General features: G+C 41.5%; 1 protein-coding gene across 1 annotated transcript; it reads right to left on the bottom strand.

The window, feature by feature from the left end:
* Positions 1-21786: 21786 nt before the first annotated feature.
* Positions 21787-55176, bottom strand: LOC143296941 (uncharacterized). Its single transcript, XM_076608977.1, is given in 6 exon segments — positions 21787-22420; positions 25774-26889; positions 26891-28568; positions 51124-51205; positions 53232-53348; positions 55131-55176. Coding segments are annotated over 4 exon segments (2913 nt in total). The 5' UTR covers positions 51190-51205; positions 53232-53348; positions 55131-55176; the 3' UTR covers positions 21787-22367.
* Between the last annotated feature and the right edge of the window lie 16913 nt (positions 55177-72089).

Below are 72089 nucleotides of genomic sequence, written 5' to 3'. Positions count from 1 at the left end.
GAGCAGCCTGTGTCCAAGCTGTGAAGGCGCTGAGGAGCAGCCTGTGTCCAAGCTGTGAAGGCGCTGTGAGGAGCAGCCTGTGTCCAAGCTGTGAAGGCGCTGAGGAGCAGCCTGTGTCCAAGTTGTGGAGAAGGCGCTGTGAGGAGCAGCCTGTGTCCAAGTTGTGGAGAAGGCGCTGTGAGGAGCAGCCTGTGTCCAAGTTGTGGAGAAGGCACTGTGAGGAGCAGCCTGTGTCCAAGCTGTGAAGGCGCTGTGAGGAGCAGCCTGTGTCCAAGTTGTGGAGAAGGCGCTGTGAGGAGCAGCCTGTGTCCAAGTTGTGGAGAAGGCGCTGTGAGGAGCAGCCTGTGTCCAAGTTGTGGAGAAGGCACTGTGAGGAGCAGCCTGTGTCCAAGCTGTGAAGGCGCTGTGAGGAGCAGCCTGTGTCCAAGCTGTGAAGGCGCTGAGGAGCAGCCTGTGTCCAAGCTGTGAAGGCACTGAGGAGCAGCCTGTGTCCAAGCTGTGAAGGCGCTGTGAGGAGCAGCCTGTGTCCAAGCTGTGAAGGCGCTGAGGAGCAGCCTGTGTCCAAGCTGTGAAGGCGCTGTGAGGAGCAGCCTGTGTCCAAGCTGTGAAGGCGATGATGAGCAGCCTGTGTCCAAGTTGTGGAGAAGGCGCTGTGAGGAGCAGCCTGTGTCCAAGCTGTGAAGGCGCTGTGAGGAGCAGCCTGTGTCCAAGCTGTGAAGAAGGCGCTGTGAGGAGCAGCCTGTGTCCGGATCTGAGAACTGGAGTGAAACGGACTCTTGGACATGAGTATTCCCGTTATGTGTTGTTGCCCTTCAACCATATCTAGTATGAGTGTGTGAGTGAATGAGTGAATTTTCAAATAGTTTTTTAGTTGTTGTCACGTTGTTGTTGTATATAAATATTTGCAAAGATATCCATCTCCTGTGTGATTTTTTTTTCTGCACGTGAACATGGCTGACTGAGAGGAGTGAGATGTGGATTTTTCTGTCTATATTTAAACGGGTATGAATGGATGTCTTTACAAAAGGGTCATATCAGGACTGCACAATTAGGAAAAAACAACAACAACAACAACAAAAACCCGAAGAAAAGAAAGTCAGCTGCGTCACACACACAAAACTGTCACATCTGGAGGGAAACAAAATGTGCAAAACAGTTCATGACATGATTATCAACTGAACCACCAGGCTCCTAAAGGCATAACAGACCAGGTCTGTGCTCAGGACGCCAGTTCTTCCCCTTAAAGCGTTCCGTCGTTATTGCTATAATACTGACTGAAATAGACTAAAGCGGAGCCTTTTCAAACCCTTTGATTGCCGGGGAAAAAACTCAGTCGAAATAGATGTTTCAAGTCATGTAACAACATCCAGAACAATTCGCCAAAAGCTGAGAAAATAGTCTGAAGATATACCACTCTAGGTCCAATGTGTCAATTTTCAGCCTTCAAAAGATATTTCCTTTCTTTAGATGATGTCATCAGCGACGTCACTATCAACGTAAATGCTACATCCTATGGCAGTCAAGGTTTTGCTTGTTTTTTTTTTAAATTATTTTTTACATATACTAAAACCACTGTGAACAAGAGACACAGAGAGTAAATAAAACGTGCTAGCAGATTATGAACAGGAGCAAAACGTGCTAGGATTAAAGATAGATTAGGTGTGTAACGCCCTTTCATCTTCACAGTGAAGTGAATACAGCTTACCCCGGACTGTACAGACAACAGCTGACAATGGGGTGATTGAGTTATGTATGCATGTATTTATGTTATGTATGTATGGCCTCTTCTCCGATATGAAGACACACACACCGACAGATAAGCCTGCCTGCCTACTCGTCCGTCGGGAGACTCCATTATGTATGTTATATGAGTGGACTGAGTTTTTGTATTGTAGGAAATGGTCGTTCGTTTTTCTTGAACATTTCAGTCTGACATAGTTTACTTCTGTGTAAGCTAGTCGGAATTGATTCTTTAAAATCAAATTATTGCGATTTCATATTTTTAATGAATGTTTTTATGTTCTAAACTGACGTGATTGCATTTATTGAACAAAAAGGTTAAAAACGGGAAGGTGTGTGTGTGTGTGTGTGTGTGTGTGTGTGTGTGTGTGTGTGTTTAATGTTTATTGTAAAGCGCTTTGAGCTCTCTTTAATGGGAGGAAAGCACACAACAAATGTCCATTATTATTATTATTATTATTATCATAATAAAGTTATATCTTATCTAACGTTATATCATCTAAACGAAGATAGACGAAATGCGTTCTACAAAAGCCAAAAATTAGTCAGTCAATAACCGTATTTCCGTTTAAACTGAGATTGACGCCCTTTAGGTCAAGCTGTTCAGGGCTTGGGCCTTGGTCCGGTGATGATTGCGTTGTTCGAGGGGGTGAGTCTTGAATGTCTGCCTGGGTGGCGCGGGGGTGGAGGATGGGGGGGGGGAGATGAAATCCTGGCTGTTTAAAGGTGAAGTTCTGGCTGTCTGAAGAGGAGTGATGTCCTGGCTGTCTAAAGAGGAGTGATGTCCTGGCTGTGTGAAGAGGGGTGAAGTCTTGGCTGTCTGAGGAGAGGTGAAGTCCTGGCTGTCTGAAGAGGGGTGAAGTCCTGGCTGTCTGAAGAGGGGTGAAGTCCTGGCTGTCTGAAGAGGGGTGATGTCCTGGCTGTCTGAAGAGGAGTGAAGTCCTGGCTGTGTGAAGAGGGGTGATGTCCTGGCTGTGTGAAGAGGGGTGAAGTCCTGGCTGTCTGAAGAGGGGTGAAGTCCTGGCTGTCTGAAGAGGAGTGAAGTCCTGGCTGTGTGAAGAGGGGTGATGTACTGGCTGTGTGAAGAGGGGTGATGTCCTGGCTGTCTAAAGAGGACTGAAGTCCTGGCTGTGTGAAGAGGGGTGAAGTCCTGGCTGTCTGAAGAGGGATGAAGTCCTGGCTGTGTGAAGAGGGGTGATGTACTGGCTGTGTGAAGAGGGGTGATGTCCTGGCTGTCTAAAGAGGAGTGAAGTCCTGGCTGCGTGAAGAGGGGTGAACTTCTGGCTGTGTGAAGAGGGGTGAAGTCCTGGCTGTGTGAAGAGGGGTGAAGTCCTGGCTGTCTGAGGAGGGGTGAAGTCCTGGCTGTCTAAAGAGGAGTGAAGTCCTGGCTGCGTGAAGAGGGGTGATGTCCTGGCTGTCTGAAGAGGGGTGAACTTCTGGCTGTGTGAAGAGGGGTGATGTCCTGGCTGTCTGAAGAGGGGTGAAGTCCTGGCTGTCTGAAGGGGAGTGAAGTCCTGGCTGTCTGAAGAGGCCCTAGACGCTGTCTGACAAAGCCCCAGAAGCGATGTATGCCCTCGAAATTGTCAGGTTTGGTACATACAGCCTCAACCTCCTATGAATCAATGTTCAAACTACTATTACTCAATGTCCCATTGCCGGAAGAGATTTCAGCCTTGCTTAATTCAGCCATTTCTCTCTTTTTTCGGATCTCATTCATAGACAGGAAAGTGAGGAGGTAGGAAATTAACAGTTTATATGGAACAGTATCATTGTACATAAACAGGTACTAACACACACAAAACCAACATCAAAGGCAGGAGTCAGAAATGGGACAGAGACTGAGACAGAGAAACAAGGCAGACGCAGTTAGATATTCTGAAAAAAAGACAAAAAAAAGACACCGACCACATTTGACTATTTTGCACACACACACACACACACACACACACACACACACACACACACACACACACACACACGATATCTAATCATTCAATATCAATCAAACTGTTAAACTGTTATCCATTATGACATATAAGATGAACGACAGGACTCAAGAGATTATAGAATAGGAAAAAAACAAAACAAAAACACACACAAAATGAACAGACAGATAGATAATAACAATAACAATGAAAATAATAATAATTATCATTATTATTATTATTATTGTTGGTCGTGGTGGTGGTGGCGTTGTTATTATCATATTATTATTATTATTAAGTTTCAGATGATGAATACATAGTGGATGAAGATGGACATTTTTGTGGGACTGTACCGTCGGTTGGAAACATTGTAGGTTTTAGGAATGATTAAAAATCGGGCACTTAAAGTAGCACATATTAAAAAAAAAAAAAAAAAAAAATTGCATGTTATTTATTTATTTCTCTCCCTTTTTTTTTCTCTTACATCCCAGTCGACGTCATTAAAAAAAAAAAAAAAAAAAAAAAAAACGATGGAGAAATTGCACTTGTTTAGATAGACCGTAGCAGGTGTCAAAAGGTATCTATTTTGTAAAATCTATAACAAGGGGCAAACGATAGTTCTACATTTTTTGGGGATACAATACGTGTAAAGTGTACATGCCTAAATAGACCATAGCAGGTGTCTAGAGGTATCTATTTTGAATTTTCTTGTTAAATATTTAAGTGGTCCAGAACCCTGAGTTTCTACATTACTCGATCTCTTTTGCTGCATGGAAGATATGAACTAACAGCATCGTTAATTTACAAGAAAATTCAATAAACGTGAACATAAATCAAGATTCTTGAAACTGGTGATAAAAAACCCACAAACATATATAATTATAAACGATCACATGTCATCTTGTAAACCGTGGCTTTCCCATTTTGATCAGTCTCCTTGCTTTCCACTGCAAAAAAACGACAACAAAACAAACAAACAAATAAACAAACAAACAAAAAATCCAACAACAACAAAAACAAAAACCCAAAAAACAAAAACCCACCAAACTGATTTCTGATTCAAATTCGAAAATTTTTTGGAATGAACTGATTTCGAAGATCTGCAAATTTCGGACACCACAAATTAAATGCCATACATCTCAAATCACAGTCGTGTCATAACCATAACAAAACATGATTCGCGTGGAAAATCAATTATCACACACACACACACACACACACACACACACACACACACACACTGGGGGCACACACACACTGGGGAACACACACACACACACACACACACACACACACACACACACACACACGTGCGTCTCATTCAGACATTTTGGAGCACTTGAAGTGTCAGTGCTTCACCTCAGTGTCTTGGGTCAGCATGTCAGGATACCACAACCCAATGTGGTCATGACGCACTTGTCTAGGCTGCCGTACTCTGAACCCGTGGGCGTTTCGCTTCCTGTTGACTCCGTTCACTCAGCGGGCGCAACAACCGACAGGTTAGCAAGCTGTGTATCTACTTTACCCTGAAATCACCCAGTATCTAGCCCGCTCAACCCCCCCCCCTCCCCATCCCCTCCGCCTCCCCTCCAGAGATCGGGTTAAAAACTGTGGATATACGCTCACAACCCTTTTAAAAAAAAGTTATGAACCAATATCATGTATATTTGCTGTTTGTGATCTTGCTGCTCCACCAAGCAGTGCAGATTTGATAAAGTCTGAAGAGTAGAGCGTCTTCGTGAGATTGTCGATGTGTCATTGAAAAACCAGTTGAGAGCATGACGTTATGAGAGCATCACGAGTCTTCTTCTCAACAGCGTTCCCAGGCCATGTTCAGACGGTCAGCCCACTGGCGAAGTCCGCAGTCCGCTGGAGCTCTGTAGCCGTTCCCCACAACTTGTCCTGGAGCGCTGTGGGACTGGGCCAGATCTGGCGCCTCAGCTCTTTGTGTAGAGGGCAGTGTTGCAGGACATAGGCTGGAGTTTGAGGAGCGGTGTCACACGGGCATTGGTCTGTGTGGGAAACTCACGAGTGAATGTGGGATATCAGTGCTGTTCACTGACGAATGCAGAACTAGAAAAATTATGTAGTCATTACCCAACACTTCCTGTCGGCAAAACTCGATATTTTCACAATTTTATTCAAATTTCGATCCATTGTCTGAATGCCAAAAGTGCGCTATTTTGTTTGAAAGAGTGACACACAGTTATTTGCTTTTCGAAATCACATATTCAAGTATTTCTGACGTGTTTAATTTACGATCATCACACCATGTTGACAGTTGACAATGTGTTTTTGACTCACTCGTGTTAACAAAGTGAGTCAGTCGATGTAATGACACTGTGTGTGTGTGTGTGTGTGTGTGTGTGTGTGTGTGTGTGTGTGTGTGTGTGTGTGTGTTATCTTCAGATTAACGTCTAGTATTCACTATAAGTGTTTTTAGAAGGAAAGGAGTAAAGTAGTGGATAAAGGAAAGGGAATGCATGTGAATATTAGTGTAAAAAAGTGTTCATGTTATGTATCAGAGGAAAAGTATATTATTATAAGAAAAAGTCTAAAGAGATTGTGGTGTGTATTGAATGAGGTGTCATGGGAGGGAGAATATATATGCATATCAACAAGTATTAACCTACAACAATTCAGTTTCAGTTTCAGTAGCTCAAGGAGGCGTCACTGCGTTCGGACAAATCCATATACGCTACACCACATCTGCCAAGCAGATGCCTGACCAGCAGCATAACCCAACGCGCTTAGTCAGGCCTTGAGGAGGAAAAAAAAGTAAATAAATAATAGATAAGCGTGCATAAATAAGTAGATAAATGAATAAATAAATAGATAAATAATTACAATATAAAAAGGTAGTAGTAGTAGTAGTAATAATAATAATAATGAATAAATAAATAAATAAATAAATAAATAAATAAATAAGACAACAATGATGATAAATAAGCAAATAAATATAAAACATGAAGACACACATTCACACATAAACCTACACATGCATAAAAGATATGCACCAAACATACAGTTTCACAGATATGAAAGCACAGTAAATACACATAAACGTACATGAGTCCAAACACACACACACACACACACACACACACACACCACACACACATTACCCTACACCTCTTCTACCCCCTCCTCCACACACTCATTTCTAGGCTACGTATCGCAGCTTCCACGGCACACACACACACACACACACACACACACACACACACACACACACACACAGATGAACACTTACTTGTACAAGCACACACACATACGCCCATATCCCCCACCCCCAACCCCACACACATATATATACAAAGATATATATATATATATATATATACGTTCCAATATCCTGTTGCTCCCACAGTGTAGGTATGCATACACTCACATACCTCATCCTCTACCCCCCTCTCCCCCGCACCCCCACCTCCCCCTCACACACACACATACGCACGTGCACAGAACTCTCCTGACACTTGTGTACACTTACACCCTCGCGCATGAACAAACGCACTCAAACACACAGACCCATACATACACAGAAACATACACATACACACACGCACAGAGGCTGCCGCTGATTGGCTACAAGAGGGATGGGAAAAGATCTTTGATGCCAAGAGCGTGGCGTCTAGTGTGTTGCTCAGTCTATTTTATTTGGAAAAGCCCACAGAGACTGTGTTCCGTTTTGAAGAAATCTGCGCAGTGTTGGTTTGGAAATGATGCCGATATTTGTTTGATTTGCAAAGCATCGTGCTCTACCTTTCATGTTAGACTCACGGCCGCTCCCTCTCTCTGCTTTTATTTCTTTGAGGCGATCGATGGTGTGATGGCCTTGTACCTGTTCTTTTTGATATTCTTTGACTTTTCTGAGGATTTCCGATTTTCCTAGATGTAGGCCGCTCGTTGGCGTTGCGTTACCAGCAAATCTGTCAGCTCACTCATTTCCCTTAACACCTGCATGTCCCGGGCAGTATGACCATGTGAGTTTTTTAATCTGAAAGTTGCGCATTGCCTTATGCCACTCTGGGCTTCCCATTCCGTTTTCAATTTTCTGTATGAGGCTCATTGAGTCGGTTAGAATCATGGCATGTTGGTTTCCGGGCGTATGGATGGACGATAGCCAATGGAGGGCATGTGTCACAGCTTCAACTTCCATCGTTAGGCTGGAGGTTGTGACTTTGTGGGCAGCATTCTCTTCCCTAATTGTTTTTCCATTTTGTTTCGCAGTGAATCCCCAACCGGATTAGTCTTTGGTGACTGAGCCATCTGTGTATATGATGATGTCCTCTTCTTCACTGTTTTCTTCTATGAGTAGCTTCACTTCCGTATCAGTTTTGTCCTCTGGCCATTCCCGACAATGTCTTCCTAGAGTGGGTGAGATGGCTGTGTTGAATAGATGGTTGAGGTTTATGGGTTTTTCTCCCATTCTTTTGTTTCTTTCAGGTCTTGTAGTCGGCATACTAGCTGGATTGTGTCTTCTGCTTGCCCCATCCATGATCTTCCTCGTCCTAGACGGCTGCCTTTTGGTTCTTTGACTGCGTCATGTAGTGGGTTTTGAGGGTTTTCTAATGCTTTGAAGTAGGTCTTAACCTGTTCTAACTTGTTTCTGGCCTGCACTGAAGGAAGGTCAAGCAGGTATCGCATGGTTTCTGTGGGCGTGTCTTTTGTTGTTCCAAGGATCAGCCTCATAGCTTCATTTTGAACTCTTTCTAATTTACCTACAACAATGTAAATATAAATAACAACATTAATTATAATACATCAAAGGAGGATACCAACTGGACGGGAGTTTAAAATTTCTGAAAACATTCTAAGCAATGAATAATCATTCAAAATCTTTTCAGTGGCTAATGAAATATTGGAAGAAAAGTCAACTACATCTTTTGGAATTAACGGTCTTATGCTCGGACAATGAATGAGTAGATGGCTTACAGTTATTTGCTTACCGCATATACATTTCATATTTTTAGAAAATTTTGTACGAAAGGCATTTAAACGAATTCTATACATTAGATTTGTAATTTGTCTTGAATGTGCTGCTGGTGTCAAATTTAGAAAATGTTTGGGATTAGTTGCATTCTTTGTGTTTACACAACAGAGGTAATATTGATTATTTGAATCTATAAGTAATTTCTTAAATCGATTTCTAGATACATTTTCTATACAACTAATGCATTCACGTAGATCTAACTGGATGTCAAGTTGTAATGCGCCTTCGAAATTATGTGCTGCTCTTCTAGCTGCTTGGTCTACCCACTCATTTGAAGATATTCCACAGTGCGAAGGTACCCAACAGAAAGTTATTTTAATGCCCTGTTTTGTCAGTTGGTGAATAATATGTTTTATTTCCATTGTCATCTCAATTCCCTTCTTTGAATTTGAAGATTCTATAGCTTGTAGTACTGACTTTGAGTCTACACATAATAAAATTTCACTTACTGTTTTCGGAATGTCTGAAATATAATTTAAGGCCATAAGTATGGCTATAAGTTCAGCTGTGAAAATGGAATATTGTCTACCGATATAGTATAATTTTTCTATTCTAAATGAAGAAATTACAAAAGCTGTTCCTGAATTACCATCTACTAGAACAGATCCGTCTGTGTGTATTTTTAGATAATTCGAATATTGATTTTCTGTATGGGAGAGCACTTCAGGTTTTGACAAAAACGGTGACTGGTTCTTGGATAAATTTGTATAATCCATGTCAAAGGTAGTTTTACACTGCTCCCATTCAGGGATTGGTGAAAAAGCAGGTATTTTTGCAATTTGCTGGTCTTTTGATTCCGTAGCGCTAATGATATCTGATGCAAATGTATCAATGGATGTCATACACTGTATCGTCTTAGCTCTTTTAGCAAAATCTTTTTGTGAACTCAAATTAGCTTCTTCTTTTGAAAAGGTTTCATATGCGAAAGATTTGATAACGAATTTCGCGGCTGAAGCTTTCCTTTGTTCATCAAGAGATAAAACACCTCCTTCTCTGTAAGTCCCTAAATTTGATGCAAGAATGGGCACACACCTAGAGCGAGTTTATAAGCCTTACAATCAATGCTTTGCAGCTTCTTTAACAAATGCAGTGGAGCACTGAAGAATACCTCTTGAGCGTATGTCAAGCGTGAACGTACGAGGGAGGTAGCGAGAGATATCAACGCTTTGGTATCTTGCCCCCAGTGCTGTTTACAAATTATTTTAAGGAAATTTAGACCTTTTCTTGCTTTGTTTAGTATATAGTCAGTATGATAATTCCACGAAAGCTTTGAAGAAAGATAGACTCCCAAAAAGTTAACAGATTGTGTATATATGATGATGGTACCATTTATTGTAAACACGGGGAGCTTTTCTGGGTCTGATCCTGTATTAAACAGCATCATATTTGTTTTTTCTAAGGACAATGATAAGCCATTTTCTGTCATAAAGTTGCTGATTTTATCAAGTTCCCGCTGGTATATTTTCTTTATGTAATTCAATGTCCTAGTAGGCGTTTTATTTTTCATTGTCACCTTCATCCATAAACAAATGTCATCAGCAAATTGAACCAAGACTGTATCTTTAGCTAGCTTGTTAGGTAGATCTGCTAATAATATATTGAATAAAATCGGCGAAATTACTTATCCTTGTGGTAACCCCACGTGTAATTGTCTATGTGTGTGTGTGTGTGTGTGTGTGTGTGTGCGCGCGCGCTAAACTTTAACGTTGACATTTTCTCGGCTGCTACAGGTGGCATAGAAACCAATTCATCCCTTTTTATGATAATGGCAAGCAGGGTGAGAGATCAAAGGTTAAGGTCAAGTTTGGCAAAATAGAAAAGGCTAGATAAAGATCGTATTTTACATCTGGTCAATTCTAATCAAACTTGGTCTTGTGACTAGTTATGGGTTCAACATAATCCTTGGAGAAATTCAAAAGCAGAGGTTAAAGGTCAAGGTCACAAACTTGCACATGATATTGGTAGGCAACATTTCTGACTCAAGAGAGAGGTCTTCTGCATGATCATGAGCAAACTTGGAACAATGATTGATCATGGTGAAAACAAAATCCGTGGGGGAAAAAAAAAGGTCGGATATCAAAGGTCAAAGTCACAATAAGGCCTATTCAGTTGTTTTTTTTTCAGATGTTGCGGTTTTATAATGCAGAGGCTAGCACCATGAGGGTGAGAGTTACCTTTAACTTCAGTTAGCCGCTCGGTGACCAGACAACATGTTAATCTTTCAATCGAAAACATGACATCATCACCAATGTATCTATCTGCCCCGCTATGCATCACTGATATTTGCAGTGCCCATCCAATCTCGGTGTTTACAATTTCACTGTCAATTTGTCAGAGTATAGCGGCAGTTCACAAAATATCTCAAAATTAGATAAAAGAAAAGGAATTAGAAAGAAGAAGGAAAAAAAAAAAAAAAAAAAAATCCGGCGCAGAATTTCTGCTATTTCATTTTTCCACGGAAAGAACCCCCAACGTTCATACTTGCGGAGCTCTCAATATTTGGATCCACAAGTCAGTAAAATGGAGACTCGAGGCTGTGGGGAAACCCCCCCATAAAAACACAACCCCTCTCACTTATGTGTATTTATTTTGCGTCAGGGTTGACAGTAGCAAATGCTTCTTACCCTGAGCTTCTTCACCATACAACGCACGCTCAGTATCACACGCACGCACGCTGGCACACGCACGCTCGCGCTCTATGATAAGCAAAGTCATACGCCACATACAATAAGTAGCTTCGACTCTTTATTTACATTTCACATCGTCTTAAAAAAACTTTCAGAACTTTTCTTCAATTCGCTCAACAAGCTATTTATTATTGTTCGAACTTATTCACAAAATATACAACTGAACAGATATGCTGCACTGAAATGAATTGCATGTGCATATTCTTCATATCCATCAAGAATGTAAATTCAAAAACAGACTGAACATTATATATACTTTCCACTTTTTGGCTGTTCATGTTTTTGTTTGTCTGTCTGAATGCACAATTCTAACCATGAAAAAAGGAAAACAAGGACCAAGCAGCATGATCTACTCGCTTACAACAGAACATCCACCCCAACCCCCCTTCTCCAAGTCTATCTTGCTTCTCACAACTTGAACAAAGAGAGTCACCACAGTCAGCCGAGCAATAAAGAACAAGGACTCGGCCAGTCATGCACAAGAAGCCTCACAGTTGCCAGCATGTAGATGGAAGCCTCTCCCCCCCACCTCTAAACCCAACATGATTCACACACACACACACACGCACACACACACTCTCTCTCTCTCTCTGCCCGCGGACAGGGGCCCACTGGTGGCTACTTCAGAACGTTGGGCTAACCTGACTTATGCACGCTACACCGCAAAGACATTAGGCAACCCAGAAAGTTGCTGCCAGCCAGTTGCCGTCAGCCTGACACAGCAACACACTTCTGTCAGACATGCTCATCGCTGTCAGCAACAGCGCTCTCCAGAAGAGACACTAATATTACTGGGATTCACGCTGCTAGTATCACTGAACAGTCTCGTCCCTTAGGCCATCCATCCATCTCATTTGCGTTCATGCCACGATAAAAAAAAAAAAAAAAAGTTGGCTTGAGATGGACGGTCACCAGTGTGAACACTTAACGCCGGCATTCGTGACGGAAAAATAACATGCGCACAATTCTCGGCCAGCTGCTGTCAGCATGTGGGTGGGCTTAGTGTGTGAACGTAACTTTCAACTGCACAATGACACCAACATATGACCAAACTAAAGAATTTATCTCTGGCAGCGTTAACTGTTTCATCGGCCGCAGGTCAGCTCCAAGAAGGGTCTTCCCTATCAGACAACTACAGGTCCTTACAAAACTGTCCTGGGCTGGGTTGAATAAACAATCTTGTCAGCGTTAATTTCCCTTAGCGCTAGGAACGTCCCAAGTTCCATGGACTTGGGAACATTCCAAATCCTAAAGCTAAGCAAACTTAGCGCTGCAAAGATCGCTGGTACAACCCTCCCCTCATCATAGAAGCTTCGAAGGGAGGAAACAAGGTGATCCGTCGTACTGTTGACACGAAGGCAGGCAGACATCAAAGTCCTGCAGACATTTCAACAAATACAAATCACCCACATTCAGCACTCTTGCATCACATCGACAGCCACGAGACAGAAACCAAATTGCAGTCAATCAGCCCATTCCGCAAACCGAACGTGAGATACATGTAAAACTTTCACGTCTCACAACACTGATGAATACTTTTGTGTCTACAGCAAAAATATAGTATGGTCACGTATGCTAAAGTAAGACGAATAAAAGTAAAGAAAAAAGTAACCAAAGTTCAAAGAAAAAAACAACAAAAAACACCACTGCACAGTGGAATCAAGAAGTGTTTGTAATCTTTCAGCGTTGTCGGATCAGCGATACAAGAAACCACCCTGGGCAATGATGGCATTAAACAAAAGAGAGAGACAGAAAAAAAAGCATGCAACATGACAAACACGAAAGCAAACTGTAAAGACCAGACAACACGGTTCAGTACTGTAATGCCCTGAATGATTTAAAAAGAAAGTATCAGTACACGGCCCATCTTCAACATAAAAAAAATGACATCTTGCGTGTCACTTTAGCACAACCACATTATCAACTAATAGACAGCTTTGAGCTTTGATACTGCAAATCATGCAATCCGTAAAAGTAGCCAAATGGTGATAATCTAACATGTACATATTTCAACTGTTATTGTCAACGTTCATTTTCAGGTCTGGGGACGGGAGCGGGGGTGGAAGAAAGAGAAAGCACATACTCAGCGTAGCGTGCATGATAAAGAATCCAAGGCAACAAAAGAAGGTTATCCCTGGCTCGATTCTGTAGAAAACAAATACACTTGATACAGTTATAGACAGGGGATAGGGGAAAAACATGTGGCGCACTGTGGCAACGCACTCTCCACGCGGAGAGCAGCGGCCAGGACTTCAAGAAGAGAAATCTGTTGTGACAAAAAGTAATACAATACAAAGGAGAACGACGTTGTCCCTGCACACAATTTCGACAACTTTCCCCTACGTACCCTCCTCCCTCTTTCTATCCCCCCGTATCTGAACAACAATACAACATTGGACGGGAGGCATGCTAATAAACATTCCGCGCAACCAAACCGAGCGCCAAGGTCATGGCTGTCAACACAAGAACCCTGCAACATCTTACCCTTTCACAATAACATTAAGAAAACACCAACATCCCACCCAACCAGCATCTATCCCTGATACAACTGTCCTTGTATTCAAAACAAACTCACACACACAGCTACAAAACAACGGTTAATGTCACACAACAGCAGAGAACTGAGTCAAATGTATGCTTTTGTGTCAACCAGTTCGAGCAGGGTAAAAAACGAACAAGTGTAACTATAATTGTAGAGGACAGGGAAAGGATAGATATTCTGATCAAAGCAAGTCACAGTGTAATATTTGTAACTGAACTTTGTCACTGACAACCATAATTATTTCTGTGTCACTGCTTTCAACAGGGACAAAATCAGCGCGCTCTCTCTAAACATTTGTTTGTATTATCTTTTACTCACTGATTAACATCAACGCGGATTTTTTCTGCATAATCTTGCCAAGGACAACGCATCCACCAACTTTGTTGTTGTGTGTTCTTTTCAGACGGTTCGCTGAATGCAAGATCATGATGCACAAGTGAAGTCTGTTAAGAATGTCAACCAAAAGACCAAACATCCAGATCATCATTATTAATAACAATTGAACTGGAAATGAACTCGTGACCCCTCGCTGCCTAAAGCCGGGAATATCCACTTGGCGTGACCTTCAAGAAGGATAAGAGGCTGTTTGATTGCTGATTGTTCAAATTTCACATTTGAATGTTATTCAGTTTCCCCAAAAGGGGTACGAGCAGGGTGGCGGAGTGAATTGCCTCGGCATGTTGGTCTTTTCATGCAACATTTCTGTTTTTTGTTTGTTTGAAAAGGAAAGAGGGGTAGCAAACAAAATAAAAGACGGTACGGTGAGAAAGCACGACAAATCTGCCTGGTATGTCCGAACGTCACCCCGTTAATACCAGAGACGTCGATCGCATTCAAAGTAGTTGTCATCGAGTTCCAAACCGCCGACAGCACACTGCCATAATGAGAAAAGATCGTCCAGGTCATGGAATCAACACTTGGTTGTCCACACATCGAGAACTTTTGTTTCGAGTTTTTGAAATCACCAAAATGATCCACCACCTTGCTTCTCAAGGATCGGTGGTCCCCATGGTTCTGAACATGGGCGGCTGTTAACGAAAGCAGTTAATGTAATTATCGTAGATCTGGAGGCCACCGCTTTCGTATTTACTAACTTTCCACTTTCTCGTGATAATCAACTTTCCATGTTTCTGATGTCTATTAACTCTGCACTTTCTCATGTTTGTTAACTTTCCACTTATACCACTGATTATAAGAAGCTTTCAATTTCTCGTGTTTATTAGATTTCCACTTTTACTTTTCCAACATACGTATTTGTCGAGGTTCCCACAATTCATGATAAAAAGACCTGCCACTGAGTTCAGTCTCAAGTCCATCAGAATGGCCACAGCTATGTCAGTCAGTGCTGTCACTGTGAGAGGTGCGGACAATCGGAAACTGCGGACAAACACTGTAAGTGGAGGGGAAAAACACACACAAACACTGTGACACACTGGCACATGTACACACACGCAGCAGGGTGTGAAGAAGGTGGGGGGGGGGGGGGGGGGAGTGAAATGGCGATCCAATGGGAAGTTCCCACCCATAGAGCAGAGTCCTAACAAAACCTGAAGCGCTGCTGAGATTTCACACAAGATGTGCACCTACAATATTAAAAACAACAGCCACTACTTACCATTTACATGATGATAACACAGAAAGTTGTTTTGATGGACAACGTGCAACTCTTCGCGATTGATTAACAACGTGGAAGTGAGAGTGAGAGAGACGGACAATTGAACCTACTGTTGCGCTGAACGAGATGCACCATCGAAGTGCCGGTCGTGCCTTTATACTGAAACATGAGTAAAATAAAGGGGAAAAAAAGACTGAGTTTCTTTCATTGCCCAAAATGAAAAAAAACCCTGTAACTTGATGCACGGAAGCACTCCCACCCATGGTAAAGGAACGAACAGAACTAAAACTGTGCGCACAGATATATGTCACCACAGTTGGGGCACATCTATGCTGGTGAAAAGACACCGGGGACAGAATCGTTCCCAATGAAAGGTCGCTGGCTAAAACCAGAGGCTGCATACCGTCAAAACATGCAAACACATAAGTTGGAAAATGACAAGCAGGGCTTGTTATTTTACTTTACCCAGTGGAGAATCCCGCGGTAAACGAACAAGAGATCACTTGGGCGGAACTTCTTTTCTTTTCTCCAACATCCCAATACAGCCCCGGCTCCCCATAATGCACCTCAGTCCACCACTATAACCGAGGCGGCAAACGACAAACTGGAAACAAGCAGGTTTGAGGTAAACGTCACGACTGAGATTCGTACTCCAACAGACTTAACAATAACCGTACATACAGGAAAAGGGGAGTTGTGAGGTGGGAGTTTTGTGTAACAGACACACTCATCACCCTCTGTCAAAACAAAGAGAGAGAAAGAGAGAGAGGGGGTGGGGGGAGAGATGAAAAAGGGGCCCAACACTGCAGAGTTGCACTGGGTGATTGAAACAGACCCAGGACTGGGGCTGACAAGACAGATGACCCCCCACAGTCTCTCACTCCACCGACTGTCACCGGATTCACCATCGACATTATACCCACCACGACACACCTTCAACACCACACCAGCGCTGGGTCCGTCTTTCCAGAACAGATCAGGGGGAGGCAAGTGGGGATTGCACTAAGGACAGGGTAGAGAGTGGGCAGAAGGGGACGAGTAGTGGTGGTATTTCTAGAAGGCAGAAATTAATCCGGACCTTTTCAACACCAAAAGATGCAGCAGCAGAAGCACTTGGCCTACCCAAAGACGAACGGGGGAACAACCTACGAGGATAATTTCGGGCGGCTGCAAGATTGAGACAGGCGAGAGACAATGCATCTCACACACACGTTATCGCCCCCTCAAATTATCCCCACCCCCGACCACACACACACACACTAGCTCCCATTCAACACTCATCCACCGAAGCTGCGACGCGGGGTAGTTACTAGTATTTGCTTGCTTTATGTATATATCAACTTTTTGCTATTATCATTTTTTTGTTGTTGCTGTTGCGGACACGGAGCAGAAGAATGCACAAGAATACTTTTAAGGCGCAGGATATCTGTCACTGAGGCAAAAGGTTAAGAAAAAAACAACAACACTGAAATCATCCAAAAACCTGCTTCACATGTGGCAAAATGTCAGTCGAACAACTGGGGTGTGGGGTGGGGGGATAATGAATGGGGGCGGGGGCGGGAGAAAGAGGACCGTGGCAGAAAGACGTAGTCAAAGAAAACGAAGGGAGGAAACAACTCTGTAAGCAACCGAATCAAAAGAATCATAGTTCTAGTTCCTTATTTCGAAAAGCTTTAGCTTCAATGCTATACTTCCCTGTGTCGCAAAGCATCAGGCTGGGATACCTGAATATTTCAGAGAGAGAGAGAGAGAGCTAGAGAGAGAGAGAGAGAGAGAGAGAGAGAAACACAGACTGACAAACTGGCAGGAAGAGACAGATGAACAAACTATAAAGTCACATGTGTCATGTCGGGGAACACTCTTCCATTTTTCTTTTTCTTTTTGAAACGTACAGCAACCCGGACAAAGCAACCATATAAAAATTTTAAAAAAATATATGACATAATACACATACGTTTTAGTGCATAAATGCAAAATCAAATCTGAAATGCCTGACCATCAGCATAACCCAACATGCTTAGTCAGGCCTTGAGTGCATGCATATTTGCGTACCTATCAGGCTGGATTTCTCCAACAAATTTTTGTTGTAAGGACAACACTTTTGTTGCCATGGGTTCTTTTTCAGTGCACCAAGTGCGTGCTGCACACAGGACCTCGGTTTATCGTCTCAGCTAAACCACTAGACACTCGTTTTGACTTTCCAGATAAACTTGGGAGAAAGGGCAAAACTGTGATTCGAACCCAGACCATCAGAGACACAGTATTGGCAGTTAAGCCCCTTAATCATTCTGCCACCTTTCTCTCTGTGATGACAGAAACCGTATAGTCAACTGACACACTCATGAGCTCTGAGACTCCAAACTCCAACACCCTCTACTTCTAGCGTTTCACTGTGATGAATGGACAACAGATTACCAATACTCCAGCCTGCACCCCCTCTCCACCACACACAATCATCAACAACACATGCAAGCAAAATGAAACACACACACACACCTAAAGATAATGATAAGAATTTTTAAAAAAGAAAAAAGAAGCAACAACAAGCCAAAGCAAAGAGAATCACAAAGAACACAGACACACTAACAGCAGATTTCTGACTGGTATGAGCAAAATAGGCCCCGTCAAGTGTGTACTGAAGGAGAGCATCACACATCAAGAGGAAGGTAGGCCTGATGTCTTTGGGAATAATACCTAATGGGCAATGTAAACTTGGAAACCACAGGGCCAGTAAGCTGTTAAGAATAAAATGCAGTATACCAACAGACAAGACTGCCTTTAATTTTAAGAAGGCATCACAAGCAGTTCATATATCTGTCCTCTTGTTCATAAAAATATAGTATTCTACATGACACTTACTTGAGTGATTCCTGACCTATGCAATAAACCAAACAGGCTGATGCTTCAAGATCATTACATGTTTTAAGCATGTTCTGTTGGTGATGTGTATATTCAATTAATCATTTATAACACTGTGTTATCATTATCAACATATTTTGTGTTATTATGTCATATTGTGTATTCTGTATCTTTAAATGTTCAGTGTATACATATAAAAATTAGAAACTTGCAATGATGATATGAAATGCCACCAATTCATTTTTTTGGTACATATCAAAATTTGCAATAACAATATTAAACATATTCATGGACTTTTTTGGGGACTTATTTCTATTTCTGCTTCCAAACAGGCTTTCAACCCACACCCCACACTTTTTTTGTTAAAGTGCACACACACACACACACACACTGGATATTGCAGTTACACCTCTTGCACAGCTAACGGGCACAAAATAAACGGCTAAAAGACACCACTGACCACAGATAAAAAAACAAGATCCCCATCTTCCAATCATGACTGCAGAGCTTATGACTATCAGTCATTAGAGTTTAAAATATAACTAAAAGGTCCATTCTTAGGTCATTTGTTCATATCAGTAAATACAATACTAAATCCTTTGGCACCTATAACTAAAGCTGCTGCATCCATTAAAAAAATTTTTTTTTAAGGGCATCAGATTCAGTTCTCAAAATGGAAACATTTCCCAAATCTGATGACTTGGAATTTTTACATAAAATGCCAATGATGAGATCACAAAATGACAATACATTTTTGATCTGCATCACAGCATTTCCTTCAAATCACTTTTATTTCTATTTTCTCTTACACTACAGACACAGGATTCTTTTCCCACCAAACTGTCAAGAGTGGTTATCTGAAATCCCTGTCAGAAACTGTGGAACAGTTTCTATTTACAAACGGTCAATATTCTTCAGCCTTTCCTTTTGTCTCCAGTGTGTCCACAAACCAAAATCCCTCCCTAGCCTCTCCCTGCCCTGCCCCAGTCTGTATGTTGGCATGAGATTGGATGACAATGGTAGCTCTGCACTGTACAGCTAGCATCTGAAACAGCATTTGCTTAAAAATATTCTCACCTAGTGCACAACCATTAGACATCCTCATCTCCTCCTGAACCCCCTTGGTATGAAAATCAATCAAAATTGTGGCTTGTTGATAATGTTTCCAACTCCAGGATTTGTCTTTGAGGATCATCCAGCGGCAATCAGGGAGAGATGGCAGTAGTCATGACCATGACACAAAAGCTGACAGATCAATAATCTTGAACAAAGCACAGCATTCATGACTGACTACACTACAATCTTTCTAACGCAATCCCTCACAACAACAACAACAAAATAATGACAGAGAGACACAGAGAGAGGGAGAGAGAGAGAGACAGAGACAGAGACAGAGAGAGAGAGAGAGACAGACAGACAGACAGAGTTAAATGAATCCTGACCCAATAACTCCCCTTCCATGTGGTATTCAGTGAGAAACAAATTCATTCTTCTTACATATATTGAAGAAAACAGGCATTTTTGTGGTGTGTCAAAATTACTGAAACTGCTGACAATAAGAAAAAGTTATGCTTTTTTACTTTCCTAATTATTTCTGTAACACACACAATCATGTTGTAGAAATTTAGCTCCTGGCAAACTGAAGACATATGAATGCATACAGAATTATACACACATACATGCGTATATATATATATATGCACAGATTGTCAAAAATAAACATACAGTGAACCAGGACCCTGTTCCTTTTGTTCAGTGATGTTAAATATGAGCATACCTCTGTTCATGAAAGCTGATCCATAAACAATGTTTCTAAAGTACACAGTAAAACAAAAGAACTTATAAACTGTACAACTCTGATGATTCATAACAAATGCTGTAACATTGCTTTCATACAATAATTCCAGGCTTTCCATCTCCAAACGTAAAGCAATTTTGAGACCAACAAATAAAATCTTGGTAATACTGTGAGAAAAAAACAGCAATCTGCAACATAAGTTTTTTTTGTAAATAATAACAATACAGCAACAACTTAGTGTCAAAGTATGGAAGCTGTTTCATGTTTTCACCATTCAAAACAAAACAGATCTGTGCCACCTACAATGCAGTAACATTTTTAAAGTAAAAAAAACAAACAAACCCATGCTTTTTCCCTAATCAACAAAAGTAGAAGCCTAGCACTCTGAACAATAACCTCAGAAATCAAACAAACACAATAAAACGAATATTATACATTATTTTTCAAACTGTTTTTTCTCCATTTCCCCCCTATTAAAGAGGACTTGAAAGAAGTGATCCACAACTGATCAGTGTTTGACTGGGGGAAAAAAGAAGCTGTAAGTGATTATAATATAAGCTTTGACCCTCCACCTCCTCCTCACTTGCTGTGTGACCTGGGTTCTTGTCTTCCGAGTGAGACGGCAGTAATACGGCCAAGCTATACAAATGTTTCTCCAGTTCTCGATTATTGGAAAAGTAATCGCAATAAATAGTTTTCAATTCAAATGTAAAAGCCAAAATGTTGATTCAAATGTAAAAGTTAAAATTGTTCTTTTTAATATAAAGAAATTTGATTTGACTTTCGAATGAAAATCCAATATTGGAATAAAACACATTTCCACTAGGTGTTTAGCTTTTCCTCTACAATGGTCACAGGAACTGAAGGATCTGATTCCAACAACAGGGTATGACTGTGAAGGGGAAAAAACTACTTCTTATAGGTCTCATTTGATGGGGACGAAATGCTGAGGCCCTGTGTCCAGAATGTTGCATTCTGCAGCACATGTTAAAACAAAATTCTAATTCTCAGCTTTCCGATCTGGACTAAACAAAAATGGCATTAAAAAGATTTATAATCATATGTATTGGAGAAGATATTGGGATATATATATTATCATCATCCCAACACAGATTCTAAATAAACACATCTCTCTTTAGTTTTAAGAAATGTCCCAACATTATCCAGCAATGGTGTAGTAAACAGTCTTTATGAAGTGGGATGTTGTGGGTTCCAAAACCATTTAATGACAAGGTATCATTCCTTACTTTTTTTTTTTTTGGAGGGGTGGGGGGAGGGCCTGGTAGTGGTGGTAGTATTTTGGGGGAGGGAGGGGAAGGGGGTGGGGGTGGGTCACAATTTTTTAAACAGTCACAAATGGCACAAAAAATCTAGGCTTATTACAAATTGTGATGGTAGGCTGGTAGCCTGTTCCACCCCCAACACATGATTGCAAAAGCATTCATATTTTTTCATTCCAATAACCACATCTGATCTGTATATATATATATATATATATATATATATATATATATATATATATATATATATATATATATATATATATGTGTGTGTGTGTGTGTGTGTGTGTGAGAGAGAGAGAGAGAGAGAGAGAGAGAGAGAGAGAGAGAGAGAGAGAGAGAGAGAGAGTGGGTTGGGGGGACACTATGTGTGTGTATACTAAATTATGTACTGTTGTATGCCTTTTCCATCCACCTGAATCCTGTTTTCAACAAAGCAGAAGTCAGCAATAACTTCAGGTCTTCACACAATGAAGTATCTCACTGAAAGTCACAACTGTCATTCATTTATATCATATTTATTCATTCAATAATTGCATGTCAAACGAACGAAATGAGTCAATCAGCGTAGTCATCATTTCTTGTTCAGTTTTATCCTTCACTGCAGCCAGCAAGTTCAATAAAACTGCACACGGTACATTATTTTTCAACGAATGCTTCAACATGTGTGACCTTAAAATGTCAAGAAAAAGAACAAAATAATGTTTTTCTTTAAAAAAAAACAACAAAAACAAACTAAAACACACACAACGAAAAGGAGTTGTTTTTGTGTGAAAATGCTGAATTCACTAGTCTGGAAATGTGATTATAAACAAGTGAAAAATCACTCAGGATGGAGGATGAACATGAAGTAACTGGCTCTGGTAACAATATTTTTTCGCCACAGCACAGTATTAACAACGTCAGTTCAGTCAAAGATGAGGACTCAGTCGATGACGATGACTTGGGAGGCTGTTGTGGAGGGCTGTGTGACACTCACTGCAACAAAAAAAACAAGAGAGGCAAGGCCTTCAAGACTCACTTGTGATAAATTAAGTCCCCTAGCATTAATTACAGAGTAATTTCCCTTTTTTATTATCTGCCCCAAAACGTTTGCAAAATAAATAAAAATTCCATGCTTAGCAAAAGAAGTTCCTGTTTGAACAAAAAATGATAATAATGACTCCTCTTGTTGTTGTGTCAGAATAAGAGGTTAAAGTGCCAAGTTTAGAGAATACTAAAAATATAAATGTAACAGTAAATGCAGTTTGCATATAATTAGGCTTTTAAAAAAAAGATTTTTGTGCCCATCCCAGAGGTGCAATATTGTTTTAAACAAGATGACTGGAAAGAACTGAATTTTTCCTATTTTCATGCCAAATTTGGTGTCAACTGACAAAGTATTTGCAGAGAAAATGTCAATGTTAAAGTTTACCACGGACACACAGACACACGGACACACACACAACCGAACACCGGGTCAAAACATACTCACTTTGTTTACACAAGTGAGTCAAAAAGGACACGACATTTCAAACTTGACAAACTGTGATTGCAATGCTTCTTTCTAAGTTAATAATCTAACTGACAAAACACTGGAAGTGGAAATCAATCTTTTCAAGTCTAATTATACACACCTGACGTTTTTGTTTGCAGCGTACACATGTATTATTGACTAATTTAGCTTAGGTGGACACTGAGATCAATGAAAAAGAAAATTATAGATCAATGATAAGCATGATAAGTAGAGAGAGAGAGAGAGAGAGACAGACAGAGAGAGACTGACAGACCTTCAAGTGAACATTTGCAATGCACTGTCAGGGGGAAGTAGAGGGATAGGTGTGGGTAGGGAGGGAGATGGGGGTGCTCTAGGAAGAAAGGTGGGGAGGAAGGGGGGGATGAAGAAGAGAAACAGAAAACAAAATTAAATACAAGGTAAGTCTGTATTAGTGTATATATCATATGTATACTGTCCTGCACTTTTTTTTTTTTTTTTTCAAGTTGAATCCTCCACCACCTGAGGTGGATGCTGACCACTCTCTCATTTTCTGTCCAGTTGGCAATGATGCAGATTGGAAAATCAAAACAATAAAGTCTGTACGCATGTCCTGTCCCTGCTCCTGTGATACCAGTCACACTGAAACTCTGTTCAGAGTAGTTAGAAAAAAAAAAAAAAAAAAATTTAAGAAAAAAAAAGACCCACCCCAAACTGATTTCAGCGTCTGCTTATGCCCCTAGTTCAATGAATTGTCATCTGCTAAATGTATACTTTATGTGAATGATTCATTCATTTAGATCGGAAAGTATAGAGGACTTAAAAAAATGGCATGTCACTTGTTTCAAACAAAATTTTAGAACCATTTAAAACCTGCATAAACCCTGGTACTGTTCAACTTAAAAATTGTGACTGACTGTTGTCACTTTCACTGCAGAGTCCTGTAAAAGAATAGGCAACACAGTCTGTTACAGTTGTCCCCTTGCAGCTGTACCATTTGTTCCCCTTTTTGAACTGTTCTGCTCAATTCTAAACCCTACCTATATACATATATCTATAAATCTATATGCAGATTTGTTGCTTTTGCAAAGCTACCGTTTTCAAAAAAATGAATTACTTAAAAACCAAAAGTATTAACAATTTCATGGGCTTCTCCTCTGTATCTGAAAAAAAAAGAAGGGAAAAAAAAAAAAAAAAAAAAAAGATCTGGTACAACCAAATATATTTTTGTTGGGTTTACTGCAAGTTTCCATACAACAAAAACCATGTAAATTGTTCAAAGCATTTTGTGATCCTTCATTGGACCTGTCATCGGACACAGGCTTCCCTAACCTGGGAAGGGGTACCCATAGGTGGTTGGTCCCAAAAGGAGGAGTTTGCTAGTGACCATGAAGGCCACACAGTGGGACCCAAGGGATAGGGGCCCAAAAGGTGGTGTATGCTGCCCTGTAAGAGGTGTAGGCAGTCCAGACGGGAGAGGATGAGTGGGTAAAACTAAAAGGTGGTAATCTACCCATGGGCGCTAGCCACCTTGTGAGTCTACCCCCAAGGGTCACTGGTACTTGGACCTCCAGCAAGGGAAAAAAAAAACCAAGCTGAAAGTCCAGTCTGATCTGGGTGTCTTGAGTCTGACCTGCCAGCAGACATACTGCCTGACACAATCTGGCCTCCCCCAGCAGGGGTGACTGCCTGGATGGCAGGGTCACCTGACCTAAAGGCAAGGGTCAAATATGCAGTCTCCCTTCCCATGGAGAGTCTAAGGGAGGTGGGAGATGGACTGTATGGGAGGGAGGAAGAGAGAGAACAGTGCCACCACTGAGAGCCTCTCGAAGCACTGGGGACAGAGGACGGACGGCAAAGACGGATCAGCCTGGTTCCAAACGGGAGAACCCGAGATAGTCTCAGGAGACAGCACTATCCCAGCCTCATGATCTGGCCATAGCAGGGTGGCATGCAAGGCATAGCGATTGAAACAAGTCATTCCCATGAAACCAACTCAAGCCCCACAGAAAAGGTCAAGAAAGACTGAGAAGAAAACAATACAAAACACTGATATTAAACGTCAAAAAACTGACACAAATGATGTAACTAACATATGTTCCGAGATGAAAAGTGTTAGCAAAGACAGATCAACTAGATAATCAACTTATCTCAGAAAATGGCCAACTAGATATAATCAACTTATCTCAGAAAATGGAGGCCATTGTGAATCAGTAATCAGCTCTGGCAGGAAATTGTCCGGCTCGCAGACAGCACACTAATACTAGTAGTAGTAAATGGGGGAAATCTTACTGCTGAGTTAGCCACAAATTTTGGTGAAACAATGCAAACCGATATGCCTAGTTTGCATCAATTCAACTTGGTACAGCATATTATGACAGAGCATATATAACCTTGCCCATAGATATGCTTTGAAAGGTCTGGTTCAGATTCAATAAGAATCAGAATCAGAATCACTTTATTATCTCAACAGACAGACTAACTGTGGTGAAGTCTGTGATGCTTACAAATTACAAGCACTGAAGCAGAATGTTATAAGACGGCAATACAACATTAACATAAATCACACATCAAAGTCAATGCAAGCCTGATAAAAACCATGATTTTCACTGTATACACATATCTATCTAGATCTTCAGATGACATTCCACTTTTCCAGTCTCTCTCTTTTTTTTTTCTTTTTTTTTTTGTATTCTATCATTATCATTTTTATACAACTACCAGTTTGTTTTGTAAAATAAAAACCCTTTCACTTTGGCGTCAGTCTAAAGACAGCTAGCTGATGAATATGTGTAAAATTCAAATATCACACACACACACGTAGATCTAAAAACTGCAAATAATTAATGATACAGACCTGTGACTGTAGTAACATTTCCATCCACCTCATCCACCCTGTATGGTAACCTCTGGTCTGGTGCAGGACGACCGTACTTTGTGCCCATGACCCCTGCTTCCCCCACGCCCCTGCGTTTTGTGGTGTTTCTGGCACCAGCCCCACTGTCTGTGCTCGGGGTAGGGGGACCAGAGTCTATACTGATCACCTCAGAGCTGTCATTGTTGTTGAGGACGATGGTGATTGGCGCTGACGGCGAGGCCAGCTTAGTGGGGCCTTCAGTGCCAGAGGACCTGCGCATGGAGGAGGAGTAGGAGGACAGGAACTGCCCCGGCATGCTGCTGGGGTCCAGCGCTTCATGCCTGAACATGTAGGAGATCTGGGGGAAATAGTTCTTGAGGTCTGGCAGGCTGATCATGTGATTATCATTCAGTCGGGCCACTGGCAGGTTGTAGAAATGAATGAATGCCTTTGCTTCCGGCTCTGTGCAGACGGGCAGGTTGATGCCTAACACATTTTGTAAAGCTTTCACAAACTCTGATAAATTGCATCGGGGGAAATACAGCTTGGCCACAGCCTCCACCAGGCAAAAGCTCCCTACACGCTCAGGAGAGTTCCTTCTCATGCATGAAATGCTCTTCCCATTGACCATTTCCGCTTTGATGTCCCCAACCAGCTTTAAGTGGTCATCAAATGCATGCATGTGATTAGATGCAGTCCCTGATGATTTGGAGGCTGACGAACTCAGCTGCACTGGAAACACTGGGGCACTGGAGTTTGGGGGGGCTGAGTTAGGATGGCTTGGGGCACCCATATGATTCCCTGTGTTATTATTAGTCAAGGGTGAATGGGCAGGAGCTACACCCACATGAGACTGAATCTGGGAGGGAGGGCGGAACTGCTGCCCCAGGTGGGGCTGAGAATGGGGTGGGTGTGGCTGGGACTGAGGCTGAGGAACTCCACTCATGTGAGGTGGCAACCCACCTGGGGGTATCACCCCAGGAGGGTACCCCACCACTGGAACCCCACCTCGTGGCACAGGTCCCACCCCTGGGATGATCATTTCATTATCAATGGCAAGACGAGGGGAAGGCATAAAGGAAGGATGGGGGGCAGTGCCACGGTGGGCAGGAGGACTTCTGATTGGTGGATGATTCAATGACTGTCTGACCTGTGAAGCACCTGGATAATGAGGGGGGCGGAAGACGAGCAAGACCCGACGGAGAAGAGACGTGCGGCAGCTGTCCTGTGTTAGGAATGTTGACTCCCCCATGAGCCTGCAACTGAGAAGGCAGTGGTGACCCCCCAACGGGGGCTCCCATCCGACCTTGGGGGGAGTTGGACCCCATGCCTTGGAGTTGGAGAGCGCTGCCTGCAGAGGAAGCAGTCTTGTTCTGCCCACCTGGTACCACCACACCTGTCGTCTGAGACATGACAGAACTGTTGTTCACCTGGGAGCTTCTGGACTGGGAGACAGGGGGATAGAAGATAGGGGCATTCTGTGTACGGACTAGTGACAGTTGGGGCCCTGCCGGCATGGCCTTGGCAGGGGGCATCTGTGTAGTCCTTGGAAGCAGGTGATTAGATGCTGATGAGGGTGCTTGTGATATCATATTCATCATGGACATGAAGGGGTTGTATGGGGTGAAGGGATTCAGGTTGGGAGGGCCCTGGCTCAGAACAGGCCGAGACTGATATGGCAGAGCCATGCTCCCCACAATGCCACTGGGAGCAAGGAGAGGGGCAGGCTGCACACCTGCAGCCTCCCCTTGGCTCAGTGAGTCAATGTACTGGGCATGCTGCAAGGGGTTCTCAAACGGAAGCTCAAAAATTTTCACCTGACACCGTTGCACCACCTCTGCAATGTGAAGCAGTTTGGTGTTCCTCCCAAAGGTGAAATCAAATCCAGCAGATCTGCAAGTGTCGTTCAACAGATCACACTCTTCGGCAGTGGGCAAGTGGCCCTCTACCTGCTCTTTTGTCAACAGCTGTGCCGCATACTGAATGACCGATAAAGGCACGTACTTGTCCCTGGATCTGAAGATGTATGGAGTCACTGTATTGTTGATCTGCATCCAACCACACATCTTCGCCAACAAAGCCTTCCTCTCGTCTACACTGGACCGTTTCGTGTTCTCATTGGCAGTGATGGCTGCCAGCACATTTTCAGGAAAGGTCTTCTTCACAAGCCTGTAAAAATCTTCAAACTCTACCAGATCCACTATCAGGTCTTTGGTGGTGAACGGCTGGTGACCATACTCAAAACTACAGTGAACAGTGTTGATTTCGTTCAAAAGGGCAGCTTCAGCCTCCGTCACAAAGTAACTGACCAGGGGCTCTTTTCTCCCCAACTCATCTGGGAATGAGTTGGGGTACTTGTTGAGCACCTTCTTTTCCACAATCCGTACAGCCACAAACCGTTTCCCTTTGCGGAAGATGCAGGGAACATTGATGTCATCAAGCGTTGCCCAGCCAAACACTCCTCGAACGCTGTCATAATCAATGGCATCTTCCGATGCCTCCGGTGACTTTTCCTTCTCAGCTGCAGTGCCATTTGAGTTCTGCATGACTGTGGTGAAACCAGCAGAGGTGGTGCTGGGCTGAGGTACACTGGCAGACCTTGATGCTCCGGGACCCTCACTCTGGCTAACACTGGGTGTTGTTGCTGCCTGGACGCTGTGGGCTGAAGAGGATCCATTGGATGTGGTGGATGGTGGTGGTGCTGGTGGAGGTGGTGGTTGTGATTGTGGCTGTTGTGACACATTTGCATTCCGAGGCTCAGACTTGATGCACACAGGCATGGCATTTGCACTGCTCTGGAAACAACACAGAACATCTGTTGACATTGATTGACAATTTGTGATGGAATTTCAAAATATCCAAGTCTGAACATAGCTAGATAATCAGCCTTTCAAAACAATTCTTACCCCTTTTCCTGTTTATCTATCTCTCATGTGCCTGTATGCATTAATATGCAATTATAATACTGACATGGCAACTTAAAATGATTTACCCTTAATTCCTAAGTGAATATTTCACAAGGGCTAAGTTATATACGGATAAGACATGCAATACCAGCCAGCAGGTGATTTTTCATAGGATACAACAGGATGGTTAAGACTAAGGATTAGTCCTGATAAGTCATTATCTTTATAGAAAGATTGACTATCAGTAATCATACATATGCATGTACAGTTATCTTAGCAGTGCAAAGTTTGCTTAGTAACTTAGTGTTCAGAATTTTCCCCAGCCTGTGCTAATTCCACAGATCTATCAAAGAGAATTCGTAACACAAAGCAAAATTAGCTCTTGGAGAGTGACCAGCTCTTATGGTGAAAAGAGGAGAAAACTACAGCTTGAACAACGAAAGCTTGTGGGAAGTGACTAATTCTTGAACAAAGAATTGGGAGAAAAACATGTGTTTTGAGGTAAGATGAGAGAGAGACAGAGACAGAGACAGAGAGACACAGAGAGAGAGAGAGCAGCCTGGATACCCCTCTACCATTGACTTTCACATGCTCACTGACACATGACTTTAAACAAAAGGACTTTTCACCATTCTGTTTCACTGAGGGAACCTTGTCCCCATGGCAATGCACGCAACAATGTGGCATTCAAGGTAACACTCCTCAAACACACACTCACAAACCAAAATGATACTCAGAAGATAACACTGTGATAAAGGACAAACATTGTTGGGACAGGTGAACCGATACTAGGTAAGACTATCTCTCACCTGATAAACAGTTATCACAGCAAAACTGGGATCAAAGGTCTTTGCTCTGTGTGATATTACTGGAGAGGAAATAAATGGGTAATGGCCTGAGAGTGTTTAAAACATCTCATGTAATGATGTATGGAAAAGCAAAAGGAAATTTTCTTTCTTCTAATAAATTTTCCATGTACAAGAACTGGATAAAAAAAAGAGTCTGAATTCTTGTCTGCTTACTTATCTAAGCACTTAACTGGTAGTGAAAACAGTTAGCCCTCATCTTAAAAAGAAAACACAAAGATACACCACCACAAACAGATATTGCCTATACGGCTATAGTCTATTGAGTCTATCCAAGAAGGCTCTTTTCATCTCATGCTTTCTTTTACATATCAACAACAACAGCTGACAACCCTCTCCTTTATGCTACGTTTTATCATTCACGTTCTGTTTTCTCCTCTCTCCCTCCACCAATGTGTTTCTTAACTACTGGGAGACAGCGTGAAGTGGTGTGAGTGTGGTAATGGGGAAGAGAGAGAAAGAGAGAGATGGGAAAGGATGGCAGAGATCCACATGAAACCAGTTTGCAACAGCCAACCTTTTTTTGAAATTTTTCTGTTTCTAAAAAGGAGTGTAAGGGTGCTATTCAAATTTCAGTTCTATAGACAGAAGAACAAGCAAACATAATTATATTTCATTAAAAAATCACTGCTTATGTATTTTTTCAAAGAAAAAAAAAGGGATGATTGCATGAAAAAAGGAAAATAAAAACTGAAATTTATGTTGCGATGTTTCCTGACATGACAGCTCACCATTCTCCATGAGCTGTCTGATGCCCTATCCCAAAATCACGCATACTGAAATGGTGTCTGAATATAAAACAAAGTAAACGAAATGCTTAAGTGGGAAAATACATGTATATAATTATTTGTCTAAATAGGAGGAATATATGACTTCAAAGTGGGACGGATGAAAAGCTTGGTCGTTGCATCTGCTTGTTGTGGTAAAACATGTCTCCACCACACCCCCACCCTACACACAGAGAAAGGCACAGCACAACAGAATGGGAGAGGTAACACTTTCCACAGATCTAATGATTAGGAAACCTGGGGCTTGTCCTTACTGAAATTACAATCAACTGATCAAGTGGTCCATGAAAATGACGGAACCCGCAATGCAGTCTGACCAGTTTACTGCTTATGACTGGGCAACCACCTCTCACACACTATGGTATCTGAAAACTCACCTAAACTCTGTGCAAGTGTAATCCTTGAACTTGAAGAAGGTTCACAAAATGAAGGCTCTGGTTGGGTAATTAGTGCAAGCTTCTGTCAGAAAGATACAATTGTGTAAAAAGCTGATTTTGATTTAATAAAAATCAAAAGCTGGTTTGTCTGAATACTTCAGAGCCTTCTTTCTTCTCTTTGGCTTTTTACACTCATGTTCTCAAGGCTCTGACTTGACTGCTGTCACACTGATGCTAGTGACAGCTTCACCTGAGTAAAGCCAAACCTTCACTGGCAATGAAATCTATCACTACACAGTTAATTTCATGGCTCAGTCACTGTTTTCCTTGGGATGTTTAATTATGGTGACAATGTCTGATGAGGTCAATTATCATGAATGAAAAAAAAGGAGCAAAAAAGAAAAGAAAAAAAGTTCCTGAACATGTCTCATGCTGATACGTAGGAACATATAATTATATGTATATTTTATTATTTTATTTTGTACTTGAGATTATTTGCTGTGCCATAGATTCCTTTTTAAAAAAAATCCTTGACATAGTGACACACCCATCCACGTAATCAATACAAATTATACATTTTTCCTTTTCAATTAACAGGAATGTTACAATTAACAGTAACAACAAATATTGACACAGCTCGTTCCCTATTCCTGCAATGTGGAACTCATTGTTCCTATTCTAAGTTAGTTAGCACAACCACTACAGTGACTTGGGGGAAGGAGGGAAGAAATGGCAGGGGTAGGGAGGGTCGGGGCGAGAGAGAGAGAGAGAGAGAGAGAGAGAGAGAGAGAGGAGAGGAGAGAATAACGGTACAGTATAATAAATGTACACATATACATTTACAATATGTAATACATGCACGGTGATGTACATCCATGTGTGCATAAAAAACACATGCATGCACACAGAAAGCACTGTATATGAGTGCGTATGCAAAGAAAAAACTTGTGCACTTGTACAGTATCCCACCGAAATACTGGAAAGTTTACTGGCCAAGTGACAACACCCATCATGACTGACTTTCACCATGTCTCAGTTTCACACTGCCTTCTTTGGCCTGACTGCTGTGTTGCAAAGACAACAACAGTGGAGAATGTTCTCTCAGGCGGAGAGGGGGGTGTTTGCTTTCAGGGGTCACACAGCCTTGTGGATACCTCCCTCCCTGTCACAACACAGGGACTGTGTATACTGGTCGTCTGTCAGCACCATGTCATAGCACTTCGTCTGTCAGCACCATGTCATAGCACTTCCCGTCCACCTATATCTATCTTTATCTATGATCTGATTTATTTGTTGCTTGATTCATAAAACCCAGCTGTCCACACTGAGCCATTATTAGGGCTGAAAATACTGTGAGGAAGAGAGAGAGAGAGAGAGAGAGAGAGAGAGAGAGAGAGAGAGAGAGAGAGAGAAAAGAAGAAGAAGAGAAAATTAAGCACAAGTAGTCATATTACAAGAAGAAAAAAAAATTCTTTTCCTTTCTTTAAAGCCTTTTCGCCTTTTCCTCTCACTCTCACCCTCCACCCCCATTTTTCTGTTCCCTTCCCAGTTTTGTAAGTCAACATATAATTCCAATGCTTCCTACAGCCGTGCATAGGTTTGTATGCTTGTGCAGTATACTCTTGAGTACACCTCTGTAAGTGTAGTATACTCAGCCACCAGAAAGCACACAAGATTGAAAAGCTCTCATACAAAATATGTTGCACGCCCTAGTCCATTCAACTGTCAAGTCCTTGGCAACCACAGTTAGGTTCACAACACACAGAGACGTACTTTACAAAACCAGTCAAGCAGGCTAGAGAAGTACTGTTCAAAACCAGTGAAGTGTACAGCTTGATGTCTGTCATCGCTCTGTGCTTGTGGGGTGGTGGGAGTATTCTCAGAACCACGGTTTCCAAAAGACTCCCCTTCTTTTTTTGTTTTGATTTTTGTTGCAGGTGTTGATGATGTTGTTACAATGTATAAGCATGCATAAATTTATAACTAATTAATGTGAGCAATGAGTCATAGAATATGACATGCTGATAGAACTGTTGGGAGGACGGACATGGAGGTTGGGAGCAGAGCAAAGTGGCTAAGCCATAAACACATCTTCCTAGCTCATAAACCAAAGTCTAAATGCCCCCCCATCCCCCCAGCACTCCCTCTCAGTCTCAGCCTACCTTTCTTTCTGCCAACCTTCATTTCTCATGCCCTTTGTTGGGGGGAGAGGGGGGGGGGGAAGCTGCTTGTAGTTAACACACATACACACACACACACACACACACACAGAGCTAGTTTAAACATACATGTACAAACATGTCCAGCCTAAATACACACACGGACACCTGTGTTTGGCATGAGCCAAATGATGTTATTTACATCTGTTATAAATACCAAAACACACACATCAAACATTAAACTGGCCTATAGGCCAGTTAGATAATTACAGAAAGACAGCCGGTTTCAATTCAGCAGGTAGCCATAACAATGCATCATGTTTCAGTTAATTATGCAAAATGTAACATCAGGCTGTGATGGTAACATCTGGTTCTACACTTCACAATCTGATCCGGTGGGGCAAGACACACTGACATTGCTGTCTGCTGTACATTATCATGATTATGTAAATTCTTTTTTCTTTTTAAAAAAAAAATTATTATTTTTTATTGTGCTAAACAATTCAGCCAAGCAGCTGCTCAGAGCTTTAACTCTTGTCTCACCTTGGACAGAACTGTTCCAATAAAACATAATGCAATTTCAGTGTTACAACCCTTTCTCTTCGGAAATTTGCATTGTTTAATAACCTTCAAATTGAATCAAGGTCAAGATATACATGGTTTTAATCTATCATTGAACTGTTGAGCCACTCCGCCTAAGTTTAAGAATACAAACCCATGTATCATAATGTCTGTGAGAAATGGCTGCCCCAAAACTCATACCTGCCAAAATAAACCAAGCCCTGAAAACTTACAATACTCATTTACATAAGACAGCCTGTCTCATAATTAAACTCATTTTCTATTTTCTTTACTTTGTTAACTTCATATTGAAGATTGGGGATGGGGGGAAAAAAACGAAAGAAAAAAAGATGGAGGCAAAGTTATCAAAGTTAGTTGTATACATGTGTAATACCCACTTAATCCTACAAAGGAATCAGGAAATTGGGGAGGGGAGGAGGCGGACACTGGAAAGAAGATTATCCTGTAACAAATTGCTGTTCACATGTTGTGACCTTGAACTTTGACCTCTAACCCTGATTTTTTAGCCATTATGGTGGTTACCTATCACTGGACTGTCCGAGATTTTAAGAAGAGGGGTGAGGCATGAAAAATCTGTGCTCCTACATATTTCATTTGATATCTTGTCCTGTTATGTTGTGACCTTGACCTCTGTCTTCAAGACTGTCCCCACCATGACAAATTAATGAGCTATTGTACTTGTACTACAAGTATAAGGTTTTCATATAAAATTAGACCAGCTTTTTCTATGAGAAAGAATAGTCCATGTTGTGACCTTGACCTTCAATTTCAATAGGCATGATGCTGCTGCAATGACCAGTCACTATATTTCCCCCACCTGCTAATCTGCAGACGGCAGACCTCTAATCTTTAATCTTCTATCCCCCTTGAAATGAAATTCCTTTTATTTTCCTGTTTATTTAAAAAATGTTTTGTTTCTATTTCCTACTCCCCCCTACCTCCTTCTTTACTTCTATTATCTTCTTTATTTCTTTTTTTTTTTTTTTTTTTTTTTTTTTACTGCATTATATCTGCACCATTTCAGTGGCATTACTACCAGACTGCTCACTGAGAATCTCCTAAACATCACCACGTCTAGGTTCATATGCTGCTGTCTCAGAGCCAGATGTCTATCAGTATTAGGCCACCGGAAGGCCACACACCTGAGGAGACACTGCACTGCTGGTGAGCCACTTTGGTGGTGTTCAGTAGTGCTTGTTCTTATGCAACACCAGCTGCTGACCCCCCTAATGAGGACAATAATCCCTTGAAGTTGAATAGCATCACTGTGTGATACTGACTGCTTCCCCATCCAACCTTGACCTTTCACCCCTTGATTTATAATTGCACAAGATGTTACACAATGACCTCAATGAAAATTTATCTCATCAACAACCTTGTCTGAAGTCTGTAAAGGTCAAGGTCAAGGTCATTAAGCACCACTCATTCACGTCACAAACTTCACTGGAATGAATTATGGGTTTTGATATTTAGAAATCCAAACTGATAGCACCCATCTCTAGTCAGTCTGTTAAAACTACAATAATGTTCACATGACCCTGATCGTGAATAAACGGCAATATGGAGGCCACAGCAACTGATACTGACAACATATTATTGTATTATCATTTCGTGAATTGTGACAAATGCCAGCTCAGAACCAAAATAAGTTTTATAACTAAGTATCAAATTTTGGTGGCTTTAAAGTTTATAGCACCAGAGAACACAAGCAGAAACCAGCTGTTCCAAGACAGCACCCTTCATTTACACTGTTACACAAGATAACAAAAACATTCTGCAACATTTGGGGTTTGAACACTATAAACTCTCATACACTGACTGAGAATGTAATATCAAACTTACCAATCAGCAACTGATAACAACCCGAATCTCATAACAATGATTCAAGATCATACAATTACCTAACATCACCTCAAGACCACAAACATGTAACCCATGATCACACTAGTGTAAGCCGAAACCTTGAAACACAAACTACGATAAAAGACACAACTAGACAGCTGCTTAAACTGGGTTCAATCAAAAGAGCAGCGCTTCCAGATTTAGGAACAATATACACATGAAAATCTATAGATAGATTACAAAGCATCTATAGACAGTGAATCATCATCATGTCCTTTATTAGAAGAAGACTTTTCTTTTGTCCTCATCTCGTGTTTCTGTAACCTTGTGAGCACAGACACTATCATAATGCACAAGCATCAGAAGAATTGCACCACTGCATCAAGTGCACCATGGATGTATAACTCCATGAAACACTTAAGGCATCAAAAACACACAATAGCAATAACTGATAACACATCACCTGTTCATGTGCTTCAATTTGATATAAATATATATATATATGTGTGTGCGTGTGTGTGTGTGTGTGTGTGTTCAAACTACGGACTTCTGGTAGTGCTGTTACCCTTCAATGTTATTGACAACTGAATGCATTCAGTCTCATGTTATCAAAAGTTCTCATGTTTTCAATAAAAGTAAAACCTGTGAGATATGATTCGGAAAAGGATTAAAAAAATATGCCCATAAAACCAAGAAAAAAAAATCTGATGTGCAGGTCATGAGTCACTTGTCAAGAGTTGAATGAACAGTCCCAAGTCCAACATGCTCAGATCTTGAAACTTGTAAAACTGAACAACTTCCAAACTGAAATAACCTAAGTTATTATGTCAAGGTTGAATCATGAAACATATAATTTAAATCCTGGTAATAAACTCTCCAGAACCTTCTAAGAGCATGCTGATCACTTTAAATAACCACACACCAGCTAGGTAACGCACTTTGTCACTCCCCGCAAGCAAGCGCGTTACACGTTACACGCTCCAAGTCATACACAGGAACTTCCTCTCCTTTCCTTCCTGCCTGTACAAAGGGCCGTCGCTGTAAACTGTACAAGCCTAGGCTTGACTCACCACCCCTCTGCCACAGCCTGTGGCCAATTTGCCCTGTACACCTGACACTCCCTATTTGCTTATCGCCGCCCTGATAAAAAGGAAAAAAACCCTTCTTGGCAGGGAGCCAAGCGAGTTCACCACTCACCCCACACCCCACCCCCCACCCTAGTCACCACTATCCTTACCTCTATGGTACAACTGTCATGGCTGACGCGCCATGGAAGGACGTCATGAGCGGAAAGCCAGCGTGCTTTGTGCTGGAGGAGTGGCCACAACGTTGTCCCAAAAACTTCAGCCCTGTCTGTAGTAAGAGAGGAGAGGAGAGCTGCACAAGCCTTGAGCCTGGAAGCCGCACACCAGTGTACACCTCCCCATCCCCACCCCTACTTCTTCCCCCACCACTCCCTGGCTTCTCTCTTCCGCCTGCCAACCACTAGAAGCCAACCATAAAAAAAACCCAAACACAAACACACCAGGAACGCGCCTCTGGGCCTTGTACAGCGATACAATATTTGCCCCAACGGCTGTATACACCACCACCACTTACCCCTCAAATCACTCTGTACACCCACATGGGAATGTATAAGTAGGAGCAACCCCTCTGTGTACAAGTACACACACACACACACACTTGCTGGGTCGCTTTTGTCACAATCACGTGACACTGAGTGCTTTTCACTGGTCAGAGCAGAAAGGCAGATAAGGAGAAAGGGGGGGAGGGGGTTTCATGCAAACACAGACACACATCACAAGACCCAGCAAACAGAAGTGTGTGTGTGTGTGTGTGAGGGGGTGAGAAGGGTACCAGGGTAGGTGGGTTGGGGGGGGGGGAGAGAAAGAATAGAGGGAAAGAGTAGTTATGTCATGGTGAGGCAGTAGAGCGGTATTGCGTAATACTGTTATGTCTGTTATACAGGCATGGAATTGACTTTCCTACATACAAGACACTGACGTTCAACCTGACAAGCCCTGACACAGCCTCCACTGAAAGTTGATCCGGGAATTATTCAACCCGGTTACGTCCCTGTGCCTGAGGACAATGGAAACAGCTACTCCCCATCTTGGCGTGCCTGCCAACCCTAACCCACGTGTTCCCCAGATAATACACTTCACACTAAGACCCCAAACCCCCACCACCCATTCTCCTTCCCTCTCCCTGTATGCCAAGTACTGCCAAGTTATCTCAGTGTGTAACCAGCCAGCCAGCCACCACCACCCCTGCCCTGTACACACAACACAGTGAGGGAAGAAGAGAAGAGCAAACAGCTGTCAGGGCAGGCAGAGTGTGCGTGCTAGCCTGTCTGGCTAGCCCCGCGCCTAGCACTCACAGTTGTGGCCGCGGGGCGGAGGAAAGCGGCATAGCCAGCCACCACCTCTCTCCCTCCCCCAAACTCGTCAACAGCGAGGATAACGGGGAGGTGGGGGTCGGTTGCCAAGGCGACCGTCATGAATCGATAACGGACGGGAAAGAAGTTGTGCGCTGTGCTGTGCTGTGCTGTGCGCGAGCTAGCATAGGGAGGGGGGATAGTAGGGGGTGGGGAGGAGGTGGGGGCTGGATGTGTAAGGGAGGGCTGCAATGTCACCCGTCTGGGATCGCTGTGCTGTCTTCCCACCACTGCCGATCTTTCACCATGGGGAGGAGAATGAACTGCTGGTGAAGGGTAGTGGTGGTGTTGAGTGGATGGGAAGGGAGGCGCAGAGCCAGCAAAAACGAGGGAGAGGGGAACAGGAGGGTGGGGGTATCAGTCATTCTATGCTGTGCACAGGCGGTGAGCTGGCCAAATGCCAAGGGTGAGACAGCCCTAGCATAAATCACCACCACCTGCCCTTTGCCAACACAGTGAAGGCTGTCTGCAACGGCCTTTTTCCCAATGGTTTAGCGCTGACCCACGCCCAATCTCACTTACCTTTCTGATTGTTTTCAGACAGGAAAATATTCATGCATCGAATTTTAAAAAGTATTCCTGCGTTAAAACGCATTTCATCATTCCACACACACATTCAAACAAGTGAGCTCATGCACTGCAGCACACCACAGACACAACACCGATTCCATCCTGGCGATGTAAGTATCACCTGTTCCACTGTAATAACACTAATCAAACTACTAAATTCCAAACCACAAAAATAATAATAACATTCATCATGGAGCGTCCACACACATGCACACTTAATAGCTGAGCTTTTTATTTGATTTTATTTTGATTTTAAATGTAAGAACTTTTAGTTTGTATATAAGTTACAGTGATGCATATATCTGCCGGGAGCAGCAAAATCTTGCCAGGTAATGAGACATAAATGTGAATATAGTATGGGAATATATATATATATATATATATATATATATATATATGTGTGTGTATATATATGTATGTATGTATGTATTAAAATATATATAATTTATCCAATTCATCATTTTATTTTAAAACATACTCAAGCAATGCATAGAAATGCAACTACGTTTTACACTGTGTGAATGTCTTACACTATCCACATTCTCCAAAGTGGTCGTTTGTCTGTGAATGAAACAACATCTCTTGTATGTGAATTCATAAAGGATAGAGATAATAATAATAATGTACATTTATATAGCGCCCTTGCTCAGGGCGCTTTACATGAAAGAAAAATATTACAAGTTACAAAAATCATTCATGACACTCTTGTTCCAGATGTGAGGAGCAACAAAGAAAAAAGAACGTTCACCACACGTTCTTGTACTGACACGAGGAAGTTTCAAAAGGTAACAGCCAGAGGAAGAGTGGAGATTTCTTGCGGGAGTGTAAACACTAAGATCAGAAAGATAAGTAGGTCCTGCGGAGTGGAAAGCAGAATAGCAGAGACACGCAACTTTGTATTTAATTCTCGCTTCAATGAGGAGCCAATGTAAAGTGCGGAGGTGAGGAGAACTGTGATCAGCACGTGGGACTCTGAGAGTCAGACGGACAGCCTTGTTTTGAAGTTTTTTAATTCGCTGAAGAACACTATGTGGACAGCCTATGAGAAGAGAATCATAGTAGTTGATTCGTGACAGCACAAAAGCAGAAATAAGAGTTTTAGAAGTTTCGACAGAAAGGTACTGACGGATAGAGTTGATGTGATGAAGTTCACAACTGATTAAGCGAATCAGATTTACTACCTGGGCATGCATGCTTAAGTTTGAGTCAAGTATGACTCCAAGGTTCCTTTGGTGATTGGAAAAAAACAAAACAAAAAAAAAACAAACAAAAAAAACAACTGAACTGTGGCATCATCAACCACAAAAGAGGCAGGAAAAGAAGTAGATGTGGACATTCTTGCAGAGGAAATAATTAAAGTTTCAGTTTTGTCATCATTTAACTTTAGTTTGTTGAATGTCATCCAGGATTTAACATAAAGAATACAATCTTGCATTAACAGAATCAGACTGTGTACTTGGTTTGGTTCTGCAGACTTTTGTAGCTGAGTATCATCAGCAAAAGAGTGCTGAAGAACAGAATGGCCAGAAATGACATCAGAAACAGGAACAGTGTACAGAACGAAGAGAACGGGGCCCAGGACAGAGCCTCGTGGCACACCATAGAAGATCAGGGTTGGATGAGACTCTTAAGTTTTTTACAGAGACAACCTGTAAGCAGCTGGATAGGTATGAAGAAAACCAATTCAGAACTGTTGAGTGAATACCAAAAATATGTTCAAGTCTGGAAAAGAGTATACTGCAGTCTATTGTATACATCAAAAGTTAGCAAATATATATCGAAAAGAGGTGAAGGAATCCATACAATTTATTCTGAGAATGATTATGTGCACAGGTATAATGACCGTATAAAGTGAAATACTGACTGGCTGACCAGAATTTAGAATTAAGCACGGGACACGTCTGAAGCACATATCTTAATTTTGCTGAAAGAACTGGACTTGAAAGAACTGGAGTGATCATCGTGTATTATTAGTATTATCACACCCGAAAATGCGTTTGGCGATTTTGTAATGAGTTATCGAAACTGAAAAGTGTTGATGAAGACAGAAGTTTTGAAGCTTTGATTGATCAATATAATGGTGCATATTATGTTTGTAAAACAGTAAAATGCCTATCAATGTGGCTTGCCCAAACAGAATTTCTAAGCACATAATTTTCTGTTTGACAAACACTTGTTTCTGATGGTGAGCAAATATGGGGAATCTGATTGTTATTTACGTACTTGTGGTGATTCCGACCCAGTCTCTTCCCCACACCCCACCACCACCTCCATTTTCGTTTTTGGTGTTGTTTTACAGCAGGAATCTGGCATAAGCCATGAAGGCTTTTCTTGTTTCTTTTTAAGATCATACTGCTGGAGAACTGAACTTTCTGGAGCAGAAAGTTGCACAGGCTGTAATACTCACTGTGCCGAAACGGTCAATCTGCTTAATTTTTATATGAACGATCATGGACTGTAGGACGCTGTGCAGAACAAACTGCTATTCATTCTAAATAATACGCCATATAGTACTGTGAGGGTAATGCTTGGAAACTGAAGAATATCAGCAGGCAACGTTTACGTCATAAGCCTTGTCCAGCTAGCTTATGAAGGAACTTAGACAACCTATGATCTCAGGTTTTAGTGAGATCATAATCACGTGTGAATCATTCACACGTGGTGAAATGTCGGTAGCGGGGGAAAAGACAGCACAGCGATCCTAGATCTTGGGTGATGTGACAGCCCTTCTCGCTTCTTCTTTGTCTGTTTTTATCTATGACTTGTGCTGAACAAATTGTGGCGGAGGGAAACGTGTGGGTAAGTAACTCTTCCGTCATTTCGTCATTTGCGGATTTTTCAAAATCCGTCATATGCATCACACCCATCTTTAATCCAGATTACACGTTTCTTCGGCTTTATTTTGAGTTCTCTAAGCTCGCCAGTTTAAGCCAATAATCAAAGTATATACAACAGTTAATCAATTCTCTGCTGGCCAGAGATGCCATCTCTTGCATATCTTGGTGAAGAGGTTCTGAGCTAGAGAACACTTGAAAGGGTGGGCACTGATATGCAACACACTTTCCTTCCAGGCGAACCTCAGATACTCATACTGTCAAGAAACGTAGTGCGTGAGGATTTGAAAGCAGCTGTCAATGAAATCTACCAGATTTCCCCAGGCTGGTTGAGGAGCCTGATCTGAGTCAACAACTATCTTGAACTTGATCCACGTTACAACGCTGGGAATGTCCTGAGGAAGGTGATGACCATTTGTGGTCTTGAGGATTGGGGCATACACATCGTCACATGTAAAACACTGGTCCTGGGTCTTTTGAAGCTCCGTGATCGCACTCGGAGTTATCTCTTCCTCCAAGGCCACTCCTGTTCTTCACTGCTGGGTGGGTGAGAACTTGGGGAAGGCCTTGACTGGTATCGGGCATCCAACCAGGGGTGGTCACCAAAATCCAGCACCCTACATTGTCGAATTGCTGACCAATTGTCGTACCAATGATGCCAACATCTCGAAAGGCTGCCAGTCTGTAGAAACTGAGCAACTGGAGGTGCTGAATTGGGGTCCCAGTCATTACTGGTGCAAGCATCCGGGCTGGGCTCTATCTTGAGGTGACTCCTACTTTTTACTGGATGGATGTTATGGCCTTTTTGATTGGTAATGCAGGCAGTTCTATTTATGTAGATTCTGTCCACAGCAATACTGCAGAAGGAGGCATGTACGCTGTTTCCAACCTGTCTGTTTCCGCCAAGTGGCCGAGGAAAGTTGTGTTGTACTCCTGAAGAGCGAGGTTTTCAAGGGGGCGGGATTGGGGGAGGTGTGGAAGTGGAAATGGGGTTGAGCTGGGTGGCGAGGGAGGGAGCACGGACCTTAGAGCAGCATACTCACCTGCCTGCCAAGATGGTGTTTAAGTGCTGCATAGCCTCAGCGTCAGCTCCTTATTCAGCTGTTTTTAGTGGAGAAAAAACCCAAACAAAAACAAAACAAAAACAAAACAAACAAACGAAGAAGAAAAAAAAAAGGAAGGTCCTTGCTGCTGTTAGACCTTATATTGTTAAAATTGTCCGCAAAAACAGACCAGCAGTTCCGTCTGGAAGGTATGGCTTTCAAAAAAAATAAACAAGGCACGAGAGAGGAAGTATTTGCTTGCAGTTCCAGTTTGTATGAAGTTGAGAGACAACATCCGTAAGGAAACTGTAACGAGAGAGCAGCCTGACGGGTGAGATGACAATTCATCCATCAGTCCACTTGCAGAAGAGAGCTGTGTCAATGGACAGTTTTCTTCCATGGGGATGACTGCTTCCAGGGAATAACGTTCGACCATTTGCGAGGTCCCCACCCCCCACACACACACCACTCCTGTGTTGCCTCAGAGTCAATGAATCATATGGTGATTGGGACAGGGGCTGGCTGCTGAATAGGTTCATCACAGATGTCGAGCCACTGTAAAATTAATGTGCCATACATGTCTCCTTCAACACTTGTCATGTGTGCCATACATTGGTCCACAAGCCAATGGTGTGTAAATACACTCAGTCCTCCTGGTCATCAGCTGATATGGGAGAAACCTCATCCCTTGTCGATTTCCCCAAATCTCTGGTGTTGGGGCTAAATTGTTGTCTGACACAGACCTGTGGTTCGCCACTGGTTAATTTAAGGGGGAAAATTCTCAGGTTTCCCATGACAACACATGACGATTGTACCAACCTTCCAGTGCCGCATTTATCCCCTTCATGTGCATACACATTCAGGAGATAAATACACGTTACATATACATGTTATAAACACATGCTACAGATCCTGCTATTAATATCAGTATTTGGTGGGTTGTGGAAACATGCACATGTATACCCATCATGCACACACCCGAAACCCGAATATATGTATTTAAGACAAAAACTGTGTGCAACTATCCAAATTTATTTCAACATGATTTTGTTTGTTTGTTGTTGTTATCTTTACACCCTGCCAAGACAGCAATATAATCATGTTCAATACTTCTGGTGCAGCTTGAACATTAAAGCATCTAAAACAGTTTACTCCCCCCCCCCACCCCCCCCAACGACACTAACACCCTCTACACTCTCTCCCTTGTTTCCCATAAGGAACATGTTAAATTTCCCTGAATTTACCATTTATTCTTGTTTCGTGGGCTGCAACTTACATTCATTCACATCAATGGGTGGGCAGGTTTTAACGTGACTGACGGAACATATGCTTTTGCTGATACTTTGTTAAGTTTTCATTTTACCGTTCCATTACTCCTGCATAATTATGGAATTGCACGGGTTCGCCCGATGGGCAGCAGATGACCATAGAGGGACTCAAGGGAAAGAAGCTTTTCATGGCATAAATCCATTCTTTCCCTTAGACTACACACACTTAACAGCAGAAACAGTTGTGGCACACAACAGAATTTCACGACTTTTTTTTCTTAACCAACAAAATGTATGAAACGAACATTTGTACCTCATCCTGCCCCTAGCACAATAATCATTATCAATACGATACCTACTGGAAAATCATTTGCAGAAGATTATCTAAAAAAACACAACTAAGACTGTAATTCTCTTGCGAATAGTCACAGCTATAGTTTCCATGTGATTGTCATGGTCACAGACAACAGACAGCACACGCGAAACAAAAAAAATCACAACGAAGACAGTATGTCTTCCAGTTAAGCTACAAGACAAGCAAAACGTCTGCTACAGAGTCGAAAAGGGAATCGCTGACGCAACCTCGTCGTTCTGTACTTGTGTTCTTGAGTTTGTCTTTTCATAAAGTAAGATTTTAGACGATATACATGTGTACTCAATTAGCCCTGATGATGGCGAAGCTTTTCCCAGCACATCTTAATGTCTGATTCGTTCTAGTTGGGCATAATCATCACCTACCCTGTGCCCACAGCGTTCTTCTGTTGTTTTTAAAAGGAATGGGGGTGGAGGGTTCAAACAAACTTGAATTCCAATCCCAAGGAGTTACGATAGATGCCTCATCCATTACAGTAATTTCACCCACTACTCCTCAACCTTACTGACAAGCGGGAGCGAATAAAGAAAAGCTCTGCCAAATGTAGCGTACACCACATCAAACGCTTCCTGGGGAGACTGCCTGGCTGTTGCTAAAAGCGTTTCTTCCTACATCGCGCTATTATAAGTGAGTGAGTGAGTGAGTGAGTAAATGTGTGTGTGTGTGGGCGGGGGTGGAAAGGATGAGCTGTGGAGAAGGCAGGGAGGGTATGGGAGGGCTAAAGTAGTAAGATTGGCGAGGGGGAAGGGTGTGGTGGGGGAGTGTCATTACTCTGTTGCCAGTTCACTGCCAAGCAGCCATGAAAGGCTCATGCATCACATCACCGCTCTGTTGGCCAATCACAGAACCGACCAATCCGAGAAGTGGTCGCACAATCTCTGCTGTCTAAGCGCAGTTGCCGCCGTCAATATTGATTTTTATCCTTACAATGCCATGGCAACAGTAGCGGACTGCATAAATGCAAGTTCCACATACCGATCCAACTACCAAGGTTATGGCAATTGCCACGCAGTGTGGCAACATAAATAATACAGTCTTCCTCTGCACCAATCACATCAGCACGTTATGTTTTGTTTCTGCATGAAATATTAGATCCCAGTGGCATCTGCAGAATGTTGCCGAGACACTCGAGTACCAAGACACAGTGAACGATGTTGGTTATGCCACATCAATATTCCCAGTTCACGTGAAGCATTTAATAAATCTGAAAACCGGAAGACCGTCGCTACACGATTAACAAACGTTCCACTGATTGTTTTCTGAGCCATGAACATAATGATGAGGAATGATGGTTTAACCTTAAAAAAAAAAAAAAAAAAATCAATGCCAATCAGTTTTAAAAAAAGGAAGAAAAAAAAAAAAGAAAAGAAAAAAAGAAAAGCTAACAGATTACAGTACCCTCACTGTCGTCCCAACCATTTATTATGTCGTTAAGCAAACTGTCCTTCTACGGTAACAACCACTGACCCCATCGTATTCGTATCGTTATAACTCCAACTCTCTCCTCCTCACACACACACACACACACCAATGTCTCCTCTTCTCTATCGTTCCTTTAAATGAATGAGATGACAAACATACTGGAAACCCGCCAGTCTTAAGTGATGGAAAATGGGTCACTGGGAAAAAACAATCGTTCGATGCCAACCAATCAATTGAGTGTCCAGTCTTAAAAACTATTCTCGTGAAGCAGAGGAGTAGCAGACAGACATGTGCTCTCTCTCCCTCTGATCAATCCCGGATTAGACCACGAGAGAGAGAGAGCGAGCTTTCAACTTTGACATGCCAATCTCCAAAACGTAGAGTTTCCATCTCCATGACTTCACAGCCAACGCAGTCAATGTACGCTTCAAAGAAACACGACGAAACTTTTTTTTTTCCTGCTTGCAAGAGTTCTTTGTCTGAGCAACACATCCACTTCCAATAAATGATAAAATCTCACTTGACCAGGGGGGAAAGGAGGGCAGGATGGAAGCCTCCCCTGGTTACACCCGTCCTAAGTGATGGGGCATCATAATCGTGCAACTTCCAACTCCTGCCTCGCTGAATAGCACCATACAATGTCCTTACATATCCCCTTTCCCCAAGACACAAAATTCCGCTCGGCTCCACAATCACAGACAGAAATAGGCACATATATTTGACACAGAGAAGGAGGATGGCGGAGGGGGAGGGGTGGGGGTGGGGGTGGGGCAGGACGGAAGGGGAAGTAATAGAGGGAGAGGGATAGGTGGAGACAGTGGCAGAGAAAAGAGTGGAGCGGATAGAAAGAGAGAGAGAGAGAGAGAGAGAGAGAGAGAGAGTGGGGGGGGGTGGAGGGAGGGAAGTCACACAGAGAGAGAGAGAGAGAGAGAGAGAGAGAGAGAGAGAGAGAGAGATTCACAAGTGACAGGCAAAGGGAAAGAAAATGAGAACAAAGAAGAGACCGATGTCTCAGAAGTTCGAAATACATACTGATACCACCAGCACAATCGTGACACGACAAAGCCATTCCCGCTCTACCACAACCCTCCTCCAACCCACTCCACCACAGGGATGAAAAAACAACAAAGAAAAAAACAAACAGCGAAATAACAAAAAATATATCAACAAGCCGTTTTGAAGCTGAGGATACCCAAAAAAGGCAGTTCATATAACACAAACAAGCCATTCTGAAGCTGAGAATACTGTAACAGCTAGTTCAAACCAGGATGGAACAAGGGTTCAGTTTGGACCCTGCTAAGCACACGACAACTTATAGACAGCAGGCGACAAAATGGCGCAAACAGCACGGTAGCTGGCAGAGTAACAAATTAAATCAATCAGCTGCAAAAAGCAAAGTTTGGAAAGTCAAGAAAAAACAAACAAACAAAAACAATCCCCAAAACACCCTCTTATGGCACACTAATCACCTCCATCCAACTGCTTCCTTTTTGCCTTAATTTTTTTTAATATTTTTTTTATTATCATAATTTTTAAATTTTCGTGTTTTTTCCTCGTCTTTTTCTTTCTTTCTTTCGTTTTTAATTTTAATTTTCAATTTTTCAAGCACGAAGCACTTCATACAGAGTTGCTCACCTGGCAACGGACCAGCAGATGATGGGCTTTTGGGTTCTGATGAAGACCTCTATCAGCTGCGTCAAACATCGAAATCATACGCTGCAGCTTTAAGAGGGGTTCCATACTGATGATCCAGATTGTCTCTGCGATCTGTTCTCCTCTGTGCAACGTTCGGTCTCCAACTCCCCACAGCTGCCAATTTCTTTTTTGCTACAATGTGCTGAACGTCAGTGTTTCCCCTTCACTCAAGAAGAACCCGACAACCAGTCACACCATTAAAATGGCATTAAGTTATTTACCCTGAGATAAACATTTTAAACGATGCCGACACCAACTAAGACCGTGAACTCGGCTTTTCCAGTAATAAAGACAGAAAGCACAGTCCATAAAAAGAACTTAAAATGGAATGCCCCCTCCAAATACCCACATGAGCATCACGGGAAAGAGTCTTGGAATGAACAGACACTTAATAATTACACTTCCCACCTTTCACGTCCCATGGTCCCGATCTTACTGTCAACAGTACAACAACACCCCCACCCGGCAACCCTCTGCCCCCACACCCTCTCTAGGTTTCCAGAGCGGGGCATCCTGTCCCACTTGTTGACAAACAATAACCTAGGCTAGCGTGGTGCCAACGCGATCGTGGGAATGGGAACGGCAAAGACTTACGGGCTAAATTAACGCTGGCGTTTCAGACCCGACGTGAAGCTCTCTGAAAAGTTCTTCTCCTGCGAGAATGCCCTCTCCTGGCATTAAGTTTTCCGGCATGCAGGATGTGTATATATACTGACAGGCCTCTACACTGCGCGAAAATGATTTTCCCTCCACTCGCAATCCGAAGACAACCCGGAGTCTGGAATTCATCACAACAAAGCTTGTCATGTCTGGAGATGTAAATCGCCTGCGGGAGAGGTGCGAGAGAATTTAGGGGGGTGTATTGGGGTGGCTCTCAGATATAACACCATCCCGTTCTGACCAACACATCACGTCCCCTATCTAGCTACCCACCGCTCCACACTTAATCTCTTTTCTACTCCCTCATTTTTATCTAATAACTATTCCCAATCCCATCTCCCCAAATGATTCCATTCCACAGACCCCCTTCAGAAAAAACAAAAAAAAAAAAAAAAACGATGAAAAATCCATGAAGCTTAAAAGAGCAGCATGAGGAGAAAAGCAATTTATTGTTTCCACAAGAAGGATCTCTACCTTTGAAGGAAAAAATAAGTCATCTAAAGAAAAACAGGAAAAAAAAAACAAAACAAAAAAACAACAACAACAAAAAAAACCAAATCAAAAACCAAAAAACTGACCACAATTGAACAAAATCGAGACAGTAAAACTGGTGAGTAAAATCCTTTAGTGCCTTTCCCTATTCACAAGAATGGTCAAAACATTATCAGCGAAAAATCAATGACGTCCACCTATCTGTTTTTATCATTTTCCCATTCACTTTAATCATTCTCAACCTCAGTCTGGAGAGAGAGAAAGAGAGAGAGAGAGAGAGAGGGGGGGGGGAGAGAGAGAGAGAGAGAGAGAGAGAGAGAGAGAGAGAGAGAGAGAGAGAGAGAGAGAGAGGTAAAAAAAAAAGAAAAAGAAAGAAAGAAAGAAACGGAAGAGAGAAGGAAAGAAAGCAAGAATGAGAATAAAAGGGGGTGGGGGAGTAGGGGGGTGGTATAAAGTCTCCTCTTCCATCATGAGTACCACCTGTCATTACTACCAGATCTGCACGCGGGTGAGTGTCAGTTGGTAGTCTTCCTTTCTAAATTGTTTTAGAAGTCCCTGTCAGATATGTTTAGTTTCCCACGGAGTGCCCTTCAGACAGAACGAAACAAGCGTGGTGTTGATTTTTCAACATTAACTTCGTAACTTTTCCCTCAACATAACTGGATGGTTCATTCTTGATTGGGCAGAATTTCCAGTGCTTTTGTTATAAAAACAACAAAAACAAAACTGTGAGGAGATGGAATACAGAGACAGAAGAGAGAGAGAGAGAGAGAGAGAGAGAGAGAGAGAGAGAGAGTGTCTGCGTGTATGTGTGTCTGTACGCGCACGTGTGTTTACGGCATGTCATTGCTGGATTGCATTTTCTTTAAATAACGTAAGTGCATGTCATTATTCATCCAAATGCAAAACTGCACTGCACATAAGAAAAGCCATTCACGTTCACAAGCACAGCTCTTCTCAACACCACTCCATCCACAACAAACAACAGAGGAGGCAATGGCCAGGGTGGGAACAGGGTGGTGGCGGTTGGGGGCCTACTTTCTCCTGCATCGTTGCATCGCTTTTATTGTTTATTTTCCACAGTCAGTATATTGAATAGCTGTAAACAGAATGTGAAAATACATAGAACACCGACAACAACAAAAAAGAGGGGGTTCGGGGTTGGGACTGGAGAAAGAAAGCAATCCTGAAACTCATTCTATCCAAACGAAACGAATCCGACATTCTGAGAGGGTAAATGGAAGTGAAACAGACACGGATGGAGATGGTTTGAGGAGAGGGAGAGCCAAAGTCATCCTGCAAGCCATCTATTTCATCAGAAAATGAATCTGACATTCAGCGGAAAAAAAGGGAGTGAGACGGTGAAAACAGCTATGGGTGAAGGTAGAGCCAGGTTTAGAGAGGGTGGAGGTGTTTGGGGAGAGGTATATGGAAAGGAGGCTGGGAAAGAATGTAATCAAAAAAAGCCATCTCATCAGAAAACGAATCTGGCACTCTGAGAGAAAGGGGAAAGTGAGTGGGGTAAACAGATGAGATGAAGAGAGAGAGAGAGAGAGAGAGAGAGAGAGAGAGAGAGAGAGAGAGAGAGAGAGAGAATCAGCCGATACATTCCAATTCCATTTTATTGGAGAAAAAAGGATCTCCCACTAAAAGTGAGAGAGAGAGAGAGAGAGAGAGAGAGAGAGAGAGAGAGAGAGAGAAAGAGGGAGGGGAAGGGGAAGAGATGCATGGAGGCAGAAAGAAGAGATGAGAAACTAAACCAGCAACAGCAGAATCTGCCACAACGTTCGCAGACGTCAGCATCTGTTTTGTGTACCATTTCTCTCTCTCTCTCTCTCACACACAGAGCTCCAAAAAATCTAAGTGGCTGCACACAGGCAACAATGTCTATAAAACCCGATCCATCCAGGTCCTTTGACTATAGGGGCTTGTCAATGCTACAGCAACCCACAAAGTTCTCTCAGCTGACACGAAACAGTAGACGCAAGTGAGAGCAAAGGCAGACTGATGGCACATGACAGGGCGTACACCACATTCTCCAGGTGATGACACTCCACCCCATCTTAAGACCATTCTAGCAATCCATAATTCACCTCTCCTCTTTTCTTTCATAATATACATATAATGTCCACTGTGAAAACTAACTCATCATTTCTTTCAAAGAGGTCTTGCCCATAGTTTCTTTTGCTTTCCACCCATGTTCTCATCCACCTTTTGTTTTAAAGTGTTATGTGTAATTATATACCCCCCATACAACTTGTTTTGATTCTGCTGGTGTTCACCACTGAGCTGAATAGGATACTGAGCTTGATGGTGTTCATCCACACATCCATAAACCCTCTTCATCCCCCCCACCCCCTCCTGTAAGTACACACAGCCTGGATAATGTTAGTGTCCTTCTCACTTGGCTTAGTCAGTGGGTGGATAGTTGTGGCATGGCAAAGCTGAGAGAGGGATACTTGACCTCTTTCCCCACAGCAGACAGCGAAACCTCTCTCCTCAAACCTTTCTAATAGCTTTGAAACTTTGCCACAGGAAATTTTGTATTTTGTCTTCTGTCTGTTCTGAAAGTAAAATAATAAATAATAATAATGGTATTTATATAGTGCTGAATCTTGTGCATAGACAAATCTAAGCGCTTGAAACTAAATGTTTCATCATGTCCCTGAGTGTTATGATATACATCAATACATGTCTTTCTGACTTATAAAAAAACAAAAGAAAACAAAACATCAAGTCCCTGAATCTTATTATATACATGTCTTTCTGATTTTTTTTTTTTTTTAAATATATAAAAATATTACTAAACAAAAATCACATAGCGACACTCCACCCAGACAGCTAGATCCACTCTAGCAATCTCAGAAGTCTTCACTATCTCTGTTTCCAATGGGTTTGGCACAACGCCACAAGTCTCCAACACTTCTTGTTTTTGTCCTGTCAATGTTCTTTCACCTCACACCATCCCACTCCTCTCTCCAACACACACACACACACACACACACACACACACACACAGAGCCTGGATTCTGTTACCTTTCTCACTGCCCCAGGCCAACAGTAATATACAGCAAAGGAAAAAAGTACTTGACCTCCTTCCATTCAATCACAGCTGAACCTGTCTCAGTAAAACAAATTCAGTATGACAGGAAAAGTCAAATCAAAAGATTACCATCTGGAGTCCTATAAAGTTTGTTTCTTATATGATCTGCCATAGCAATGAAAAGTAATTGTCAATGTTGAAAGTTAACTGTACACACACACACACACACACACTCACACACACACAAAGACAGCAAGAAAACCAAAGGACAAAGGACAGATTGTGTGGGAAAAGAAAACCCTGTAACACAAACAGCTGCCCAGAAAAGTATTTTGAAGCGCAATCAGTAATTCAGAATAATGAAGATGAAGGGTGGGAGTGGGAAGATGTTGGGGGTGGAGGGTGGGGGTATCACAAAGAAAAACGAACCCAGGGTATCCAGTACACAGACAAACAAACACACAGGCAAAGATGAACACAAACCCTGGATACCCTGGGTTTGTGTTTCTGCACCTGTCATTAATAAATCATTTCTCTGTAACCTTTAATTTATGAGTCAAAGGAAGACCAAAGCACCAATGACTTCAAGTTACATGCTTCTGTGTCACTAGAAGTAACAGTCATATCGCTTTTCATACAATGATACACTGAAGAACATTCATGTTTTGATAACTGAGATTATGTCGCAGTTTAATATACATCATTCTGACAGCCAGTTGAGCCCTTTTTCAGTTTTTGGCTGAATGTCTCAGAACAAGCCAAAACAATGTGCTAAAATTGGTTTGCTGCTTTCACCTATTTCACTAAGATTCATTCTGCTGTGGGATGTGAGCAGGAAAATGTGATATGGTGGAACGCTTTTTAAATGCAATGACAGACGGACACAAAACATTAAAAGTGAACAGAACATCTGAATACGGCAGAAACATTTCTTATAGGGTCCCGATAAAATGTTTCTCTTTTTCTTCCTTCACCTTTTCTGTTATTTATCACTGTCTGTTAAATCCTCATACCCCTCAAAAAGCATATCACAATGTTGTACAATAACTAACTCTAAAGACATCATCCTCTAGAACTAAATGAAACCAGCATGTGCAGTATAAGCTCTCAAGAAAACCTCTTGACTCTTAACTTGGTTGGAGTTACCTTTGAGCTCTGAGCGCTTCTCCCAGCAACAGCCCCCCCATCCCCCCAAAAAGAAACACCAAAAAACAAACAAAAAGAAGAAAGAAGAAAAAAACCCTTCCTAGTTTTCCCCAGGTACTGACAAACAGCTGATTCTCTCTTTTTAATTATGTGTGTGTCACTGTGCGTTTGTGTGTGTCCGATGTTATTGTGCTTTTTTGTGTGTGCATGTGTACTACAGGTGAATGTGTATGCATGCATGCATGTGTGCGTGCGTGTACGTGTGTTTCTATCATATATATACACACACACGCACACACACACGCACATAATTATGTATGTAGTTTTTATGTCTTCATACTCCTAAGGGACCTCACTTTCCCTGAGATTTGAATCCATTCAACTTCATGAAAATATTACCTCTGTCCCCGTATATAATGGAGTGACAGATACAGAAACATCCTTATAGATAGACAACCACACTGTGACATGAACACAACAGAGACAAATTAAGAAGGGGTCCAACTCCAAGAATACAAGTCGAACATCACCATCACCATGTATTATGTATTAATTTGCATGTGTGGCAATACAAGTAGATATACATGCATGCTTTTAATCAAGTGAAGGTGGTCTTGTGTCAACGTTTCTTATGTAGGAATCCAGTTTTATCCTCTGAAGTTTCAGTTTCAAGAAGGTGTCCGAGCTTGTGAACAGATCCATATACACTACACCATATCTGCTGTAGACAAATTATCTAAATAAAAGCAGCACACGCCCGACCTTTGCATAAACCCAATGCACAGATCAGGCCTATTGTCATTTGTGTGCTGAATAAACATCCTACACCCATCTGCCCATTTCTTTTTAATGCATTATCTTTTTTTCTGACAAGTTTTATTCCTTTTTGATTATTCTTACCTATCATAGGATGTTTAAAAAATGCTTTCAATAAAATTATCAAAAAAAGACTCACCATCAGATCTACATCAACTGAAAGTCCATGCTGACATCTCTCTCTCTTTCTCTGCGCTGTGTAACAACCTCTATCCTGGTGTAACAACCGCCACACTGATCAAGCCTGCTCACAAACCTGACAAAACAACACCATCCACTGCTTAACGAACTGAAAAAAAAAAAAAAAGCAGTTTTCAGACAGATAAAAAGGCTAATGTTAGCGTAAAAATCAGATGAGGATGAAGTCATCACCAATAGTCATTACCAACATCATCCGTTAAGCAAACTGGGGAAAACATATTGTGACAGAGGATACATAGATAACATTGACTGAAGACAAAAGACCCAAAGCGAAGTCAAAACAGTTTTCCCTGTGACTATTTCCAATAATAATTCAACAAGAATAGCATAAGAATGTGCAAGGGAAGTAAATTAATAACTCTCTGACTTGATTCATGTTTCGGGTCACTCACATTTGTAAGCCAAATAACATAATATCAATACCCAATACAATCACCAGTTGACTGCTGAGCTCTTCCAACACTGTAACAACTTCAAGGACTGTAGTTCTGATGTAAAAATGCAGCTGAGTAGTGCAATCTTGTGAAAAAGGGGCTTACTATAGTACTTTTTAGCTCAGACAAACACAAGGAAACCATTAAGAATCTAAACGGTTTGTTTCTGAGCTCAAATCTGCAAAACTGACCAGAACGCTAATCGAATGTGACACAGCAGCAGCAATGGGGTGATCTTGTACTTTCCAGAGGTGTGAACAAAGGTGGCAGAAAAGCTGACTTGAAGAAGGGAACAACGAACGATAAACAGAATAAAGTTAAATCAACTGCAATATAAAGTATGTTGGTGAGAATGTTGAGTAATAGGAAAGAAGAGATGTAGATTATTCTGTCATTGCTGTCCAGATATTTTAAGGAAATATGAAAAGGATTTCTCCTCCCTAGGTTCTGAAATTACTTATTCACTGGAACTTGTAGAACAACACTGAGATCAGTTTTATACTTTGATCAAGAAACTTTACTTCATTGTCAAAACAGACAAGGACAAAACAACAACAACACCACACACACACACACAGAGGAATACATAACATACACACTAACACAGTTTGTCTCTTATTAACTCCTCTTCAGTGAACAACACTTTGCTATATTAACTGGGTGGCTGTACACAGGCAAAAACACACACAAGAATTTAAAGAAAGAGAACAGTAGGTATATCAGTACTACCACTGAGACACACATGAGCCTGTATCAGTGTATGTATGTGAAAGCATAATCATATCTTTGAGTTAGTGTGCAACATATAATCATTCCTAATTTCTTGGGATAAAATGATACAAATCAGTGCACATCAATATTAAAAAGGAAGGAGATAAAGAAAAGATACTAACAGACTCGTAAACCTTATTTGTAGCTTCATTATTGGGCTACTGGTTCAAATGTGTATTACCCAAATGTGTTACTTCCCATTAGTAACAGTTCCACAGACAAGACGTATACTCAAGTCTCAACAGTCAACTGTAGAACTTTCCTAGTTTGCTGTCGCCAACCACGCTCAAACCTAAAATTCAATTCTTAATATCTATATTTTGTCAGTATAACTATCTGGACAATGAACAGCGCGTTTAGAATTTAACTGGTCAATAAAAGGTAAACTGCAGCATGTCGATTTCTAATCTATAAACAAACAAACTCGGCATGCTCAAGAGTAGCAGCAAATGATGTAACGAGCCTTCAGTGCGTCTGCAAATTATCTGTTCATTTTGTATTCTACGGAAGAACAGATCGACCGAACTATATTATTGCACGGTCACGTGTGTGTCATTTCTGCTACTACGTTTTGTGTATCCAGTGTTAACGCTGATTCAAACAGTACGTGTATTGAATGCTAAGAAACTTACTGTTTTCAGCAGCAGAAGCTTAGGCGGACGCCATCTTGGATGGTACGCTACTCTAACAAAGAGTGGCCTCTCTTTGTTTTGTTTTGTTTTTTCCAGAAAGTTGGCACGCTTGGCCATCGCAATACCAAGATTCTTCTGATTAATATTTATCTGTTTTTTGTCATGGGCAACATATATCTCTCAAGGTGTTAAATTCGGGCTGCTCTGCGTCGCCACAGTGCTGCGTCAAGCGTTTTATTTATTTATTTATTCCATTCTCTTCAGTGCCTGCAAGTGTGTTCAATTTTGTTTCCCAGTAAAGTTTTGTTGTTGTTGATATTGGTGGTGGTAGTGGTGGGTTTTATTTTAAAATACTGATTACTTTTGCCAAGGCAGAACTTTCTTATTTCCTTTAGTTCTTTGAATCGCGCTAAATGCATCACGGCTCGGGCAATATATACATAATTGTGATATATCGTCTCTTCAGTTCCGAAAGATAATACAGTACCCACTCACTTAAGGTCTGATGAGATGGTGGTTGTAAATATTCCCATCCGGTCTCAGGAAGTGAGAACAGAATCCGGAACTCTGGTTCGCCAGGATGTTCCACTGGCGGCTAAGCCTACTGTGACCACTGATGCGGCACTTCCGCCGAGTCCCTAATTCAAGGCTACCACCTCTCATACTGCTCAGTCTCAGGCTCTAAGTCTGTGTGTGTGTGTGTGTGTGTGTTGTTACGTAAGTCTGTCGCACCCGGCGTCCCGCTCAGTTCCCGCCTGTTCATAACGTAATTTTTAAAAAAACCTAAAAAACTTGAACAACGTGACAATAACAACAAAAACACCCTCGCTTCCCTCCTCTTTCTACTTCTTTTTTCTGTTTTGTTCTCCATGCTTTTATTTAAGTCTTAATTGGTGTTCAGGGCATGCATCAATCACGCCGGGTGGAAAACAACAATCAAACCAAACGGCCGTGCAGGCCACCGACAGAGTCACTGAGAAGCTTATCCACAGCTTTTACCCTCAATAAAAAACATTCGAGTTCTGTTCTCTCACTGGCAGTCTTTGACATACCCATGGCATTTTCAACGAAAACACACTGATCGTTGTTAACCTGTTAATTTGAACTATTACCATTTCACGCTTATATATTTTCCGAGTTTCGCGCTGTAATGATTATTGTTCCATTTAGGCTAAGTTATTCCGGCCGCGGTGAAGAGGAATATTGCATCAGTTCCGTTCTTGAGTACTGATGTTTTTCAAGTTTTCCGGATGTATGTCAGTATCTTTATTCATGACTGTGAAATCTGCATGGTAGTAACAACCAATGCCGTTAGAATATCCCCGTCTCAGTCTGTCTCTGTCTCTCTCTTTCCTTCCATTCCTGCTACTGAGTCACGGCTGAACTGCATCCGGATGTTCACATAGCATATGGGTTCAGGCGGGCGACTCAGATTTGATTGTGTATTAATCAGTATCTCACTCTCAATCAGCTCAAAGTGATGATAAAAGGGGAGGTTTACAACCCAGTGAACGCCCTATAAACGTCGCAATACAGCAGTTCAAAAGATGTGGGGATAACAGGATATCAGTGTTTGGGTGTAGGGGTGCGGGTGGGAAGAGGGGTGGTAGTGGGCCATCAATTAAAGTTTCCATAAAGATGGTTCCAGCGGGGATGGGAATGGTTGCTTCTCGGACCTCAGTCTGTCTACACACTGAAAAAGAGCCAAGTTCACAACGGCCAGTGATGACCATGAAACACGTGCAGGAGTAACCATGGAACATGCAACAAATTACCATAAACATGCAGCAATAAACATTACATCTTTGTCGCCATAACACGTGGCTGTGGTATGTGTGTCTTGTGGGGCAAATGTATTGATAATTTGCTTTTCACCTCCCCTTCTTCTTCTTTCTCAAGTCTGAAGAGAGTCATTGGGGAGCAGCACAGAGCAGAACTGTTCATCAGATTCCTCCAGCCAGGTCTGTCTGTTGTGTGTCAAAGGCTTAATTGGTCTCCTCTAATGGTTTTCCTGTCCATTCTGCAATGTTGACAGTCCATTGTTTTTTGTTTTGTTGTTGTTTTTTCTGTCTTCCCCACTGTCTTCTTAGCTCCCTCAACAGTTACTTGGAGGATTGTTTTTGCAAAACCATTAGATGCTGGTTATTACGTGATCATACCAGCGTAACTTTCTTTTCTTTACTGATGTCAGCAAATCTTAACACGGTCCAATGTGCTTCTTGATGATGTTAGCTTACATGTTCACCGGTGATATGATCAGTGTATCTTGTTGTGTATCTTGCAATAACAACTCATTTTAATGGCATGAATTCTTTTTCATACAGTCTGCGTAGATGAACTTGTTTACTTATCAGTCAAAATTGATATATTAAAAACAAAACAAAACAAACAAACAAACAAAAAAAACAACAAAAAAACAAATAAACAACAACAACAACAAAACCCCACCATAATCAGACACAATTATACCGTCTTGCCATATATCTATGCGTGCTGCACACACAGCCTTAATTTATCGTCTCATTAAAAAAAAAAAGAAGTCACCCAGACCATTACTTGTGGAGGTGAAGTGATACAGACAGGAACGAATTTTGGTCCAGTTGCATAACTGGGCCACCACTCCACCTTCGTGAGGATATGGATCTCGATGGACGTTAGGTGGTAACTGATCAAGTTAAACTTTGCCATGTGTTGCTGATTAACTTATCACACTGTCAGTATACAAATCGATTTCTACTAAAGTACCACTTTACCGCTGGTAAAGGCCATAAATAAAGATACCGGTCCGTTGTCAGTACACCTGGACATCTAGAAGTTCTAACCATTTTCTTTTACAGCTCTCTCACTCAGTTTCATTGATAAAAAGCCTCTCATGTTTGTCAAGCAAGACACTGATGGTAGATACGGCGATAAATCGTGCTAGCTAACACCCAGTAATCAAATGACGTCAGTGTTAAGATTGTGACTGAAGCAGTACACGTTTTGATACACACACGCGCACTTTGTGATCAAACTTATAGATTACAGTCAGTAAACGAATATTTGTCTTCAAGTTACTTCCCCCTCTTACTGTTCCTGTCTGTCCAGCAACGGGTAACGAGTGCAGACACTGCTGTCACAAAAAAGACACTTGGCTCATGTGTGTGGCTCCATGGTCGGGCCGACTAATTCTTTCGCGTGAGAGCTAGAGTTTGGGTATGGGTCGTCAGGGTCGAGTGATGAATATGTTTTCCATGTTACAGGCAGACATACATCAGAAACTCCTGCAGTCGCTGCAAACACAATGAATACTCAAGTGAATTTTCTGACTGACACTAGAGGAAGTGTAAACATTTAAAAATAAACTTTGTGTCTAACCCCGAATAACAGAAACCAAACTCTCACAGTGATTCAAGCAGTTATAGTTCTGAAGATCTCTATAAGCATTTCTTTTTCTTTTTCGTGCTGATATTGAATTAAAAATAGCAATGTAAATGCACGATTTCATGAATTTGATACTTGTAGTTTTCAGTCCCAGTCTCATAATCTCACAAACGTTGAACATTGTTCATTTTCAGTTGCTTTTTCGTCCTCTGTCACATCATTACTTCCAAAGTCAAGCTGCACATTTACGTTAACATTTCAATTCGTCCATTTCATCACGTTGAACCAATGGTACGTCTTGACAAATATAGCAAATTGGAAAAGGTCAAGGGCCTGTGGTGATAGTTCCCAAGAAGACATGCAGAATCCGAGTATGCATTGCCATGCGTGAAGAAAATAAAGCGATCATGAGACAGAAAGACCCAGCACCAATTGCTGACGATCTCATCGCTGACCCCTGTTCATCTACAGTGTTCTGTAAATTAGATCTCACAAATGCGTACTATCAGACTGAACTGGAATAATCGAGTTGCTACATAACTACTTCCATCACACAAGTAGAACTAAGTCGTCATAAAAGGCACTTGTTTAGTATCGATGCTATATCGGAAATTTTCCAGAAAGCTATACAAAATATTCCATGTGACGCCATTGGCGCCAGAAATCTACCAGATGACATCGCAGTACACAGGAAAACTCAAACAAAACACGACGAATGTTTGAGAAAGTTGCTCATGAGACTTTTAACTGAAGAAAAAAATGTCGTGAAATTGAACAAAGAAAAATGTAAATTTTCCGTACAAAAGCAAATCGTTGTTTTGATTTGTGTTCAACGACAAAGAAATTTCTACAGAAACTGAGAAGATAAAGTTAATCGTCGACTATGATCCATCCAAGAATATCAGAGTGAAGGAAGATAATTTCCAAGAATGACCAAGCAGTTTCCCTGCTCCATCCCTCACTACAACATCATGACTGAATAATATATATTTGCGCATATTGACAAAGAAGACATTTCGTGGCAATGGCATGAAGTTGAACAACAAGCCTATAACAATTCATGGTGAGTTTTTACCTCGACAGAAATGATCGAGGGTGCCAGTCCCGTTGGTCTTGGGGCCACTTTCATTTATATCTCATTTCGTCAACCCCTTCTTTTTAAAAAAAGAAAAAAAAGAAAAAAAAGTTGAGCAGCGATATTCAAAGACAGATAAGGAAATGCAAACTAAGGAGTAGAATATTTTCATGTGTACCTATTTTGATCTACATTCATTTATTACAGATCACAAACCATTACTGGAAATTTGGAAAAGCCAGAAGCTAGCAACAACAAGAACAGAACGTTGGCGTCCACGTCGTTTGCCACTCCGTCGTGTTCAATCTTCAGTATCGTCCTGGAAAAGATGAGCAAGACCCAGCAGACTTCATCAATCGACATCCACGTACTCAACCCGAGAGGGATTATGCAACCGAAAACTACACCCATTAAGTCAACAAAAAAGCAGTTCCTGAGACAATGGTATTTGAAGAAGTCCAACCTGCTACACACAAAGATCCTCAGTTTCAGAAACTGCACACTGCTATCCAGTGCAATAGATGGTGTGATCCTAAAATGTTGTTTTCCAGTATCAGAGGTGAACTGCCAATTTCAAATGGTATTGTTCAACGAGACCATCGCTTGATGATTCCCTCTGTTTTACAGCAAAAGGCTCTTGACTTCACCCACCATTATCATGTATCAAGGAATGGTCAAGATAAAGTGGCACATAAAAGAAAATGTCTGGTTTCAAGCCATTGACTAACTAGTAGGAGAATCCGTGCATATGCGCACTCCATATCAAGCATCATTCTGGACCCACAAAATGTGAAACTAGCGCCCAACACTGCTATTCCCTGAACAGTGGTCTGAATATTGAGTCACGTCAAGAACCCATTACACATTTGGCAAACAAACTCTCCACTCATATCTGTATCACCCCAAAGACACGTCTTCACACTAGAACTGTTCTACTGAATCATCTAAGGTGCCTTCAAGAAGGTATCTTCGATAAACCGTGGAATTGCCAAAATGATTCAGTGACTTCATTAAAAACATTTTGAATACGTTTCAGTCTTGGCTCTGGATGTCTCAACATCATTGCCATGGATAGTTGTCATGTAAATTTGAACCTAATAGTCATTAAATTGACCTAGAGAGATCACGTGACCTAATGTTTACCTCATTCGCAGCTCACCTAGAATATTCGTTTGAATGACCGTGGACGACGATTAATTATCATCACAAAGTTAAATTGTTTTCAGCACCATAGGCAAGACACTCAAGAGCATTTGCAACCAACACAACGAACTTCACATCCAGAGGACTACTGGCTTGCAGCAAACAAACAAAAAACTCATGTATGTGGAGAGTTGGTAAGCAAAATCACATTGGGTATGATAACCCAGAGACACGAACAGGACAAGAACCAAACACATCAATTTAATATTCACATAGAAGTATTGGCTTGCAATAGACAACAACTAACTTCACCGTGGAAACAACGGAACTAAGAGAAGGAAGTAACTTATCACGAAAAGTTAGATCAGAACTGACGATAGAGGAGACAGGCAGGACGGAGGTAAACGCTTCCTGGAGAAATAGAAGCATGGATCGGGTGGCTCGGTTTGAAGGTGTCAAGAAGACAGCGAGTGTGAGAGAATCAGGAATCAGCAAGTCTACAGATCTTTGATTGGTTCTGTCAAAGGACACTGCAAGCAAGGCAACCAGGAACCGTACGTACAACGAACTGACTTAGAGCTGTCAGGAAGAATACGAGCTGAAAAGAAAGTGAAGTAGAGAACGGGAGACCAAACAAACTCTTTTCATCATCTCTACCCAAGTACCACAGAGATTATCAACTGAAGACAAAGCTGATCCAGAATGGACGAGAAAGGTTTGAAGAGACAGGGCTTGTAGCATTCTAGAAACCACCATCAAATGGTTCTGGTACAGAGTTCTTGATACAGAGATACTGACACAAAATTCCTGGTCCACAGTCCACACAATCAACAACTACTACCAGCCACGGTGAAAGAAAACATCAACAAGGAAGATGCACAGAGAATGAAATGAATGGAGAAAACGCAGTCACGTTGCCACAAGAAAGAAGAAAGTTAATCAAGTGCATGGAAGTAAACATTTTTTTTTTCTTGAGACAAAGAACAGTAGTGATACATTTTTTTTTTCGCAGTTGTCACACACTTTTTTCCCACTCACAGTCACAGAGTCACATCCTTTTTACACATAAGCGCGTAGATAAATGAATATATTTCCACATCGTGCAAAAGTGTACATTTTGTGTGGACTAGAGTATTAATGGGTGTGCTTCAATGACCATTCCCTAACAAGTGTGACAATCACACGCACAAAAAACTGCTTGTTTCATTTGTTGGACTCAAGGTTAAAGACTGAGAATGTGTTAAATGTTTATTTTTAGATAAGATTTGAAAATAGAATATAACAAGAGAGGCAAGGCCTTCAAGACTCACTTCTGATACTTTAAAAACAAAACAAATAAAATAGTCGTCAAAATGTGTTCTGTATTTGTTATTTAAAACTTCAGGTTAAAAAACAACAACAACAAAACAAAACAAAGCATAAAAAGAAGCCTCAGAGCAGAATCGAACCCAGCATGTTTGGGTGGAAAGAAATTGTCTCAGTCACAGCACTATTGCGGATCTATCAATATGTTAAAAAACAAACACATTTAAGCATGCTTTCTTTAAGCATAGTAAATCGACTGCAGTATTTAAAGTGATAAAGATGTTTAAATCATGTTATTTTGGTATATCTTGGGCAATATCCACTTTAAAATATTCATATGCATTAAACACGTCAATGATGATGTAGTTTGTGTCACTGCGTGTGCTCTGTCCAGAATTTGTATTTCTGTTCTTTTAATTGTGAACAAGAAAGAAACAAGATCTGCACAGACCAGCCTAGACAAGGCTGTCTGAAACTCAGCGAAACGGTCGATTCAAATTTTCGTTTATGTTCATTATTGTTAATATTCAGTTCATTTCTTTCCTTTTAATTGCGAGCAAGAAAAATGAGGTCATGCCGCCTTCTTACCAAGCAAAGCCTACGTTCTGGAAATTGGAAAGCAGTAGTAATATGGTGTTTTCGGATTCCGGAAATAGCCTCAACGAAATGAATCGTTAATGATCCGGAAACACGGTTTTATTCGGGAGACTTACAACCTATTATTGGTAAGACTGTGATTTCCCCCCATTACTTTCAAGGCAAATTTGCTATTGACAGACAAAGCATTTCCAGAGAAAATAGCAATGTTAAATGTTACCACGGACACACAGACATACACACATACAGATACACACAGAGACAACTGAGTATCGGGTTATAACATAGACTCACTTTGTTTACACAAGTGAATCAAAAAGTAGATCAACTTACATTGCTTCAATATCATGAACTGTATTAATAATGACACGAACTTCAAGAGGCCATGTTTTCATCTCAACAGACACTGGGAGAAGAAATGGTCTTAGTTTGAAGGGAAAAAAAAGCGTGTGAAAGTATTTTCGCGACATTGATTGATTGAACTGTTTGATCAAAAAGTGGACACACTGACAATTCTATGCTTCATTCAGATGAATTCAAAAGTATATCAAGTTCCCAATAGATATCCTAACTGGAGTAGTTAGTATCAAACTTTTATTGTAATCTGGGTTTGGATGTCGTGTGTTGTGATCATCGAAAATATGAGCTGTAGATCACCAATAAGAACAGTCGGTTTTGATCAGCCAGCTATCTCTTCAGTGTTCGCCGGTAAGCCACAGTTTCAGTTTCTCAAGGAACCGTCACTGCGTCGAACAAATCCTTACATGCTACATCAAATTTGTTAGGCCGACTGATGCCTGATAGCAGCAAAACCAACGCGCTAGTCAGGCCTTCAGGGCATGCATATATGTTTGTGTACCTATCAGAGCACGGTGGTTTTCGTCTGGATAATTCTGCCAGAGGACAACACTTTTGTTGCAAAGGGTTCTTTTTCAGTGCGTCAAGTACTTGCTGCACACGGGACCTCGGTTTACCGTCTCATCCGAACGACTAGACGCTTAGTTTGATTTTCAAGTCAAACCTGGGAGAAAGGGCGAGAGCGGGAACTGGACCCAGACCCTCACGGCAGACCGTGCTGAGCGTCTTAACCATTCTGCCACCTTCCTCCTCCTCACTCCTGCCACACAATAAGGTTACTTCATTTACCTATTAGTTGTTGTTTTTACAAATGCATACTTCGGTTGCAAGAAGTGTACAATAATCAGAAACAACGTTCCACGAAATGTTGGCCAATTACTCACTGAAACAGCGTCTTATTTTCGTGCTGATGAAACACTAATCTTTTGCAATGACATGGAACTGGCTACGACTGAATCGAATGACGTAATATAACGAGTTTACACGTCTATCCCGGTAACATTTTTGGCTTTAACCTTTAACACGTAGAAGTGCACCCTGTAGAAGTTTTGGGCGGTTCTTATTTTTAGGGGTAGGGGTGAGGATCTTCTTAACGAATTCAACCGCTGTGGGTTTTGACGTCATTATGGCGTCTTTTCCCAGATCTTGTAACTGTTGAAATCGAGAATCTCTCTCTCTCTCTCTCTCTCTGTTTTTCTAATACGTATCAAACAACTGTTTCGTTGCAAGGGATGAACATAGACTGGTATGAAAATAAAGAATGGCAGAGTACATTGGGCACACACACACACGCGCGCGCATGCACAAACACACGCGTACACACACGCTCCTGCACACACACACTTCTATGCGGTTTTTAACAGACAGACAGACACACACACCCAATCAATCAACAACTGTTCACTTTTATGGATGGAAACATAGAGGCCCAAATTGTTATGTGCAGCAGGTTTCCCGCCGACTGGGACAAACGCTGAACCCATATATGCGAATATCATACAGAAAACTTCAACTGTTAAAGGCACGCGCTCACACATACCTGATAGTTACGTTAACCTTTTACAAAACAACTGGAGCAATATTGAACGCATGGCCATCAGTATGCACATAGATCTAGAATGGTTAGATCTGGTTTTCTGTATTGAAATTTCTCCATCTCTCATGGTATCCACTGGGCACCGACCTAATTTCGCGGATTTCGAGTTTGTTGATTTCTTTCGTAAAACGCATGGTCGGCGTTCTCCCACGTAATTTATTATATATTATTTTATTTTTCTATATAATAGATTTAGATAAAAGTTTCAAAATGTCCCGGTTTTCATCGCGGCTTTCCGACTTCGACAAAAGATCTTAACGCTCTACACAAAACCAGTTTTTGGAAATCTGTTGGAGGGAGGGGTAGGGTTATTAATTTTATTTCGTATTTACAACTGAATTACTATATTCAGACGCTTACATTGTGTATCTTGATCCAAATCGTATTTCTATGCTGACCATAAAAAAGCAACAACAAAAACAACCGAATTTATATAGGTCTGTTGAAACGCGTAGTTGGTGCGACACAGTCGTAATGGAATGGGATCTGTATTTCACTAATATCTGAACAACTCAAAGGTATACGTTCTTATCTGTAGATATTTTCCACAGCTTTGCAAGTGGCTACACCAAACGTATGCAGAATGGCGAGATAACTGCCGTTGATTACACATTTTGGTGTGTTCTTTCTGGTTAATTAATGACCCTATTTTTGACTCACTTGTGTAAATAAGTCTATATTATAACCCGGTGTTCGGTTGTGTGTGTGTGTGTGTGTGTGTGTGTGTGTGTGTGTGTGTGTGTGTGTGTGTGTGTGTGTGTGTGTGTGTGTGTGTTAAACTTTAACAATGCCATTTTCTCTGGAAATACTTTGTCTGCCAATCCCATATTTGGCTTAGATATAGTAGGTAAAAAATCTTCACTGTCATACCTATAATACGTTATAACTATGTCTCCCTATTTAAACGGTACTAGTTTCCGGATCATTAACGGTTTATTTCTTTGAGGCTACTTGCGGAGTCCGAAACCGCCGTTTACCCTTGCTGGAACGTAGGCTATGCTTGGTAAGAAGACGGCATGACATCGTTTTACTTGCTCGCAATTACAAGGAAAGAAATATAATTTCTAGACAGAACACAAACAGTGACACTAAACCATCAACGTGTTTACTGCATATGAATATTCTAAACTGGATACTGAATTAACCGGAAAGAACATAACAGAAAAAATGAATCATAAACATTTCTTTCAGTTAGGATTGGTTTGTGTAGATCTATATATGTTGCAGTGTGCCTAAGCGATGTCAACGTCTCCTTTACGGCCAATTAAAAGAATTTATTAAACAATCGAGACATGTCAAGAAGATTAGACTAGACGTCTGTTTCTGAATAGAACATTCTGGTCTGATCCAGCTAGCAGGCCTTTTTTCCCCTCCAAAGCTTATCAATATTTAATATGGGAACCATTTTAACGATAAAAAAAAAAAAAATCTCTCATGATTCCTTTACTGGATACAGCGCGTGTCACAAGTGAGTCTTGAAGGCTTCGCTTCTCTCATGAAATATTCGTATGCAAGAAACATGTCGATCGTGTGGTTGTGTCATTCTGTGTGTTCTGTCCAGCAGTTTCTTTTTCTTTTATTGTTTTAACTACAAACAAGACATAGAATGGGAGACTATTTTTCCACAACAAATTCCGGCAACGAACCGGAAGCGACCCAATAAAATCTTGTGGATCCGGATGCGAATCAAGACTAAACTGGACACTACAGGAAATAAAACGTCCATAATCCCGAAGTCCGGATTTACCCGGACGACGTGTAACCTATAATTGGTACGATTGGAAAGAAGTTTTCCCTTTTTGTTGATCGAAATTAGAATGGAAATAGAAAAAGGATCCTAACAATGTATTTCCAGAGAAAATGTTTCAGTTTATCATGGACAAACACAAACAGATACATACACGCAGAAACACAGCCGAAACACCAGGTTATTACATACTCACGTTGTGTGTAAACACACACTGAGTAAAACATTGAATTTGTTGCCCTGCGCATCAGGAAATGCGAAATGATTGAGCCTTTTTTTTTTTTTTTTTTAAAAGCCTCACGAACTTAGAACATCTTGTTTCTCAGCACCGCGTTGCTCTGCTCATGACAAATCAAACATGAGAGGAAAATTTGCAATGCGCTAAACTGTTGTGAAAATTGTGATAAGAAGTAAGATTGCAACAGTAAAATGACTGTGGAAGCATTTATTTCATTTTATGTTATCTTTTTTTTTTCTTTGTGTGTGTGTGTGTGTGTGTGTGTGTGTGTGTGTGTGTGTGTGTGTGTGTGTGTGTGTGTGTGCAATTTTTGGTACCGTTCCTAGAAGTGCACTGTCATAATAAGACTGTGGGGAAAAAAATCTGTTTTCAAGCGGGCCAAATTTGGTATCAGCAAAGTATTTCCAGGGAAAAGGGATTTGTAAAAACTTACAACGGACACGCATCCATGTAACAAATGCATAATGAATGCATACGTACTTACAGACACACAACCAGAACACACGGTTATTACATAGACTCCCGCTGTGTGTAAAGACGCACAAAGACGCAGTATTTTGTTTAGCTAAGTGGAGACAGTTCATGTTAAAAGACAATTAGACTTATAACCAACTGCCAGGACTGATTTAGTATTTTCTTCAAGTCACTGTTCCATTCTACGTCGAAATGGAACATCGTGACGTGACTAGCCTTTCTAAAGGGCCGATGCTGAAATTAAATTTTCGGTCCCCCCTGCCCCCCCACCTCTCTCTCTCACACACACACAATACACATGCATGCGAGCGCGAGCGCGCACACACACACAATTACGCACGCACGCTCCCACCCACACAGACACAGTAGCAGAAAACTGAAGCTGTCGGTGGACAGATATATTTTCGGGAGCCAAGGGAAGAGCATAACTGGGACAGACTAGAAACGCCTTCAAAACGAACGGCCGGCATCCACTTACTATGCCCAACAAGTGAGAACACTGACCCTGTGTTGCAGTAGACAAGAGAGTTGCAGATTTCACCAATCCGACGCTCACTGCTAGATCTGCTTGTTGTGGTACCTGCCATTGCTTCTATCACAAATATATTTCACATGCCCCACATAACTACCGATCAATACGTAACTTCAAAAATACTGATAATTATATGTTATTCTTAACTAGCAACAACATTATAGTGGTACTGCAAAATTACTAATAGTATATTATACGTAATTGCTGACAGTGACAGTATGTATGTAGTAGATCATTACTGACAGTGTGATTGACACACACTGCATGGGGCACGCTGCAGACACCCGATTCAGAGTGTGACCTTGTACATTGACATGGAAGCTCTTTGACGACCAAGTTTAAGCCTTCTGGCGAAGCATGTGGCAAGATTTCTCATCTGAGTTCAGTACGAAATATTTCAAAATGTTACACTTCAACGTCCTGAAGAATGTTACCAATGTATAAAAAAGACAGGACTTCCTCGCGTAGTCTTGAAATAAAATGAAGAGCAGAATACAGCACAATGCACATGAACCAATCCATAGTGTTGTGGCCAGATTTGTCTCAAGTCACAAACCGTAGACGCGGACAATATGCTAAGATTGGCCAAATGGCTGAAATGAAATCTTCGGTTATGACGTAAGTCTTTTCTTTTAGAATTAACTTTTGATGTTAGCAAAGTTCGAACAAGTGACAACATTTCTATTACACGTAATCTAAAACGTATACTTACCAATCAGAATGTTGCTTGACTTGCTATTGGCCGGTTTTGCTTCTTGGTTTGGTCGGTTGTGTTGGCCTTCTCGACTTGTGACACGTCGCCGCTTGGGTTTTGTTTTAAAAAAAGCGTCACATGCTCAAACTTTTTAAATGTTTTAACGACGTAAAAGCAAGTATTACATTTCGCAACATTGGTTGTCGTCATCAAATGACGGCGAAAAACGGGGTAATATGACTAACATTTTCATGTGTGTTACACAATGGAACAAGAGGCAAAGCCCTCATGGCTCATGTATCATTTCTGCTCAACAACAAAACGGAAAACATCGGAGCTCACCAATCAGAAACGAATGTTTGGCGAACTGAAAGTTGCGTGTTGGGAACAGGATAATTTTATGTTGAGCAACTGCATTGATGGGCATTTCGTTCTTTTATCATCATACTAAAGATTTGTCAAAGACTAAAACTTATTTTATCTACATCAGTCATGACTGACTTCGACATCATAAAAAAAGAAAGAAAAAAAGTCGCCACTGCAGACAAGATATGTTCGGCGCATCTGAGTTCTGGATAATGTCTTCTTCTCCTGACTTTAGTCAGAGTGACCTGAGGTGTGTACACTACTGAAGCCACTGACTATGATACCTAAGCCAATACGAACCTTTCTGAGCTCTATATGTTCCACACAAATGCCCCCAAAATATCAGTTGACTCTATAACCAGTCTTTCCTCAAAAGCCTCTGTTCGAAAGTCAGCCTCAACCAGAAGTTGTCCACATGAGCCCCTTGCCTCCCACACCCCCAAGCATTCCATCTCAGGATATGCAGTCTCCTTGTCAAACGTTTAACCCTTAAAGGTTTCACCTACGTCCACCTGGTAGCCTACTTGGGATGCTACCCCTTCTCAGTACTGTGATGTCCAGTGCGTTCCGCAGGATACAACAGCAGATGACGGCCACGCTCGCCTCTTGACTCCACTGCATGGCTACTCAACAATCTCAAAGATCTGAATTCCCTTTCTCATTCCGTCAGTTTCTTTGTTAAAAATGAAGACACGGTTAATCTCTTTCCTCTGTTGTCACGATATTTGCATCTGCCCTATATAGCCTAGAGCATGTTTGTGTAACCTTGGTAGCTCCCCTACATGCCTGTATGAATGAGTCAATGAAGAAGAGGAAGTAGTGGTAGAGGAGGAGGAGGAGGAGAAGAAGAAGAAGATGATGATGAAGTAAGGAGCCATTGGAATTTTCTCTGAAGTAGAGAGTCAACTGTATGCACGATAGATGAATAACACAAACATATATACATCCGTACGTACATGCATACATATATGCAGTGATCGAATTTAGTGTTTCTGGATGACTTGCCATTGGGGATAGTTCCCAAGACCACAGGCAATGTAACTGCACTCATATCAGGCAAACAGTGGCTATCTCTTTTTTCAATACATTTCTTATGACACAAAAAGTAATATACATTTCCATCCAACTAGTGCTACACACACACACACACACACACACACACACACACACACACACACACACGTAACTCACTGAGAACACAAAGTGCACACACTGCAATGCAGCAAAAAACGAACAAGCACCATGAAAACAAAGTGCAGTTCACCAACTTTTTATTTATTTATTTATTTATATATCTTTTAATACCTAATTTTACAGATTACGTGTCTATTTTACTCCTAAGAATGGGCATTTTGGTTATTCACTTGTATGCATTACACATAACACACACACACGCGCGCGCGCGCGCATATATATATATATATATATATATATATATATATATCTACACACACACACACACACACACACACACACACACACACACACACACACACACACACACAGAATACTGATCACTTGACCAAGGTCAACGATTACGGTGGAATTGTTATGCCGGGAGATATGGCAGTTTAGATTCTCCTTTTTCCTGTTTCCTTTTTAGTGATTATTAATGATTATTAATAATTTTGTTTTTGTTTTGTTTTGTAACTCATCAAAGATAAGCACGACAACTAATAGAATGTAAGTATTACTCCCCCACTCCCCACCCTTTAAAAAAATATATTTACCCCCCCCCCAAAAAAAAAACCGACCTATCAAACAGGACAAAATTGTTGAAGAAAGCAACATGCTATGCAGAACGACAGTTGAAGAACTCCGCGAGCAAAACCCAACACCAAGGATTCGAAAACAAAACAAAACAAAACAAAACAAAGCAAAGCAAAACAAAACAAAACAAACAAATAAAACAATATCCTCAACGTTGGCAAAGAGGAGACAAATAAGAAAGTGGGTCTATACCCACTTACCTCCCCACCGCATCCAGTTCACAAAGATATTGGACGGACAGAACAACCAACGTGAATCTTGAAAGTGCGTTTCACTTTACCACTTTAACACATAACCTATCATTCCTGAAACAAAATTCGAGGGCCTGTTTGACTTCAGTTCAGTTACTCAAAGGAGGCGGCACTGCGTTCGGACAAATCCATATACGCTACACCACATCTACAAAGCAGATGCCTAAAAGCGTAACCCAACGCGCTCAGTCAGGCCTTGAGGGAAAATAAGAAGAAAAATAAGTAAAATTAAGATTCAAAATTAAATAAATAGATAATAAATTGTATTAATGGATTCATAAATTAAAACAGTAAACAAAAATGTAAAAACAAATGGATAAATAGAATATACAAAATGAATAGACAAGTAAATAAATAAACAAAAAATAAAACAAAGCAAATTATAAATAGAAAAGTAAAAGACAAATAACAACAACAATAATAATGATGATAATAATAATATGAAAAATAATATAAAAAACAATATCGATGAAACAAATAAATGAATAAACACACACACACCAGATATGCAATAAAAATGTAGTCTCACGGATATGAAAGCACAAACTGTTCACATGCCCATCACTACATATCAAAGCATACGAGCCCCGGCACATACACTCACTGTACTCACACACAGACACACACACACGGCGCGCGCGCGCACACACACACACACACACACATTCACACGCGCATTCATAATATTATATTCCGTCGCTCCCACAATACCCACTTCATAGACATACACACACCCCAGCCCCAACACACACATGCACGCACTCACACACATCAACATACATATGCACTCGTACATACACAGAGCTCCCCTGACACATACGTGCACATACATGCACCCCAACCCTTCCCACCCACCCACCCACACACATCCTGCCTCCGATTTTCCGCAGGAGAGGAAGGAAAAGATGTCTGATGCCTCAGTACTGGCGTGTTATTCAGTCTAATGTATTTGGAAATGACCAGAGAGACTCTCTTCCGCTTTGAAGAAAGTTGCGCAATGTTGGTTTGGAAATGATACAAATAATGTATTAGGTCCCAAATCCCTCAACAGGGGTCACACACACACACACACACACACACACACACAAAACTTTGCGCAATGTTGGTTTGGAAATGATACAAATAATGTATTCGTTTGATTAGCAAAGAATCGTACGTGCTCTGCCTTTCATACTACTAGATGACTTACGGCCGCTCCCTCTCTCTATTTTTCTTTCTATGAGGCGATCAATGGTGTGATGGCCTTGTACCAGGTTTTTGAGGTACTCCTTCACTTTTCTTTGGATTTCAGATCTTCCAAGATATGGCTGCTCGTTGTTGTTGCTCTGACAGCAAGCCTGTCAGTTCACCCATTTCCCTTAACACCTGTATGTCCAGGTGAGTATAACCTTTTGAACCAGGAAGTTGCGCATTGCTTCATGCCACTCTGGGCTCCGCATTGCACTTTCAA

The sequence above is a fragment of the Babylonia areolata genome, chromosome 22, assembly GCF_041734735.1.
Source record: "Babylonia areolata isolate BAREFJ2019XMU chromosome 22, ASM4173473v1, whole genome shotgun sequence".
In the NCBI taxonomy this organism is placed as follows: Eukaryota; Metazoa; Mollusca; class Gastropoda; order Neogastropoda; family Buccinidae; genus Babylonia; species Babylonia areolata.
This window is presented reverse-complemented; position numbering and strand designations above follow the sequence as displayed.